Genomic DNA, 72089 nt, shown 5'->3' on the forward strand with positions numbered 1-72089 from the left:
AGACAGACAAAAGTAAAGTGAGGCTAGAAAAGAAACATGGTCAAGGACACCTGTTTCTTAGAGGGAACAGTTTGTGAGCAGCATCTTGAAGGCGTGATGCTGCATCATCAGACACATAACTGCACAGTGCAGTTTCCCTCTTCCATACACAGCAACATTGTACATCACAATGTGGCACAACATGATTATGCACAAATAACTTTTTTTTTTAAAGATTAACCAAAATAGAAAAACTTGTTCTTTTATTAATCAAAGAACTATACAGCGGAGTATTCCCCTAATTAGCCTCCGAGCATCAGCAGAGCATCTGCGATCCTGGTAACAGAAACCACAGAGGAAATGCGTAGAAGGCCTATCTAACTTTAATCCACTCTGCTTTTCTCTTATGCAAAAGAATGCATTGACCCCCGCTGGCTGTTCACTACAGTAATCTGCCAAAACCCCCCTGGTAACTGTGTGCTTTCCTCACGAAGTTGTCATTATGAATTTATCTTACTGTTCCATTATCTCCTTTAGAAAACTAATGTCATCTTAGGGTAAACACCTCCGGTTGTCTTATGCAGGGCTGTGTCTTGTGTTGAAAAACAAAAATCCTGATGAAGAGGACAAGGAGAGGAAAAGTCACTCTGGCCCTGCCTCCCTATTTCTGTCTCTCCGTCAGATGAGGTCATCAAGCACCAACCTGCTTTGTATATTAATGATGCAACAACCCAGGAATTTTGATAATTTACCAAGAGCCTAGACGCTGCCAATTGGCTGGCAGTGGAGAAAGTCTTCATCCCGATTTAAGGGAGAGATAACACCCTTGATAGAACTGTGACAAAGGCTAGATCGGCAGTGTGAGGCACATATAGGCGCCAGCAGAGAGAAGACGGGAGAGGAGCGAGGCACAGGAGGGACTGTGCAACTCACTGTGCCTTTAAAGCGCAAAGCCCCTCCTCCACAGAGCTGAGCAGAGCAGTCGAGTGGTGCTGGCAGGAACCTGAGCCCCACGATAAACTCTGGCATCAGCTTCCCTTCATCCGGCAGTCAGAGAGGACACAGTGAGGGCGCAGGGGCAGAGAGACGGGGACGGAGACAGAGAGTGACAGAAAAAAAAAAAAAAACAGAGCAGATTGACAGAGCAGAAGAGGCTGTCATTGGGAATCACAAAGCTCTTTTTTTTCTTTTCTTTTTTTTTTACAGCAGCAGAACAGTCGCTCTGTTTGCTGCCTCCCAATGCAGGCGAATGCTGGCAGCGATGACGGGTGGCTCGTTTTCCGGCGGCACAGCGATCTGAGTGATGGTACCGGCTGCAGCAGCATCACAATCCAAGGCAGGAGCTCTCCTCACTGCTCTGGCTCTTAGTCATCCTCAGCCTTCCTCTCTCCATTCTCAGAGTGCTATCAGGGCCATTCATTGCTCCCATCTCATGCTGCCTGCCTCCTCATCCTCATCCTCCTCCTCCTCCACAGCCTCGTCCTCAAAAATCTACTCCTCCTCTGATGAGCCACAGCCTCAGAGTGAAATATCCCTGCTAATAGAAGCTTCTCCCTCTGTCAAGACAGTAAGTAGAGTGTGTGTGTTGGTGTGCGTGCATGCGTGTGTGTGTGTGTGTAAGCGAGACAGAGAGACAGAGGAGCTGTTAAAGATTGGGTTGTGTGTGTGTAGCTTCAACGATCCTAGTGCATGGACAGTGAGCTCAGGGCATAGCAACAGCAAAGTGATGCACAGGAAAGAGGGGTGTGTGTGTGTAAGTAGTTCATTCTTGTCCATCTCTGGTTTTCCCTTACTCTTTGCATGCTTCTGTGAAGTAGAGAAACAGGGAGGAATAGAACGGACAGAATAAGTGATTGCTTTTTTTTCCCCCTCCCCATCTGTCCAGGTGCCATGTGTGACTGGCCAAAACACCCTGTGGCAGTGGCATCGCCCTGGATTAGGCAAGTAGCTCTCCCCCCTGCTTGTTCTCTGGGGCTCCTCTGGGAAGCTTTCAGGGGATTTATCTCATCCGACCGGATGGCACAGAAGTCTCTGCCTCTCTGAAAAGAGTCCAGAAGAGAGAGAGAAAAAAACATATACTACATGGATAAGAAATAAAATAATTATCCAATCACAGCACAAGGAGGAAGACTGGGTTCCCTTAGCAACAACTGAAGAAGAAGAAGATAATCCTTTTCTCTTTCTGCTCCCTTGGTTTTTGGGCACACCCCTGTGGACTGCTGGGGGTCAGTGTTTTGTGAGAGGACTTGGAAAGCACTGTTGCTTAAGAAGAAGAGCTGCCACCAAAATTCCAGAAGAAGGTGCTTGTTTTCCCTTGCAGCCCCCCCGCCTTTGTAACTGTGTCTCATCGATAGCATGATCGTTTTTGTTATCCCTCCACAAATTCTCATCACAAGTCACGTTCCGCTGGCTTAGAAATCAATTCATTCCGATCCCACGCCTCCTGGAATAAGCCCTGCTTTTGGGAGATACTGGACGCATCCGTGCAAAAGCCCACACCTACCTTTCTCACTTTCATGGGAGAGAAATAAAGGACTACATGATAAAGTCGTCATTTTCAAAGAGAATGGATGTGAGGCAAAGTTTGTACTAAGAATCCTTTTTTTTTTTTTAAATACATATATATTTTTTCCTGGAGGAGCAAACGTCGCACTGCACAGAGGAATATCCCCTTTTTCTGAAAAGGATCTTTCCTTTTGCTCCATAAAGACAGTGGCCCCTTGCTAAAGGACTATAGTAAGACAGTAAATTGTGTCCCCCCCCCCCCCCCCCCCGAGCCACCGATAATGTAGAACAGGATAATTTTGAATTTGAGCCACTGCTGGGAGTTCTATTTTTCTATCTATGCCATATAGCTCCTTTGTCTGCCATTATGTCGCTGTGTTTCACAAGTAAAAGAGATCACACAGGACACACTGAAGAGGAAAGAAGTCTCTCCTCTGTGTAGACAGGTGTTTTAAATAGCTCCTCCTCGAGAACAATTTCAAACATACACAATGACACATGAGATGAGTTGGCTCAACATGATTATGTAAGAGTTTCATAGCAGCCTGAGCCAGTGCAATTTTTTCCCCCTCTTCCCTTTTTTTTCCATGGATTTACAACATTTAACTTTTCCGATGCTCATTTTCTGTTCATTTTTGGAAGCGTCTAGGCATGAGTGTCGGAGCGTGACCCGGTGCCGAGTGAGTGGGCCAGGCAAGGCGTTTCGGCTGCCCAGGTGCTTTTAAGATGTTGAGGTATCCCTGCGCGTCCGGGGCCCCTGTTCGGATCAGTAGCACTGAGGCTCCTTGTAGCCAAAGACATGGACCCCGACTCGGCTCCCCCACGCCCTCAGCCTGTTGGCCACTGGCCCCACGTCACCCTGTAAAGGATGTCCCTCAGCAGAGCTCCGGCCCGGGACACCTCTGAGACCCCCAGCCCGAGAGAACGCATCCGCAGCCACATGAAGATGGTAATCGACCAACTGGAAGGCATTCTCAAAGAGCTCAAGGATGTGGCCAAGGAACTTCGGGAGGTGAGTTTCAAAATTGTTTTTTTAGTGAGGAGTAGAAGGAGGGAGGGGTAAATTGAGGGAGGGAGAGAACGAGGGCGCCGGGTGGGTGTGCTTCTCAAGTAGGGGGCATTTAACTAGGTGTGAAATTCTTTTCACAGCATGGAGATTTTGATTAAGATTTGAAAGTGATGAGATATCAATTGTCTTTTCTTTTTGTAAACGGAAGGATATTGTTGACTTTATAAAAAAAAAAAATGGCTGATCAGTAATGACAAATGTGTCTTCATGTGTTCAGTGGCTGTCTTGAGGGAGGCACCGTCGATGTGACGAGCAGCTAAAAAGCAGCAGAGCCGGGCTGAAAGGAAACAGGCAGTGCTTAGATAAGATACAAGATTTGAGCGCTGCGGTAGTTATATAACTATTTTGTTAAGGATCGTATGTGTGTTTTTCCGACTGCCATGGTAACACTGAAAAAATGATTGTGTTTGTGCGAGGGTCAGGAAAGACATATTGCATATGTGTGTGCGTTTGCTCCCACTTGCATCTAAAGCTATACGAGACTCGTGGATATTTCGGAGTACTTTTGTTCGTGTCTGCAAGATTACAAAATGGCCATCGTCATTTAAAAAAAAAAAATTATCTTTACAATAGTGAGTTCTTTCGGCAAAGCTTCTCCAAAGAAACAACGAGATGGATGCTGAGCAAACAGGTGTGTGTGTGTAGAACATCACAGGATTAGCTTCCCAACTGTCTCAGATCAGATGCAGAGGAAACATGCACATGTGTGTGCGTCGCCAGAGGTGAAATAGGGGATGTTGTTGTACGTAATGACTTTGGAGGTGATGTGTGTGTGTGTGTGTGTGTGTGGGGGGGAGCCGCCATAACTCACTCCATCACCGGGAACCCCACAAGAACCTTTGCCCTCCCTTCTCTCCCCGCCGAGTCCCAGCTCTGTCCAACTCACCACGCTTTACTTTATGTACTTGCACAGTTGTAGGTGCAAGGCCACAACTAACAGCGCACCTTCTCTCTGGTGAGCAGGAGAAGCCGGGGCCTGTGCATGGGGGTGATTGATGATTATGGGACAACTGCAAGTGGAATAAAGCTGGCTGGAGCTATTTATAAACAAAAACACAGCCTGTGCCTCTGCCAGCTCCAACACATTTTACCATTCTTATCCCAGACCCCATTAGAGGGGGCTCTGCACAGTGGCTCAAATGTCATTTTTCTTACTGGGAGAGCAGAATCCCACACATCGCTAGGGCTAATGCGTCACATTACTTGCAGTGGTGGACACAATATGAGTATCAATAATCCTACAATTAACTGACCGGTGAGTTTGCAGAATGCATCAATGGAAGATGAAGAAACACAATCAGAATAGTGGCATCAGAAGCTTAATGTCCCATTAAATCTTTCATTCTTAGCCACACGAAAGGAACAACGTAATAGATAACAACTGTCACATAAATAAATGATGAATTGCCACATGAATGTGGTGAAATAAATAACCCGGTGGAGGAGCAGTAATGACTGATTATCTCCCACAAGGGCTTTTGGGAAAGTGGAGACACTGCAGTGCTCTAAGGAGTTAAAGCTGACACCACAGAGCACGGAGCTGGCCAGAAATTAAGAAGTCACTGGTGTGTTAGTACTTCACAGCGCTGCTTTCATAGCTCAAGATCACATACCTTACAGTGTCCTTGTTCACTTCACAGTGCACAGAGCCAGTCGAGTCACAAAGTAAACCCAGCAAGAGAATTCAAACCCCACGTTTTGCGAACGTGATCAGTCACAACTGGAAACCGATTTTTGTTTTCTACATCCGATGTTATGAATATCCATCAAATCAAACCTGCACACATTATGTACCGCAGTGCTCATTTTGTCGTAATTCTGCACCTCTGGTTGGTTTCAAGAGGTTTTCGCAGTCAAATCATCGCTGCGTTCTAGTGCAGCAGATCCTTCAAAATCCGCGTTCTGTAGATTTCTTCGGACATTAGAGTGTGAGGAATGCTTTTTACAATTGCTGTTTTGTTTTTGAAGTAAGTTTGCACAGGGTCCAAATTGAATAACTCTCAGCAAGCACCATTAAGCTGATGAAAATGAAATGAATACAGCCAATGCAATAGCACCAACAAAAACAAGACACAGGAACATGTCCTTAGAGAAAGACCTTCAACTCAATTTAAAAGACCTTTAAAGAGAGAGAGAGAAAAGGGTCACCCATGACTCTTACTTTCTTGCCTGCCAGAATCCATCATCCTCATTGGTAAATATCTCTTCCCTGAAGGACCGCCTTAACTCGCATCTTAAATAATGGCGACAATAGGTTCATCATTTTCACCAGAGAGCTTAAATCATTGCAAGCGACACCAAACGCAGTTTAATCTAACCCTGTGGTAATGCTAAACTTTAACCACATAAATAAAAAATGTTTTCCTGAGTGTTAGAAAATCCTAAGCAGTATTTCTATTGACATTTCACTGAATGGTCACAATGCAATTAACTTACTTTAAGGGAACCAGAGAAACGAGCATGAATTGATTTGAATTGTCAGAATTCATACTCATATTTGACGCCTATGTTGCATAATGGTAGTTTTTGTGCATCCGCCACTGATCCCTGATTAAATGTATGTTGGTTCTTACATTTTCAACCTTTTCTTTCCTACTAGGTTGAGAATAAGTCGATAAAAAACAAGTTGCTTTTGTTAACAGCTCAAAAGTGACATGAAATGAGGTCACATACATCCAAGCGGGCAGATAAATAGACCTTAAACGATACGTGCTTAAAAAAAACGAGAGATCGTCAAACAATTACGCCGAGACGGTGAACATGACTCATGATGTTTTCATGTCAGTTTTCAAAGAACAATCCCTTGAAAATTCACTACCCAGATGGCATCATGGTTTGAGTAGTTGTCTCTGCTTACCACTCATGAGGCGAGGTGTAAGGGGAGGTATTCTACAATGGACAAGCGTTCCATCCAGAGGATGATAGTCCATCGCTGCTATGTGCTATGGAGACGAGAGATAAGCACCAGACACAGTCATGCATTCTTCATCAGCCTTCCTTACTGTTGAATCCCATTACAAAATGTATGGCAAGTAAAATATGTGTGATCTAAAAGAAGGACAGTGGGACGTAATATTTTGACAAACTACTCTATTTGTAATAATAATAGTGGCAGCACTGGCAACTCTAGAGGAAGTAATTCATTTAGGTATCATGTTAACCTTGGACTTCGGAAAGTCGGAGGATAAACAAGGGGAAATAAATGACACTGAAGCAAGTTGGAATGCACTAAGACATTTTAGCTGCTAAGTAGTTCCTTCTTTGGGAATTTTATAACACTGCAACAAGGGCAACCCAGGCAACTAAAATGGTGGAGCGCTGTAATGGTGTTCATAAGAGAAACTGCTTGGTAAATTCAAATAATTTAACAAAGTGCTAAAGAAAAATAACATAAAAAAGGGAAGCAGTAAGAACGACTGGTGAGGAGGGTTCGGCTGCGAGTCGCACTGCCTTATGGAACCAAATAATGGGCGATAATAACAATAATCATAATAGACAATGTTGTATGTCTGCACTCATCTCAAGGCAAATGAACACGGAAAGGCAATCAGGACTTGTAGACTTAAAGCTCCAAATGAGAGGAGCGAATATAAGCTGGACAAACAGCAATTAGCAGCAGCAGAGAACAGCATGTTCAGGACATCTGCCTCCGTCAGTGAAGCCTTGGTGTAGTTTTCTGCACATCCTCGTGCTTATGCTGGAGACTGTTTCTTCTCAGTTACCTGCAGCCTCAGGACAAGAGGAGAGAGGCAGCAGGAGAAAAAAAAAAACACTAGTGTCAGGTGAAAAATCCATCCTCCACATGTCAGCATTTTGGGGACCAAGTACTGAGTAATAGCTTTGTTAATGACAATAGCCACCGTGCAGTTACATGTGTTTTTTTTTTTTAAAAGTGTGTCACTTTTGATGGAACAAAAATCACAGTCATCACGTTTTTACCTGTGAGCAAGTGCAGCAGGAATCATCCCTCACTTTCAGATCTTGGCTTGTTTTGGGGAAATAGTCTGGTACATGTGGTAAAATTGGAAGGTTCTACGATTTCGGTTCTATGCATTTACAAATACCAGCCAGCGTGAACCAATTCACCTGAACCAAATGAAGGTGTTTGTGTTAAAATTAGGGCTGTCGATAGATACAAATAAATAAATAAATAAATAACAAATTAATCTCACATTCGTTAATCTAGAGAAATCACTATTAAATGTTTGCTTTTCTTCTAATGACTACATCAGTGAATAATCAGGCAGTGTGCATTTCAGACACCATTGTTTAATTGTAGCTTTTTTTTTTGTAACAGAACGACAAATAGGCCCTGTCCCAATACCTCCCCTAACCCTACATTTTTGCCCTAACCCTACATTTTGCTTGTTCTCGTGTAGGGGGGAGCAAGGGGAAATGCGATTTTCCCCTTATAATCAACCCTCAAGATGTAGTGAGCTCCGATGTGGGCTTAAAAAGAAGTAGAAGATGAAATTACCCATGATGCTTTGCGAATTCAGCGAATTTCAACAAAGATGGCGGCCACATCTGCCGAGGAACATTTTCGTTATAATATATTTTCGCAAATAAGCACGTTACAATGTTGAATTGGTTTGATATACATCCACAGGACCGTTGAGCTTTGAACACTAATGTCAGAAAAGAACTGACAATTTATAAAAGCAGCTAGCTAACTAGCTAGCTAACAGCTATTTGCCGAGTGCTTCGAGAGAGTATGCCCGTCATGCAAATAGCCGCTAGCTTGCTCTGCTACATCTGGGTAGTTTTGTCAGTGTTTTGGATGTGTGTACCGGCATTCACTTGAACACGAATACCCTGGACTTGTCAGATTTCAATCACATTCGTGATATAGTATTTACGAGGACGAAGAAAAACCGGCATTGACGGAGAAAAACAAACACAGCCAACACAATAGGCAACACAACAGCTGGAACCGCCGGCATTGTTCCTTAATGAAATAGAACGCTCCACCGGTAGAATTGTCAACATGTGACGTAGGTTAGCACTTCTGTTACGTTCACTACGTTAATTTGCATGTAGTGGTGTCCCAATACCACTTCCCTCAATGACGGGAATTTACGGTTGAGGGCACTCAAAACCAAGGGGAAATTTTAAAGGGGAAGGCATTGGGACGGAGCCATAGAGCTATGGGATTTCAAAAAGACTCAAGCCTATAAACTCCGAAAGAGAGAGCGAACAAAAGCACAGTCAACAGTCAGCGACGCAGGGTAGGTGTCCGAAAGGAAGTCGCCTGCTGCCGGCATATTATGGGCACTATCGGTGCCTAGAGCGGTTAGTTTGCCATTTACTTTCCACTCCTTGACGATGTCGAGGAATTCATCTGTCTCAGCAATTAGTCACGCATCTGTTGCAAAGGATCGCAACTTCCAGTCATTGTCAATAAAATGTCAATAAATTGTAACACCCAGGTTGTTTTATCGATGGTTCCCTCGCTCAGCTTCTTAAAATGAAACCTTCTGCCCAACAATCCCTCACCTCTCTCCATCTTCAGCTACTATCGCACTCTCTCCTCTCGGACACCGTAAGTAAACAGACTTGTGTTAACTGCGTTAACTTGTTTCATCGCGTTAACCTCAGCTGTATTAATCACAACGAAGGAAGCCTGCCAAAAGAAGAGTTAATAATCTTCAGCAAAGTCAATTCATTTGCTGTTCTTTTATAGTCTGAAGTCTGTCTTTAACGCTGCAGCCAGTTATCCAAAATGATAGTCTGCTCTGGGCCAGTTTGACAACCAGTCAGCAAGCCAGCCAGCAGGGTCCCATGTCCCATGTTACAGCACAAACCGCATCAAGAAAAGAGCCACAGTCTCCTCTCCACTGTGGCTACACAGCTCAGTGCTGAACCAAATCGGTTCCAAACCCAGAGGCCGCACACGGGAGACCAAAAACCAAAAATCAAAAGTCTATTTTCCTTCCACAGGGGCCTTATCCTCTCCTCACACCGCATTTCCCTCTGCTGATGCTGATGCTGCTGTGTGAGTAAACTGCCAAGGAAGCAAATATCAACATTTAACCATGAGAAGGTTGGCGGGAGGACACTTTCATTCAGGACGCAGACATACAGTATATCAGTGACATTGACACAAGCACAAACTCTTTTCATGAGTTCACACTTTAACTATGGACAGATTGGGGCTTCAAAACAATATTAGGACAGCTACTGACTGGTGGGTCACTGCAGAGGCACATAATCTAAATTATGCAGTTGATTTACTCTTCAAACCATTAAAATATTGAAAAAAAACTAAAACAAATATGGGGAAAACTCGATTAAAATGTGTATCTAGTGTGCATGTGCCAGCACGCTAAAGTTATTTTGCCATCAAAACAAGAATTGGTGACTTGACATGGCTCAGTATTATGTATCATTTGGAAGGGGAACGTGACACTTTCAGTTTGACCCAATAAGTGCCCACATTCGGAAATTACAATCAGTCGCAAAGCTGTGTCGCGGTGGATCATTCCCCCACAAAACAACCACTTTGGCTCCCAGTGTTTGGTGTTTACTGCTCAGTTGACCACAGCCCAGTGAGCTCAACTGGAGAATCTGTTTACATCTGATTAAGGCAGGGAATTTGCCCACTTTCTGACCTGTGAACATGCAGACCAGCTGTCCTTGCAGGGCAAAAGCCCTCGGTGGGCAATTCTGAAAGTTTAATCACGCGTAGAAGAAGGTACCCTTCAACCTGGGCCAAAGGGTTTCTTCTCATTAAAAGACATTTGGAAGAAATGACGTCCCCACCTACTATGTCTGTCAATTTGTTCCTCCCTGCCTGACCTCTTTTTGTGTGTGGAAATTAAATTCCTAAATTAAACTTGGTGACGTGCCTGTAGCAGCACTCTCTTTGCGCAGGAAAACAACAAGAACACGGCCCCTCAAGCCTTATCTATTCTTCACTGAATACAAAACTCCCTGCCATCTCCATATACCTGTGTTGCTATCTGAGCTGAGCTCCACGTGAATATGTCTGTTCTTGGAATGAAACAGAGGCTGAATTATTTGATGAAACACTGCTCCAAGCAGAATGTCAGCTTTAAGCTGTTGGGAGAAAATGCTCACGTTATAGCTGCACATAATCTGATACAGATATCACGTAGAACCACTTCATTTGAAAGGATATTAAAAAAGTCTTGGTGATTAAGCTGTTGCTTTTACAAAACCATTGTGGAATTCCAAAGAAAGCAGCGCCGACTGAAAGGAGAGCAGAATCAAAGAAAGGAGAGAAGCGGTACACACAACGGGTTAATACTTTAGTGACGTCTAACCTTGAGAGCTGTTGAGACAATAAAACTGCACCATGCAAAGCATTCCCCTGAGCCTCTTTTACCTAACATGGCTGTGTGGAGCTCCAGCTCCTTTAAGATCCAGCATATTGACTAGCCCATCATAGCTGGACGACCCAGTGGATTAGCTGGACCTTTGAGCCGTGCCTCCCCCCTGTGAACGCTGCACTCAGCATAGACTATAATGAGGGCTTTTGGTCAGACCTCTGCTGAGGTAAACAGTCCAAAAATTGCACTGGTCGTGCTCATTGATTTTTATCAACGTATATACGCCTACTGTGGTTGACCTATACAGCGAAAGCTGTGATTTATATATTTATTCTACACAGTGCACATTTGTACTTTTTTTTTTTTAACCAAGAGCCCTTTCGCATATCCGTCAGCAATGGAAGAGCTGAGGAGGATGAAAAGGGGGTCTTACAGACAATGCAAAGACAGAGAATGTGAATAAGAGACATGGAGAGAGAGAGAGAGAAAGAAAGAACAGGGAGAAGAAAGGCAAATAGAGATAATGGTTTCTTCTGGTGCACAGAATTGCGACAGACTTGCGGTGGAATAGCTCAGATCAATTGTTGCAATTGTGCTGGTTCGTGGGCGTGTTTAGGATTGTTTTGGCCCCGTCGCTGTGCTGTGAATAAAACCAGTAGGATGTAGTTAATGGTGTGAAAAATGGCATCCATCGTAGTGCACAAGCAGCCTCCAAGAATAGCTACATCATCTCATTGTGTCAAAGCATACTGTACGCAGAGGGGCAGCTTGCTCCCTTTTAGACCATCAGACTGTCTCGTCCAGCGTGTGCGGCTACTACGTTTTACTGATGCAAATAAGACGTACAAGAAATACCTATTAATATCGTCTGATTTTGTGGGGTGTGTTATATTTTTGTAGCCTGCTAAAGCTGTCAGAGACGCTCGGGCCAACCCACTCACCAGTGGAGCAGCCCAATCCAGATATGGATTCTTTGGAAATGTGCTATAGTGATGATCATCAGGAGGTTTTTTTTTTGGTTTTTTTGGCTGTTCCTTATTTTTAGCCAGAATGTGTGATGCATCACAAAATAACCTAGTTTTTATTATTGTTCTGTCTTCTCAGCCAGTAAAAATGGCTGAACTGTAATGACACCTAACAATGCATCTGCATCTGCAACTTAGGGTATATATTACAATTAATGCTGGGCACGTTAATGGCGTCCAACGACGTTAATGGCGTCAAAGTTAACGCAAATTAACATGACACGTTTCCATGACAACTGGCCGGAAAAAAAGACGTGCGTGACGTCATGTTTACGTGACTCCTGATTGTTAAAATGAGTCTCTAAAGTAATGCTAAACTTTCAAAACAGAGGCAGGCATATGCAGTACACAGGTACGCTGGTTATTTGTAGCGTGCTAACGGCGCTAAAAGGAGCTAACGCAGCTAACAGAGCTAACTGGTAAAAGGTGCCTGGACTCCGGTGCTGTAGCACGTAAACATGACGTCAAACCCGTCTTTTTCCGGTCAGTTGTCATGGAAATGTGCCATGCGTTAACCTAGTGCTCAACACTAATTACAATAAAAAACAACAAACAGGAAGCACAAAGCATGTCGGTAAAAGGCCATGGAATAAACCACAGCTCAAAGATATACTATAGAATACAAGAGGAATATTATGCTTAAAGGCAGTTTGGCAGCAAAAATGTATTGGTGGTTGTAGTTTGACACATTAAAAGACTACATGGCTCATTAGGAAGCCTCAGTCAAACATTTCCATTTCCTTTATCTGTTTTGGAAAACCTAATGTGAAGAACAATGCCCACTTTTACAAAGTACTTTTGTGTTGAGTTCTTATCAGTTATGATAATTCTATAAGGAAGTTGTTAGAGTTATACGTTAGATTCCTGTCTTTTGTCACTTAGTACATTTTCCCAGTCATTTTTTTGTGTGTAGGAGAAAAACAACACACAGAGACACATGACAAAATAAGGACATGTCACAATGAAGGACTTTTTTTTTGGGTGGGGGGGGTCTATAAAGTTTAGCTACTGACTTCATTAAGACTTGCTTCATGAATCCAGACAGCAAAACTGCAATCTAATGATCTCAGCTGCATGCTTGCAGATTTAGGATAAATGTGTTTTGGCTTTGATTTACTTTCCACGAAGACCAGAACTATGGTGAAGTCAGTCTGTAAAATATTCTGTTAAGATGGTGGATTGGCCGAAAGTAAAATTATTGCCGAGATGTTGCTACCTGGTCGGTCAGGTCATGGATTTTGGGGGGATTTTCTTTTTATATAGATTTATTATTTTCTTTCTCTTAGAGACACCCCATAAGTCAAATATTATGGTTTTTTGGTTTTGGCTTGTAAAATGTATGAGATAGAGATGGCGCATTCCAAATGTGGGTAACATAGCCCAGAAGCTTTGCGTTTATCGCCCCCTTTGGACTTCTACCATTGGCACTGTTATGCTTGCACCTCTCCTCCAACAGCCATGGAAAAAAAATGTCCGTCTATGTTCATTGCAGGAAAGTCTCCACAGACTCAAAAACAAGTGACTGCCATCCTGATCTCATTTGGCAATGTTTGAATGTAGCAGATAATGTGTTGATATTTAAAGGTTACACGCTACAGCTTTAAATGTTTTCCAAATTGGTAAATTGGTCTACATTTTTGTGGCTTAGGCTCAAATTAATTTGAATTATTTTTGTAAAATGCAGAAACATCTGCCAGTTCTACTAAATAATAAAGGGCCTGATGTGATTTTCATTAATTTCTCTGAACATAAGATCACACAATCCCAGAGGGAATAATGGGCTAATACAGAGGTAATTCACCTTGTCATGTAAGCATCGGAACTCTGGAAATGGCAAAACATTAGATTCTCTTTCTGGGATTTGTTTCTAATCCACCTAATTATTGCCAACGAGACAGGGATCCATTTAACATTTAAATGTCATTAATTACTTCACTTTGTGAGGAGCCTGTCTGTCTGAATCTCTGACCCAAGTGTCTGAGCAGTGTCATAACTAATCTGCGCTGTCGACCTGAGCTGGATCTGTCTTCCTGAATTTGTATTCATTATATTTTTATGTTCCTCTTATTTCACACGTGATCATTCGACTTCATATAGAGGCCGAGGCCAAGAGGGATTACAAAAACTCAACTTACCTGATGCAATGTACAGTTTAAGGAACTCAGCTTGTAACACAGCTTCTGATTGCACAGATAAATCACAACATTTTTTTAAATTACATGATACATCAGCAAAATAAAAAAAAAAAGAGCTGCATTACAGCTTGACACCAGTTCACTTGGTGCCTAAACAGAGAATAAGAGACCGTAACCACTGCTCGTAAGTTCCTTTATTCCTTTGTTTATCTTTGCTATAAAATCTGCTTAATATTCATCTCAATTACTTTGGCTGTGTGGATAAGTTCATTCTTGTCAATTTGACTGCTCGTGTTAAATCTCGTTAAGGATCGACATACAAGAAAGAGTTGTATACGCAGCATTGACAAGTTTTGAGCCAGCAAGTGCCAATGAAGCAGGTTTTAAGGCTGCGGGTGAATGAGTTGGATGTGGTAATGAGTTGGATTTCCATTCAATTCATTTTTTTTTTAAATCCTCCTTTCTTCTCAGCTAATAATAAGAGGCCTTTGTTATAATAGATAGATATATTTGTACACCTGTCACCAGTTTCTGCAAACTGCAAAAAATGTCTCAGATGTAAATCAAGCACCTTCAAGGTCCAGTTCAATCAGTTCTAAAATGTATGTTTTATATGAATACATACTAAAAGGGGTCATTTTCCTTCACCATAATGACAGGGACGATATCACACTACAAGCAAAAGTAGGTGGAAAGCCTAATCTCATCACATGCTGGTATGGAAATCTAGGGGATAGAAGCAAAAAGGAAGCTCACAAACATGATCAATATAGTCAGTTAAAATGATATTGGACCCCCAGATGCTGCTGGTGGAACTGTACTAACCCATCGAGGAGAAAAGCTCACCTGCCAGTGCAGCCACAGATACACATATCTATCTATAAAGCAAGTTGTCTGTGTGTCTGTGACGGGCATATCTCACTGACTGTTAGTCAGATCGCCCTAAGACTTTGGATATGGGTTGAGCATGGCCCGATGGTGTGCATCCTTTATTTTCATATTTCTTTTGAGGAATTTTAATTTTCACTGATTTATCACGCTACACCAGGCAGGCAGCGGCTCATCAGCAGCAGCTGCGCTGTCTGGAGGTGAGACATTGCGGCGAACCTGTTTCCAAAGGTAAGCTAGCGAGGCTACAATTAGCATTAGCATAGGGCTAACATAATACAAACACTGTGCGACCTCAAAACTCAAATGTTTTGATTTTCGATTAGCATTTGCGTAGCTAGCTGTTGCGGCTGACAGTCACAAAACAGCTAGCTAAGCTAATGCTAATCACTTTTCGATCAACTGCTCTATAACACAACTCAATTTCCCCTAAACCTAATCTGTTAAACATGTTTTTTTTCCTCCAAATTTTGGTTTGAGGGAGCAAGACACAGTTTCTCCCAAACATTTATCGACCTCATTTCAGAATGGGTATGTGATTATCTATCCAGTCAGATAGCTGGTTGTTGTGAAATCAATACCAGTTTCATGCATTTCATCCAAAATCCATGACAACACAACATTAAAATTCAAGCATTTTCAAGGATTTCAAGCACCCATGTGAACCCTCCCTCCCTCCATCCCTCTCTTTCCATAATCACCTTGCACAGGCAGCTCACACCCTGCCAGTGGCATAGACGGCTGCCACCACTGTCACTGTCAATCGCATGACAACACACCATCTAATGCAGGGCACAACGAGATGAAAGAGGCACAGCAGAGGAAGGGCTAATTATTCACACACACACACACACGCACACACACAGCTAAGAGCAGACGAGGACAGAATATGTCAACAAACTGCGTAGGTGATTAATATTTTTTTTGTCATTGGCTCAGTCACCTGTGCAGTTAAGAAGATGAATACTGAGATTTGGACTTTTATGCAAAGTAGAAGATACAGAAAGTGTAAGCGGGTAAAAAAAAAAAATATAATTAGACGTTTTGCTTTTTCTGTTATTTTCGAGGATATTAACTGGGGATGAGACTGCAGGTTGATGTGGGCTGCAGAAGACCGAATGCCTTAGGTGCTGATGGGAGAGAAAAATCCTAATTATGATTATGCAAAAGGAAGATTGGAAAAAAAAATTATCATTCATCGATGGATTTACTTATGAGCATGTTTTAATAAATTCCCAAGGTTAATAACCTCCTTGTCCTCTGCATCTCCTTACAAACGGTGCATACTACATTTGATATTTTCCGTTTTAATATCCTCTGCCATCATGGGGAGGGAGGGTGTTGTATCTGTTTCATTTCAGTGAATAATATTAGCTCTTTTTCTTGCGGGCTACTATTTGTAATGCAACATGGACAGACTTACTAGCTGTCGTTAACAACATGTTTGCGCACCAGTGAATGCAGATATTAGTGATTACAAGTGAGAGGAACTGTGTCTGCTGGCACATGACTGCATGTCTGAAAATCCTAATTTTGATATTAAGTTTGATAACAAAAGGACATTTACTTATATCTGAATTCAACAGCAAGAGTTTGACTAATTGTGCTGATTTTTACCATTTTCTATCAAATAATTATAATCCATCACTCTGGTCACCTATTATTATTATCGTCTATGTTCCAGTGTTTCTTCCTCAAAACCTTGATAAATGTTGCTGAGTTCACAAAAACTAGATTTGTTCATATTTGACAACATTTCCTTTTTTGATGACCTGTTTAATTTTAGTTTAATATTTGGCATATACATTATTTATATTAAACATTCATAAGTGTACTGCATTGCAGACACAGAGTGCAGACACATCATAAATAAATCACATCGGATGGAAATACTGGCATATCAGTGATCGGAGGGAAAAAATGGTAGAGAGATGGGAGAGCAACTCGTGGCCACCACTTATCGATTTGGGTGCATAAGGGGCGCATGAAACAATAGGTGGTGTTGAAACACATAGGTGGTAACTAACATGCGTATAAGTAGCATACTAGCCATTTATTATTAAATAATAAATGTAGGAAAAATCTTAATTCATGTCATAATAGAATAAGGTTATGTAGAATAAGGTGTTAATATGTGCTCAATAAAGGGCTAGTATGTTACTTATATATGTTAGTAAGCACCTAGTTAATGGTGAATGTGTTCCTTAATATAAAGTCTCAAATATAAAATGTACATTTTGAAGTGTATCCTTGAATTGGTGTCATTTAATGTCAACCAAGGTGTGGAACCCTGCAATGCTTAACTTTAGAAATTCAAGTAGCCAATGGTGATGTACTGTATGATACCATTTTTTTCGGCATTGGATACAGAAAACCCCATACTGGCTGTCGTCCTCTACTAAGAGGTTGTCACTTTCGGGACTAATGTATGATCGTATTGACCAGTGGTGTTTTTTAATTTACTTTTACAAAAAAAAAAAAACATTATCCAAAGACCGTTTGTGCATTACTTTTTTTATTTGTGGGCATCCTAAATAACATGATAACTGTGTACAAGGACGTATGGTTTGTGTTAGCGTTAAAGGGTTATTAAAAGGGCAAGTATTGAACATCAACGGTGAAAACAGTTAAAAGGTCAATTGAATTACCATTTTCATTCATTCAACAGTAAAGACCTATACACAGAATGCTATTTCAGTGACAGATCAGTGATTATAGCGGTAACCTTGACCCTGCTCTTTGAGGCTTTCATTCAGGACCATGCAGTATAATTATTTCTAAATCACTAAATTGAATCAAGTGAACAAAATACATATATAATGTATAATCTTTTTTTTTTTTTTTTAAAGCAAATGCTTCTATAGGTTTAAGTATCAAGTATTTACTGTAACTTACAACTACATTCAAACACTAGGACAACCCTTGCTCTCTTAAAACTGGAGTGAACCTTAATTAATGGCATATTACGGCAGGTTTAATCGAGACCTGCTTGAGCACTACGCACGCATGTCGCACGAGTCAAACCCGCTGACACTTTTGCGAATATACGAGACCGACTTTGAGGCACGTCATTTCATTCAAAATGTCAATGATCACAGAATTTGACAGACATAAAAACAGCAAAGCCAGTGGTGCCCTGAGATTAAGTAAAGCCTCTCCACTGTCCTCAACTCAACTATGACTCACAGTTGTGTGACTCCTCGCGACTGAGCACAGATAATTCCGTTGAAGTGAGATGGATGCCATGATACTAATAGGGATTTTTTTGTGTGTGACAGGATATCTTCATCTTTGCTGACGATCATATATTCTAATCAATTCTTTATTATAATATATTGTAAATACAGTGTAGAAATCGATACAGAAACGCTGTTTAGTGTGAAGAAATCTGTGTGTGCAGCCATTGATAAATTGTGACCGTGTGCTTTGACCCGGACACGCTACATTTTCAGCCACTATCACATAAATCATAGCGCCCAGGTCTGCAGCTTCAGGTTGATTACAAATTCTGTGTGCATCTGTGACTTTGTAAAAGGCAAACCATGTGACTAATTGACCTGATGTTTAGACTCTCTCCTTATTAGGGTTTAAAGTAGACAAAGGAGGCAAAGGGGAGATATGAAGCAGACTGAGGCTGAAATGGGGACCTCTGCATTGCTGGTCAAGGTCATTGAAGGAATTCCAACTCCTAGAATCAGCTGTTTGTGTTGGCAAATAGGGCAGCTTGATGGAGTGTTTTGCCCATGCACAGTCAGGACTTTCAGTCGGGTGAGGGTGAAGACACACGGGTCATCCATTGTTGGTATAGGGAGATTTTTCGTCAGCACAAAAAAAAAGTAGTACAAGGGTATAAGGCACAGGAGTGCATCTGATGACCATGGCAGTGTGCATGTGTATGAGGGGGGATATTTCACAATCAGGGATCAAGAATTGGGTGAGGAAAAGAAAGAGAAGATGGAGGCATGCTGAAAAAGTGGCCGGCAGGCAGTTCTTTTTCAGAGCTGGGGTCCTGTGCCCAGGGCAGGGAGGGGGAGTGTGGTTTCTCTTTGTAGTGCATGAGGCAGAATTGCACATTCAAAACAATAAAAAATGGATCTAGCTATTTAACATCTGTCAGTCCTGCATCTGCACTGAGAGCTGAGAAGGCCAGTTGTCAGCCAAAGCATATTTGTGAGAGCTCACAAAGGAATATGAAAGATTTCCGTGTATCCTTCAGTGAATCCTCCGCATTTATTTTTTGACTGATGCTTGAATTTCACAAGTCCTTTGCTCTTAAGAAACCTCAGATATATCCATCTTGCATCACCTTTGCTCTACAGTTATTTGTAAAAACCAAAAACAACAACTGGTCTGCGTTTAGTAAACGTCATTTGCCATAACACAAATGCAGGAAATTTGCAATGGCTTTGCGAGTAGCTAAACTTGTTGTGGCACACATTCTTTGAAGGAGTTCCAAGTTTTCCGTATAGCTTTAAGTCTAAATTATGAAGAGAGGGAGAAAAACAAACAAGAAAAAAGCAAACATTAAAACATTAAAAAATGCCTTTAAAGCCACAAAACACCATCTGGAGAGCCTCATGCTTCCTTGAGGTAATGTTCTGAGTTTTCACATTATACAGCATATTAATGTGGGACAACATCGCTCAGAAATGTAATGTAATGCAATATCTGTAAGGAATATTTTTTTTTTTAAGTGATAGAGGGCTAAAGGTGCCACACAGTGGAGACAACATTTCCACAACGTACAGGAACAAAATTAGTATTCAAATTGGATTTTGATTTAAAACTACAATAGCATTTTTGAAAGGGCACTTGGGGGAGGGTGGTTGCATACAATCAGTGGAAAAAGCACATAGTTGCTGTCTTTTGATTGTTATTTTGCATATGTATAGCACATTAAAAAAAAAACATGCCTCAACACAAATTTGGACCCATTTTTTTGCTCCAATACTTGCCACAGGATTTAAAAACGGGAGTGAGTCAAACAGTAAACAGCCTGAATCTGAAAAATATAACGGCTCTTTGGGGACAACGAGGTCACAGTATATTGTCAGCTGTATAAACATACATAAACATATATAAACCCAGGTTGGAGGTATTTAAATAAGTGTCAACACATCATTGTTAGTGTGGGGTTATTACCTCACATTGTCCTCATAACTAATGTAAGCCATACACACTTGTAAACAAATAGCAGCTCAACTAGAAAACCTAATCAATAACTATTGGGTCTATCGATTCAAAGGGTTTAGTGTTATCCAAGCAAATCTAAATTGCCCATTTTAAAACTTAACCACTATGTGAGTTTGTAAAACATACAAGTTCTTTTAAAGACAACGTTTCCAAGGCACTATGGATTAAGACTTAGAACCATGACGTCACAGCAGGAACACAGTGTTGGCATTTATCAAAAAGCCATCACAGAAAATAATAATTAAAAAAAAACGAATTTTGCTACTTTGCAAAAGACTACGCTCAGACAAGTGCACCATCTCTTTCTCCTTTTTCCACAATGCATTCTATTCACTGCCATCTGTTGCCATTGTGATGCCCCACTTTGATTCTTCCACAAAAGGCATCTTAACTTCCCCCAATGCTTTATTTCTTTGTTGGTGCTGAACCTGCTGAATATTTTATAATGTCAGGCAAAGTCTTGAATAGGATCTCAGTCAAACCTCTTTTTGACTTTTTGTTCTAGTTTTTGTTGCCATTGAAGACCAGAAAAAACATAGCGATCGCATCAGGGAAGTCACGTGTTTCAAGACGATTTGAATTAAACAGCAAAGAAACAGGCAGAGGGGAAAAAAAAGGTGAAGTCTATCTACTTGATACGAACAGGAGACTGCGTGACCTTTGCACAAAACATGGGGTTTCACAAAGGTGTTCACGTCCACTAAGTGACGCCTACAGCAGAACATTTATTGGCCCTACGACTCTGGCTCAGACCTGTTATTAACATCATTCACAACAGACGCTTTTGATACCTGACAATTTGGAGGTGGTCTCAGACAAATGTGGCCACAGTGTAAACTAGGGATGTACAATTAAATGTTTTCAAATCGATTTTTTGGGTGTTCTATGCCAATTGAGTAAGTCTAATAATATATGATGGATATCATTCATATCTTTAGTAGATAATGTTTTGATGGTGTTAAAATTAAGCACTGTCGCGCTAAATATCAGCACCGCTGCAAACACAGATATTACAATCGTGCTGAGATTCAGTGCAAAAGCATGACATTGAGTATGTTATTGCCTTTATACAACATTTCTACAGAATAAATTTAGAAGCTAGCACAATTTAACGAGTACCTAGCATCACATACAATCAGCATCTCCTGAGCACTTTTGATTCATGTACATTTATTTACATGGTTTCCATTAACTGTGCAACCAGAGAAAAAAGTGTCTGCTGAGAGTTGCTTTAGTGGTTTGTATGAATCCAGCAAGTTTAAAATGTGATTTGACAGCTTAGGGATGTGAATCGGTATCGGCCTGGTCAAAATCAATAGATCCGATATTGGACAGATACAAATGTAAAATACTATGCACAGACTCATTTGGAGAATTATTACTTTGAAGTGACGTGTTGTAAGCAGCTTCATAGTTCATTAACGGTCTAAAATGACTGTGTCGGACTAATATCGGTCTCAGTAGATACTTGAGTTTGTGATATCGGTATAGGACACAAAAAACTAAAAAGTGGTATCGTCCCATTCCTACTGACAGAACGCTGCTCCATCACTTCATGGTGTCCAGCACCTCTGCTTTTGTGTTCATGACGCATTATAAGTCATCATGTTTATATTAAGCATCTCACTGGTGCCCACTCACACCATGATCTCCCTCACTGATGTCACATAAGCACACCGTTTGGTTTGCACAGTAGTATCCTTCTCCATCTTTTGACGGCCATTCAAAATAATATTCAAAATAATTAAAGTGTTATTCCTAAAATAATGTATTTTTGACGTACTTTGTAATTGGGTTGGTTGATAACGCTTGTCTAATCAAATTGCTTGCTGGCAACTGGTCAGAAGTAACTATTGTATGAAAGGAAACATTCCATCTTGTTTTAAAGCGCCCATAGAGTGGTCCTATCACACATATATGAGAGTTATGGAGGTCTACTTACATACATTAACTTGTTTTTATGGTCAAAAACCTCCTAGTTGCTGTCAATGAGCGGATAGAAATCTCTCCTCACTGAAGTTCTCGTCAGTCACGCCGTTTCAGACTGAAATCTCACCCCCAGAAGACAGACTGTCTTGTGATTGGCCAATACCTGGAAGTGACGTAATTAGCACAGCTCCCCCTCTGGAATGGTGGATGCACTGCTACTCATTATCAAAACATTATTTTAACAATGTTTAAAAATAGCTGCGTCACGACTCCCCGCCGCAGTCCCTTTACGCCTTTGACCCGGAGTCAGACCCAGAGTCAGAAGACACTGTCGTTCGTGAAACACCTCCACAACGGACGTTCTTCTTCTTCTGCGGTTCAATGTACACAACTGGATGTGCCCGGACTAGTGCCCGGAGCAGAAGGATCTGCTGTTCAGGAGAAATGCTGTTTACGTAACCAGAACGGGTTTTTTCAGAGATCTTGCTGAGCCCGAGATTACAATAAAACACAGCGTTCTCAGCAGTGGCTGAACTGTTTGTTTCAAACCTTCAGAGCTTCATAAACAAGGTAATGTCGCAGATAAATACCAAAAAACGCATTAATTGGTACTTCCATTCTATGGGAGCTTCAAAACAATAAGGCAGTTAATAGTAAACTGAAATTTTACTTAACCTTGAAGCTTCACGACAAAATGATTTAGCAAATCATATCACAATGTCCATCTTAAAAATTCCAATATAACACCCAAATCATTTGGCCCTGATGGATGAGCCACATTAAAGATCCACCTACTCTAATTTTCAAAGGGAGCTACCATCAACTTGGCAGACCTCTGACCTGCTACAGTGTCATAGTAAACATTTATTCATTGGTGGCTACTGCTAAAATATCAACACTGTCCAACACGGATATCCATCCATCCATTATCCACCACTTTATCCTCCACCAGAGGATCGCGGGGGGTGCTGTGTCTACCTCAGCTGACGTAGGGCTGGGAACACCCTGGATAGTTTGCCAGTCCATCGCAGGGCCACATCCAACACGGATATCTCTCCAACAAATGAAGAAACCACTGATCGAAAGAATGAAGTGACTTACTCAGAGCTGTCCACTTTTGACGACATTGAAGATGTTGATATCAGGTCTGAACTATAGTGCCTCTTCTCTGCTTGGCCAGATGCAGCCCACGTCGATACCTGGAGGAGAGAGACACCATGAGCCCCAGATTACAACAGGCACAACGCAAGGGTCTTTGCAAGTTACAAACAGGCAATTGTCATTTTCCTCCCAACACCCACATTGTTTGACTAAAAAAGACTTGCACCCATGTAATCGCCTATGGGTGTGCTGCACTTAAAACGAGGCGTGGGTTGGCACATTGGTGTCTCGAGGCAGTGAAAAAGCAATTGTGTTTTGACCAACAAAAACCTGGTCTGAAGTCAATGGTGCACGAAGAGCGACTGCCTCCTCTAGGGAAGCATTCTTTCTCAAACCTGGAAAATCTGCCCTTGTAACAGCAATCTACCAAGATGCGAGCACATCTGGCTTTTAAAAGGTAATGAGTGACGGTGCTACATTTGCATGTGTCATCCGGAAAACACTCATGGTTAAACAAGAAACCAAATATTGCGCTGGTGAACCATACATCTGGCACATTTACCGTAAAAATTGATTTGGATGCACCCAAATCACACCGACTCCATGTGCTTTATATTATGTGCTTCAGGCTCTATTACCCTTTACCTCGGTCTAATTGTATGGGTGTAACATTGGCAGATGGGAAACTGTTCTGCAGCCAGATTTTGCAGGAACGGCAGCAAGGGCTTGATACTCTGAGATTAATGATGACGGTCACTGCCTGATTGATAGATTGATAAAGGTTGACTGTGGCCCCCACACACTGCAGGTAGACGAGCCCCGCGAAGGCGAGGCAAACGGCTCCGCGGGGCTCCAGGGAGATTGGCTTTGGGGCTGTAACAGCTCAGGAAACATTTAGTGCTGGATCTGAATCTGGCTATAGCTGTTGGTGGTCAGGCAATTAGATAAACACAGTGCAAAACACAGCCTCATGCTGTTCTCAACCCACTCCTTGCCTGTCTGCCTCAGCACTATACATATGTATGAGCGTAAACTCCAGAAGACGGTAGAAAGCAACAAAAACCACCTATAACTCTTTTTTATTATTTCTGATACAGTTTGTCTTCTTGGATACAGTGTATTGTTTTACCAGTATACCATCATATAATAGGGGTTTTACTTTCTTGAAAACTGAAGCTTCTCTTAACATTTATTTGCACATACAAACGTATACAGTCGCCCAAAAGCAGCTGATCTGCCGTATGGTTTGCTGGCAAGGGTTGCAGTCTATCTTTGTGATAAATGTAAACTCCTTTATGTACCTGAACCACCATAGGCATGCGAGAAAGATCATTAAATACTTCTTTCACTTCTTAACTTTGTTGCAGAGCCAGAGGATACACATCTGATGTGTTTCAAAACCCCCGTTGTACCTACAGCTTTGCACACAAGATCTGATGCAACCAAGCCTTACATCCCAAAACAAACAAACAAACAAAATAATGAAATAATGTTTAAGGCCCGCAATGTCAACAGTTTAGCATTACAATGAGCTGTTCAGAGAAGCATATTATTTTAGATGACTGGATCAAATCCCCTGGATACTAAAACCTCTGCTCCATGAAGATGCGTCAATTGGATTTTATTTTCTACTCATGTACTTCTTTCAAGATTTGTGTCCTTTATCCTGGGTCTACAAATAAGAGAAGAGAAGAGAAGTTCAGCTTGATTTTCTTTTTTAAAAAGGAAAGGATGAGAAAAACAACTGCAGGTCGCCTCTGGTATCATCTCTTTGAGGGGCCTTGAGCCATTAAAGGCAAACAGAGTCTTCAAGGATGGAAGGAAAAAATGTACACTGGCACTGCTAACAACATCGTCACTCAGCCCATCCACCCACTTCTTATCCTCCTCTCACACCACATTGTCAAAATAACTGTAAGAAGTGTTTCATGCCTCTGAACTGCTGCAGAAATTGTTGGACTTTGTGGGTGGTGCTGTGTGTGCTCTAAACATTGAGGACAATAGAGGAAGAAACAATGTGGGATCCAGTAGCAGTTCAATTTAGAAACAGAATTTATTTGATGAAAGGTGCACCACGGCAAGCTCTTAATAGAAAGACTTCAATACAGAGCCACATTTCCTGACATTAAAACCCGCTGTAAACCTTTGTGACAGCCAGTGGCTGTATTCTCACATCCATTGTATACTATACTGCAATTATTACCTGTATTAAGTGTTGGCATTTTCCAAAGACAGAGAAAATAATAGTAATTCACTTCACCCATTCTTTTTTTCCAGTCTTTCCTGCTCTCCGCTAAGATATCCATTTATTGCCACTTTTATTACTTGAAGCAGAACGGTGAGTTTTTGACATCCGTGCGGTGTATCTGGTGGACTACACTGATAGACTGAGTGTCTTTGCTATCAGAGGACACGGCGGTGGCATGTATAGAGAGAGACAACAGAGCAACAAGGAACTAAAGAAACTGCAGCATTCACATGTTACACACCAGTCACATTATTCTCCGTTACTCCATATTTATTCCATCCGAGACACATTCTTGTCTTCATGTTTAGTCATGCCAATGATTAAAGCATCTCCCCCAATGCCTTGCAACTTGAGAGAATAAATATTTCTTGATGTGTCATCTCTGAGGTGGATACTAGCAACACCATGGCAGAGCTGTGCTGGTGTAAGTGTGAGCCTCAAGCACCCTGTCAGCAGCATTGAGGCATGTCATTAGAAGCATCCAATCAAGGCCAGACACCGGAGTGTTGCTTAAGTGCCAGAATTGTGGCCAGAGGCTAAAAACACACACATGCGCAAAACATTGGTCCTCCAGCAGATATCAGAGGAGTCCAGGCTGGTCAGCAACGTCCTGTCCGAGTTGGAAGGGTCCTGGTTTCTTATTTTTTTTTACTGGTTATATTTAGATCACTGTCCTACACTGCAGATAGAATACTAATCAGGCCAGTACGAAAAAGATGGGAGCCAAAGCCAGAGCAGCAAGAGACTCCACTCCTGTATTCCTCCTCTATTTCTACCGCATTAAAGCTTTTGGGCTTCAGGGACACTGGACCACTGAAGTAACCCCAATGATAAGTTAAACTGTAACCCAAAGATATATCGACTTCCTCTTACAAAGTCATGAGTCGCATTTGAAACAGCTAAGGCATTATAGTGACACATTAAAGCCACTTAAAGGGACTATAAAAATAAAGTGTGATCCATTAAATGAATATTTCATATGCATTTTGATGGGATCTGTCAGAGACTTAGCAGCATCTTCTGATTTCCCTCCATTTTGCGTTAAAGGTAGAAATACTTTTGTCATTTGTTTGACTGTATAAATTATTGAGCAGGTACAGTATACATGCACATACATAATTTACGACTTGGACCTGTAGATGGAAAATTAGCATTCCGTGTTTCTCCATCGATCATAGAGCGTCTCGATGTAGGTTATGCAACTAAAGTTGCTGATGAATACTGTTTTATGACATTATAAATCAAACTTGTGGTGTGTGTGTGTGTGTGTGTGTGTGTGTGTGTGTGTGTGTGTGTGTGTGTGTGTGTGTGTGTGTGTGTGTGTGTGTGTGTGTGTGTAGGCCCAACATGAAGTAAGTTGTCAATCAAAATCTTGCTCCAGTCTTTGATTTTTAAAAACATACAGGAACACATCTATAATTCATGCTACCTTAAGTGCTGGCATAGAAGGCTTTCGTGGCTACTTATAAGGCCACATTTCTGCAGAATTCTAGAGTAACATCCATGGCTGCAGACTACCAAGGTGGTGGTGGTGGTGGTAGGTTCTTTTGGAAATTAGAGCACATGCCAAATGAAACCATGAAGCAGAGCAGCACTGAAATAAGAAATGGATGTAACCAGGTCACACTGGTTGAATATTTAGAGCACATGTACATATTTCAGCATGCCATTGCATGTCATTCCTAGTCAAAGCATTTCACATCTGTTGTTTTCAGTGACATTGACGTAAAAGTACAGTATGTTATTTTTCAGCAGTGAGACACAGGGTCCCTGCCAACTCTCTTTCTTCATCTCATTCATTTTGTTCTATCATGCTAGCTACAGTAAGTCCTTGAACTGCCCAGACTCAATGGAGACACTCCACTCTGAAGGGACACAAGTCCGTGGACCAAGGAGACGATACCCACGTGTCAGCCCTATGCTTGCATTGGCCTTGGGAGAGAGAAAAGGGGAGACTGTGAAAGTTAGAATTATGGGAGACGTGGGAGCTAAAGACGGAGAAGGAGGAAGATTCAGGGTGCTTCATCATCTCCAGTGACAACTGCACACAGAGGGAAGCAGAGTACATGTCCACTTACAATCTGCAGCCTTATTCAGCGGGCTGCCAGCTTGCGGTCACCTCGCAGACATCTGGCCAAGCCCATCTATTAACCCAGAACAACTGGCCACTTCCCAGCCTGAACAACTGCGCTTTTAATTGCGTTGTGAAGAAGGTGGACGGGCTCCTACGAGTGCATTTCACATTTCAATCTTTTCCAAAGAAGGCCAGAGTGACAACAGCCACCTTAAGACAGAAAAAAAATCAGCACCCATATATAATTTTCTTTAGGGAAATAATGGCGTGTTTATGAAAACAAATATAAAGGGTAAATAAACTTGCAGCTTTTTTCAGTTTTCATAACCTTGACCAAAACTCACATACACACAGCTCAACCGCTGAATCCTGTCGATGCTGCAGAATGCACCAGCATCTACATAATAATACAAACAAAACTAATTTACCTGTCTCCTACTGGACTTGAGTCATGAAGATTTTCATTGCTGTTGTTCTGAACACAGCACAATCATCTAGGATTTATGCTTCTAGTCAGTGCGAAATTAATCGTGCACGGAGTGAGAAGGGTCAAGAGAATATCTCAGAGAATTGGATTTCACATGTCATCACATAATTGCATGATCCAAAATTACATCTTGTTTCCTTCTCTTTCATCCCAGCAAACACCACAGCATAGTGCCGTCTCCACTATGCAGTGGAGAGATATAGTGTGGCATCGTGTAGTTAATTTCCGAGCTCGTCAGCGTGGTGTGCAGAGGGATGTAAATGCATGGCACTTCCATTGAAATGGCAATGCGACCCAACATGTGATGAGACTACAGCCTGAGGATTATCTCAGAGCTTTGAAGTTTTCTCTTACTGTGGCGGTTACTTGCGAATAAATAGTGAAAAGTAATTACTTCACAGGCTCGCGAATAGGATCATGGTTTAAGCTTGAGGAAATTTGGACATGATATTTGCGATGCTGCTCATATTGTTTCACAGTACATGTGAAGCTGGTGCAGTATTCAACATGCAGCTCCGGTGCTGGTCATTTGAGCTAAACCTTTCAAACAGTTGCTGCCATCATTGGATATTATAATCACCTTATTTTGACAAATTACCCAGTTCTTTCAGTTCGATTCATATACTTCCACACAATTAGAGGCTCATGTCTTGAATTATAGGTGTGATGAAGCCAACGGTAATTTGGTACATCACTGGAGCACAATTACAGCACAAAAGCTGACAATTATCGTATATGTCATAACACAGCTCAAAAGGTATATAACGTATTGCTTTGGCAGGTTGTGAAGTGTGCATGGTAGTCCACATTATAGCTGCTCTTTGCATTATTAGTGAAGTGTAGTTTCCATTGTGAGTGGTTGAGCTACATTTGTGAAGCTGCAGGTCTGCAGGTAAACAACAGGAAAGTGGTATTAATGGAATGGAACGGTGCGGTACGGTACGGCATGTCATTTTTGCGTTTCCATTACAATTAGCACCCAAATAACTGGCCCCCATTCCATGGTACACTACGGGTGGAGGTAGACCCACCACTCCCTTGCGAATGGTGTTTCTTCAACGCCTCCGCAGCCTATTATCGTACAAATCTTGTTGAAAAAGCCACAGACCAGGCAGAAGAGAACGAGCTGCTGGAATTCCTCCTTTGTTGTCTGCTGTGCCGTGTTCCATGCCTTTATTCATAGTCATTGCTACCAAGTAAAGTTACTGTTCTAAGTCGAAACGCACCAAACGCACCATACTGTACCAAATCGAACTGTACCATGATGGAAACGCAGCTTAGGCACTGGGTCAAACTTACCACCTTCCATCAGAGAGTAGCAAAGAAGATTGCTGCGGGTCCATTCATACTAAAAATGAGGGTCTGCGTCAACATAGTGTTCCAGGTATGCATACTTGATCCCACAATTCATTCTAGTAGCAGCAGACTCTCAAAAGGAGCTCCCCCCTGTTTGTATGTCGATATTCATTGATCAGTGGGTTGTACATGTGTGGGTACTGACCTCCTAACATTAATTCAAGCAAGCATCCACGGTTACAGCCAGAATATCTTTTTAGACCAAAACAAGAGATCAGTCAGTGTTGACTAGCAGCAGAAAGCATCATCCATGTCAACTGACCAAATAAATCTGTTTGCTCAAGGGCTTTGTCACATGGACACAAACATTTCATGTCAATATGAAGCACTTACTGAACTGTATTTTCAGACACAGCAGTCTTATAATATACTGCGATATGATCTCCATCTTACTAATGGACATACTGGAAAGGCAGGGAGAGTTAAAGTTTCAAATCACACAGATGCGATGTCCTTCTTTGAAATGGCTGCGAACGCCTCATAAACTTGCATTATACAGGATTAGAGTGAGACTGTACTATGGTACAGAGGTTAAGACGACGTATATTTCGACATCACGTGTCAAAGTCATTCATTGCGAAAGTTAAGCTTGTGCCACAACAGCAGGCGCCTATTATGAGAGGAGGGGTCAAGTTATCATGAAGGGCTGAAGCGTGTGGAAATAAAACAGTGGAAATGAAAGTTGTGGCACATTCATAAGGCCAGAAAAAAGGGAGGGATTGACAGTAAACCCTGTAAATCCATTTGGTTCTTCAGACATAGAAGGAGAACGGAACTGACAATAGCTTGAGGGGCCAGTGCTCCATGGAGTGAATACTAGAGCGGAGGAGAGAGAAAAAAAATAAATAATGTGTCACCTAGAGGGAGGAGGCACTGTGGCAGGATCTGTCAGAACTCTGCTGCTGTCTGCAGATTAGATCTGGGGCTATTTAAAGAGGGAGAGCCCGTCAAAAACCCCCCCAGCACCAGTGTCCACACTACACCCGCAAACCATCACCTTGTGAAAAAAAAAATAAGCGTTCTTTGATGGCATTATTTTTTAACGCACAAAGGGGTTTTGGTTTGGGGGGGGGGGGGGGTGTGTGCGTTTTTTTTTTTTTTTTTTACCGCCGTGACTAACTCAATCATGTTGCACGTTCTCTGCATCCGTGCAGATTTCGCATATTAAAGCCAAGGTCACACAGAAAGGAAATCGTGTGATGATGTCAGGGATGCAGTCAGAGCTGCGGTACACATTTTCAGGCGTACACATTGTTGGCCTATAAATATAAGTCTGCCAGCTGCCATCAGAATAATCACTGTTTTCTATCAGAACTAAAGTAGCGTGAGCAGTCAGACTGATTGGGTGTGTGCTGTATTATGTATGTGCATAAGAGCATGTTTTTATTTGAAAAGGGGGGGACAGTATTTGATACATGCGTTTGTATGTGGGTGCGTGAGTATCTGCCACAATGTATTAGACTCAGTGTGTTTACAAGATTGTGTGTGCACGCGCATGGTAATGCCAGTTGTAATGTTTCCGCATAAGTGTATGTTTGTTTGGGCAACTTTTCTGTCCTCCCACAGTAGACTGATTAGATGGAGTGCTGTTGGCAAAGCCCCCACTGTGTGTTTGGTCACATCATTCTGACTGTCAGCTATGCTTCTCTTCACAAATAAAGTAAAACAGTGCCGTCATTTGCCTCACAAACATGTGGGTAGGATGATAAATACATGTGCACGACCAAACTGCTCAGCCTCATTTACCCATTGATATCTTCTGCCTTCCCCCACGTCACCTCTTGCACTACTGTCTCGCTGTCTTCCTCCAGCCTGCAGCAGACCGACTCTCTGCTCAAGACTGAGTCATTCTCAACTGGTCAGTTATCTCTCCATCCAGCCTTTAGATTTCACCACTCCTATTGGTGTCATCAATCAAAGCTTGACTGCCAGAAAGAGAGAGGTAGAAAACCTGGAAGTTGTGAAAACAGGGACCAACTAAGGACTTGCCCTTGTAGGCAGGCGTTGCATTTACGCATCGATGCAGAAGCCATGGATTATTAATGCAGCCCTTTTTCAAAATGTTTTCCAGGAATCTTGTAGAATAGTGTGTGTGTGAAATAGAGGGAGCTTGCGTCAGACAGTGACTTGGTGAACGCTGGTTATTGCATCATGTTGACTTGCACTATAGCAGGTTTGTAGGAGGCGATTCGCTGGCAGGCTACAAATAGAGAGGCGAGGGTCACTGAGCAATGCAGGTGAAGACAGAGAAGCGAGGGAAGACCAGTAGCAGAGATTCTCACAAATGTTCCACACAGATGGCTCGACGAAGCATCCGTACTATACCACAGTACCTGCTAATTACATGCTACGCTTGACTTCACACTCTCCCTTTCCTTCCAATGCCAACTTTGTTGAGAAGATGAATATGCCTTACGTGGAACAATACATCTCCATTCTTCACACCTTCCAATTTGTGTCAACAGCACAGTGCAATGGCCCTACTATTTATGGACTGGCAATATAAAGCATGAAAGCAAAAGATGAACTGAGAAGAGAAAAGGATAGAAAATTGCTTCTGCTGTCCTTCACCTTCACTGTACGTTGCTTATTTGTCTGTGGTAATTGGCCCATTTAATATTCCTTGAGAATGCGGATAGAGACTTTCCAATGTGTTATGTGTTTTTTCACACAAGATAGCAGAGCAGAATTTGGCAGCTAGGAGGAACACTGATGGATGGATGATGCATATTACAATGGACCGTATTCCTACTTGGCCACCGTCTCATTTACATTAACTATACAGTATGTGATCTTTATAATACACATTGTTCCTTTCTGAAGTTTGGTTTATTTTCCGTTTGTCACCGGGCAAACATTTGAAAAAGGAGTCCACAATATAGCAGGAACATATTAATAATCCAATTAAGTACTGCTCCAGCAGGAACACAATTTTTCCCCTTACATTGGTAAGATTCATTTAATGGCTTTCCTCTTGCCAGAAGGGCTTGTGACAGCAAGGTAGAGCATCTCCACATACCATCATGCTTCCCTGCCAATTTCCCAACCTATAATTATCAACACACACACACACACACACTCACTTACACACAAACACATTAAAAGACAAATCAGGAGAATTGTTTTGGGGGAAAGGAAATAAGCTGTGGAATTGTTCGGAGGGTTATATACTGTATATATGTATTCTCTGCTTATTTCAGGCAAATAATCAATGTGTTTTTGAGTTTATGGTAATGTGTAATTAGCACACTCATTTACTGATCTGGCACAATGAGAGGCTGATAATAATATTGTGTATGCATATATATATATATATATATATATATATATATATATATGCATATGTGTGTATGTATGTATATGCACATGTATGTATGTATATGCACATGTATGTATGTATATGCATATATATGTATGTAATATATGTATATATGTATGTGTATATATGTATGTATGTATATATATATATATATATATACATACGTATACAAACATATATACATATATTACATACATATATATGCATATACATACATACATACATATATATACACACATACACACATATATATACACACACACATACACATATATACACATACATATATCTGTATATACACACATACATACATATAGATACACACACATACATACATATATACTGTATACATACACATACATACATATATATACACACACACAAACAAACACATATATATACACACACACACACACACACACATATATATACACACACACATAATATATATACACACACACACACACATATACATATATATACACACACACACATACATATATATATATACATATATACATATATGTATATATATTCATATATACAATATATACAGTAAATATTCATATAGCAAGGGATGTTAAAGCCTTGAAAATATTGTCACAACAGGCTTTATCCAAAGGTAGAAACATGTTTGATGAGCATGCCTGTGCACATCTGCGTGCTGTGTTAGTCCTCTCAATATCCTTCTTCTCCCACTAGGGAATGCTTGTTCAATAACATAATACCCGTGATGAGAAATCAGCCTCCTCCCCTCAGATATGAAACACTAATTGCCTTATTGATAACTCTAATAGTGCAGTTGGTGGTTGACAGCCGGCGTATCACATCATCACAAATCTAGTACTATTCAACCTGGAATACATGGAGATTAGATCACACCCTGCTCTCACTATCTGGCCTCAGCAGACACTGCAGTAAGTTTTCTCACACTCACACGCACCTCTCTATTTCGTAGCTCATCTCACTGCCTTAACACTGCGACGCTAAAAATAGGAGAAGAGTTTAGATAATGACAAAGAAGGTCATTGTCGGCCTCGCTATCTCCATAAGGTCTGGCAAGGAGCCGAGTGATTGTTCATTTCTATTGTGAGCAACAAGAGACTGTTAGGAAGATGTTATCCTCAGATTACAACGAGATGTGGTGACATATCTGTCACTCTGATGATCGATTGCCTGCAGGAGATTCTTCAGTTTGTTAGATTATGGTTGTTTTTTTTTTTGTTTGTTTTTTTTTTTTTTACAAGATGCAATGTGCAAGTGGGTGGACAGGAGAACGTCTATAAATAGAAAAACTGGTGATAGAGGCAGGTATGTGTGGCAGCCAGATGGTGCCTTGTGGGAAATGTCTCCCAGTGATTTTGTTTGCAAATAGGTCTCTGTAAAGTCACCATCTCCTCTCCTCCAATTCGCCTGCTGTTGCAGAGCTTTAGGAACTGCCATATCTGATAAAGGTGCTGCAGACTCAAAGATGTCCTGCCGCTTGCCAGAGAGAGAGTGAAAGTGACGCACTGTGACAGGTTTTTGTCACTCTCTGAGGTGACCGCCCTACAGATTGTCACAGATAGAAATGGCAGAACCCTGGCAGCGATGACAAATTGTTTTGAGAGAAAGAAGTAGGAGAGCTAGTCATGCCAATATCTGTGACCTACTTCAGCACGGTACTGGGGGGGGAAAGAGGGGAGCAAGCCATCACTCAAGATCTCTGTTTTCACTTCCCATCAATGTAAGTGTATAGGTGTCACGACCCTCTCCAAATGGGGTTCTCGGTGGAGAAAGAAATGACTGAAGACTTGTAAGATGTTTGTGAAAAAGAAAAAAAAGGGGGAGGTTTTAACACGCTGCATAATTTGATATTCAAACAATTTGTATAAATAAATAAAAAAACATAGTACAGTATGTGCACATGGAGAATTCCATTATTAAAAGTCCTGACTCTTGTTATATCTTTAAGGGAACAATCCTTGATGTGCTCCACTGAGCGAGCGCAAAAAAACGACACTGCGAACGCAGTAACAGAAGCCAGGGTGATTTCACGGAGATATGGGCACATTTTCTGGTTCGTAACTGCTAGCACCGCACCAAATAAAGCTCATTTGGGTGTAGAAGCTCAAACAAACATTTTACGAGTACACAAATTCAATCTCCAATTATCTTTTAATACAACAGCTAAAGGTCTTTATCTCCTGAAGTCTTTACTACGATTGTAGGAATCACCACAGTGCAATGATAAAATATACTGTGTTTCAGTTGATAAAATAATGATTAATTGATATTCTTATCTACTTAATAACTAAAAGGTCTTCATGACGCGGGCGTTGAATTTATTTAAAGTTGGGCACAACTTGAAAAGTAAATACACCCTGGTCATTGTAAATGAAGCCCTATTATGGTGTATCCATTTCAACATCAAGGGAAAATAGAGTACTCATTTCAAACAGCACACTCCTCTCGATATCGAGTCACACACAGTCACAGGCCTGAGGGTGAAAACGTTTTGTAAAAGAGAGGTCAGAGGAAACCTGTTCACGCTGACAGAGCGGCCACAATAAGAGCTTACTGCAACAGCATAGTGAAAAAAAATTAAATAAAAGGCATCCAAGAATAGATACATCATTGAGACGGTCATGACTGTGGTAAATCACGCCAAGTTCAATTCATGCAAGTGAAGTGTTTGATTGGGCCTCTCCAGGCTCATGATCGCCAATTTATGATACAGAGGAACCACAAAAATCTCAGGGCTTGTTGTAAACACAGAGATTGAAGGTCATCGTCACTGTCAGTAAAAGGAGGGAGGCATTTTTTTCTTGGTACATTCTGTATTCACTACTTTATTAGCAAAGCATTTTTTACACCACAATGCAGTATAAAATTCAATTTCAATTTATTGCAGTTGCTATTTCAGTTTCCAGAGTATCTCTGCCCTCACATGTTATTTTCTGCCCGTATATCAAGTTCTTGATTCACAGTGAATCATCCTGTGCTCATGAGAAACAATGCTGCTTGGCTCACTGGTCGTCACCACAGAGAACCGACAATAGGGATGGAGCAAAAAATACAAAAAAAAATATCTCCAAATCAATCCATGAGGTTTAACCGCAGAAAGAAAGTTACGACAACCAAAAAAGGAAAAGGTTGCGTGAATGTTTTTATAGTATGGATCCAGCTATATTTGGTTGAAAATGATATATGGGTTCACACAGTAAAAGAAAATGGGAGCACACTCCCATTAAGATAAGCACTGCAGGCCAAGGAAACCTAGAAATGCCAGTGGTATATTGATTGCATGCCCTGTATTAATAGTAGGGTTAGCTTCTGCTTTCTCAGCCTGGACGTTTCATCCAAATCCGTGGCCCGAGAACAATGAGCAATGAGCACCAATGAATGCTAACCCCCACGTTTAAGTCAAATGAAAAACGGTGCGACTGCTGTGAAGCTGAAAGGACAGTTGTGGTGCACTGAAATGTACAGCATCGCAAAGTCAATCGTTTTATGATGTGTTTTAGCTCAATGTGTGTTCCACCAAAAGTGTATGTTAAATTCCTTGTAGCCACAGATATATAAAAAGATTATTGTTTACACTGAAAAGACTCTTCTTGGGAATATTGTGCAGTATTTTAAACCCAATAAGTGACCCAATAAACTCAATAATTGATGACCGATCAATGGTAAATGATATCATTATTACATACATTAAAATACATAGAGTATTCAGATTAGCTGATTAAATTTTCTCCCACATGTGAAACCAAACCTTCTTTTTCCCACCATACAAAGACAATTCACTTAGATTTTACTGCAGGATTTATTGGTTTCGTTGTTGGCAAGTGGTTAAAACTGTACGTCTTACTGCATCAGGGAACGTGACTTATGCGAGTGTGACTACAAACGCTGCATAGCAAACTAGTGCTGTTGCAAAAATACTCACATTACTCATTATACTCGTGATGTGTTATGCACTACGGCATATGGAGCAGAGCTGCAGTTGCTATTTGAATGATAAATAAGTGTGGTGAAATATGGCATGCAAATAGCCATGTCAGTGCATTTATACTGAATGAATATTTATTATTTCAAATATTTTTTGGGAAAATGTCAAAGTACTTTTTTTTTTTTTTCAGAAACTGAAACTCTTCATTGTTTTTCCTGACATGTGACCTTTTTAAATTGTGCAGTAGCAAAGGTAACAGTCATGTGAACTCATGTGAACAAGCTCAAAGAAAGATGTTTGGGGATGACACTTGACCGCGACTATTTGACTATGACACTATGATTGTGAGATACGCAGCTCTGTTCCATACGTCCCGATGTCCCGACATAAGAATGATGTGACTATGCCCTCCTCGCCTCATGTTACATGTTACTAATCCACACTATCTGCTACTATACCCCCATTTGGAAAGCCAACCGGCTCCATTTTAGTGCATCAGTACTATGTTTTAGACTGGGCAGACAAAAACATGTCTTTTTAAATGATGAAGAGGAAAAGCGCTGTTGACGCTTTCCAATGAAGCTTATTATTGGGGTCATAACTTTTCTGAAAGTAAGCAAACAATTGCAGCGGCGACAATCTGCTACCGGGTGTACATTGGCATGCTCATGCCCAGTGTACGTGAACGACGTGATTTCAAAGTACCTTAGTATGGATGCATTTTACTCCCGATACAGATCGTTTCATTATAGCGTAGAAATATAGATGTAGCCTAATTTTACAAAGGTTTGTTTCCTTGGGGGCCTTTGAAGCAAAGACTTACTGCTTATCTATTTGCAGGTCGGGCCAGTAGATAAAGTGGCAGTGTGAATGTGTCAAGCTGAAGGATTTACTGCTCGACTGGGCTAGTTGTGTTCTCCCTTGTGAGAAATTAAGAAAGGGAAAGATTAAATCTCCCTTATTTGAGGGTTTCCATCATCTTAAGAACAGTCACTTATTTCTTGCAGTTATCAAATAATTATGGCTTAACGCACTTTTCGTACAACATAGCATTTGTTGTTTGGGAAAATTAACCCTTCCGTCAGCGTCCTGTCGTCGCCGACAGGATCTGCCATGCGTACCTATCATTACCATAACTCCTACACTTATAAATAAGGGTTCCAAAAGGGTCCTCCTACAAGGGCTGAGGTTCTACCTGGAAACATTATGCTTCTGGAAAAACCCTTTCCCCAAGACAGGGTTATTCAAGGGTTCTTGGTAACACTAATGGTTCCAGTAAGAACCATTTTGATCCAGAGAACCCTTTAAACCCCTTTAAATCTTGGTGGAACCTTTATAAAAAGGTTCTACCTGGAGCCAAAAAGGGTTCTCTTTTGAGGACAAGCCTAGAACTTATGGTTCTACAAAGCACTTTTAATTCTTAGAGTTTAGATTCATGAAAATGCAAAAACTACAGAGGAATAGAGCTTAGCAGCCAAATACTGTTATTACTGTAGCCCTCAGGACTTCCATGGAACGTCCGTCCAATCACAGACAAGATTCAAATCACGTTTGTGATGTCAGCTTCTCAGTCCCGTAATTCCTCCAAATTATCTTGGAAAAAGAGGCAGAGGCGCTCACTTGACAATTCTACAGCCATAAAATCTAAATAAATTCAGATGGCCTGAATATCATGATGGTCATAAGAAGGTTAATTACAATCATGCAGTAGTACAAGTAATAACAACTGACTGACTTCTGAAGAAACACTGTCAAAAGAGAAACCATCACAAACTACCATAATACTGTGAATGCCGACAGCGCCATAAACGTGCTCTACACTAACTTACTTGGAACTAGTCTGTTGAAGTATTAACATGTAGTGGTACTTGTTGACGTGAGTGCAGAATTAGAGATCAACAACTGAAGACAGAAAGGTGTCATGTATTATACAAAAGTCAAAACGTTAGACTCAGTTTTCACTTAGATCCTCGGCTGTTTTCCCTTCCCTACCAACAGCTGATAGATCTGCCAGGAAAACAGTAAAAAATATGTTCGCCTGTGATAAAAAAAAAAAAAAAAAAAAGGGTTTGCCCTTGGGGTAGTTTTTGGCAGCTTGGCATGTTATTCAAGATGTTTGGGGGTGTGGAAATCCATTTACACCCCCAAAATTGTGAAATAACATCCAGTGCTGCTGCATGAAAACTGTCATTAGCCAATATCTTCTATCCCCAGCCCAGGAAGACATAACGTGATAGGAGCCATAACACAAATCCAAAAAGAAGGATTTTTAATTAGAAACAGAGAGCAGGTGGTAGCATCTGCATGGTAATTAGACATGGATCTTTCTCCACACAACCATAAAAACGACTTGTTGGCTGAAGGGAATGGCTAATATTTGTAGTTTCATTCTTAATTATGATTAAGCTATTGGTGGCTTTGCGTCACCACATATTACGTAGGACAATGGGATATTATCCTGGTCCTTAGGCGATCTGATCAAACGTGGGAAGCTGCATCAAGCTAAATTGCAGGTAGAGCTGCAACTAATTGATCATTCTTGTAATCGATTAATCTGTCGGTTATATGTTCTCGATTAATCGTTTGGTCCGTAAAATGTCAGAAAAAGTTTTAATAAAAAAAAAACGTTGATCAGGGTTTGTCAAACCTGGAAATTCTGATGTTCTCAAATGTCTCGTTTTGTCCGCAAAAACCAAAATGATTCAGTTTGAATGATTTCTTTGTTATGTGGAGCAAAGAAACAAAGAACATACACATTTAAGACGCTAAAACAATAAGAAATCTGGTTTTAATAATGAAAAAAAGCTTCTAATCCATAATCGACTAATTCAGTAATTGATTAATAATCGATTAATTGTTTCAGCTCAGTGTGTTCTCCCATTATACGAAGGATATCAGCTGAGTACTTATGGAACACATTTCTTCCACTTCTTCCAGTACATCGAGTACATTTGACTTTTTGAGTTATTTGTTCATAAACAGCCCGCGTGAGCCTGTAATTAGACCAATGCACTGCATTACATCACATTTTAATGCCAAGTTTGTCTTTTTATTTTTGATATTTTTGACTACAAATAGCTGCAGACGCCTCAGAATTTAAATTGTTAACATATTAGATTTTGCATGTTTAATTATGTGAGTAAACAAATCAGCTTCAACTGTAACAAAATACTTCTTAACCCTTATTAATGCAGTGTGCTTATCTATTTGTTGGTCTAGATACACAGGCAGTGTGAATGTGAAGTGTCTGGGTGAGGGATTTACTGCTGGATGGTCTGACCTGGCTTCGGTAGTCGTGTTCTCCCTGCCACAGTGATTCTCCTGTACAGGTCGCACACGTCTGCTCCGCTCTGAAAATCTACAACCATTATACACCTTCACTGGCCTTTCTACACCAAAACATGTTGTTAATGAAGACTAAGAGTCAAAACTACCGAGTCATTAAAACTGGTCAGTGGGGTCTGGCTGCGCTCACAAGCACACCCTTTTTTTTTTTTTTTTTCAAAAAATTTGAACAGCGTGACCTGAGAGTACTCAGGCCTAATCCCAGTGCTATCTCGGGGAAGCAGACAGACTGAGGAGCCCTGTAGCGTGGCACTACTATCTTTTTCTGCTCATTACCGGCCCTAGGCTTCTCAACACAGATAGAAGCAATGAACTAGAACCTCAATAAATGATCAGTGTGCTCTGCCAGAACCAGCGCATGCAGCATCTGCTGAGCTGTTGCTGTTCCCATCTTCCGCCCTCAACGACTACGCAACCTCGCAGATTTTCCCATACATTAGGAGGTCTAGTCTGCCCAGTCTAATGACTTAAATTTGGCTAAGGAAGTGGTTGTTTTGCCATGCCTCAAGGACTCCCACCTCTCCCAGGGATAAACAAAGCCCATTATGTGGTTAAGTTTGAAATGATGCCTCTGATTAGTGAGTTGTCAGGATGTATTGTACCTACGTTCATCACAAGGCTTTTAAGCACTTATATATATAAAAATGAGTTGTTGGGGGTTTTTTTGGGGGGAGGAAAGATGAAAAAGCAGGAGGCATGTGCCTAATGAAGTCTCGGGCTTATAGCCCCTCTCATGACAGGATAATTACACAAAATGCTTCCAACGAACACTTCAAAGGACACTTCATCTCTGTGCCAGCACCATGCAACACATCTCACCAATCAAGATGGCCTGACCTAAATCCAGTCCTCCTGGCTTGTCTGCACAGCTGCCCGCCTCCAGGCTCACTGAAGCTGAAGTCATGAAGTCAATTGCATTAGAATACACTCAATATACCCATGCGATAAATATACAGGAATTTCTCTTGCCGACTTTGCCGCAGAAACATATTGACAGGTCAGTCCCACACTACAGTATGTAGCAGGATGTTGCATGCAGTGTTAATGAAGAGAGCAAAATATACAGTGGCAGAGTGCACTCTATGGAAACATGCACGCAAACACATGAATACTTAATCCACCTTATTCAGGCAATGAATCATTTGTGCACAGCAAAGTAGTCAAATGTGATGATCAAGCATAAACAGTAGTGTATTGGTTGAATGATGTAAGAATCACACCTGGAACACCGTAAAGTGATCAACGTCGGTTACGGAGAGCCTCTCCGTCGTCTCCGACGGCACGAAACATAAGTGTCCGTCACTCCGTCAAGGGACAACGGAGACGGCAAGGGCTGCGATTGGTCCTCAGGACAGGCCGAGATAACGCTGCTCTGTGCCGGCTACTGTGCGCACCGAGGGTCCACAGAAGCGGAGCTGATCACCGCCAACTTTGTCGCTGCCAAACTATAAATACGTCATATCTTAATACACAAACCTCATGTTTAGACTTTAAATGGCTAATTTCTCGCCTCAAATGATCTTAAAACTGCGTTCCGGGACTCAGAAAAATATTTATTTCATGTGAGAAACGGCCACTGTTTCAACGTTATTCAGCTGCAACAACAACGACAACAACAACAGTCTTCCTCTCTCGGACGCCATTACTCACTGTAGCCAGAAGCACAACAACCTTGCGTAGCGACCCCTACTGATCGGGCGGGAAATTGCAGCGTATCTGGCGCTACGACAGAGAACTATGAAGGCTCGAGGGGTCTCAGTAGTTACACAGTTGAATAACGCATTGCGCAGTCGGAGAAGTATAATGTGGCCTTAATAGTCCGCTAGATTCGGAGTCTGCTTTCTCGATGCACTTTAGTGAAACGAACCGAACCTATCCAATAACATAAATAATATTAACCCTCCTCGCCTGCATCAAGAATTACAGAAGAAGACAAACAATTAACAAGACAACTCGTCCATTTGTTATTGGTAAATGCAGGGCAACTTCTGTTTCTGCCACATAAGCGCAAAACATGGAGCTGCATTAAATCCTATCTGTCTTGGTTTTTTTTATTTTGTTTTATACAACATTATGCTGCAACAATGGACTCAGCCATTTCTCCCGGCTATCGTTCTACACGCATGTATCTTTTGGTTGCGTTTTCACACAATGACCTGCGTTGTACATCACGATGCCGTGTGCGTTGTTGTCTGCTTCCTGCATTCACTTGAAAGCAAACCCGGGACCTCCGTTATTGGCGGACCAGTGGTTGCTTCTATCAGAGTTTGGTTCCATAATTTCATACAGCACTTATTAAGCCACATTTTCTTGTACTTTGAGAGCCTGGAGGGTTTCAGAGGTCATTGATCAAAGAGGCAACCCAGTCAATAAAGGGTTTCAACTGTCATTTGATTCAAAACAAAACACTCTCTGGTCAAGTTGGAAAAAATGATATTAAAGGTCCCACATTATACCCTATTTCTTTAAGTTATAGTAAAAAAAAGAAAATGAAACTTAAGGGACAGGAAATGACATCAGCCACAGAGGCTACTGGGAGCTAACAGCAGTTAGCATTTGGAAAAGTGTTCATTTGCAGGCTCTAGCAGGCACATTACCGTCATAGATAACATGTATCCACTGGACAGATAAATCCTCTGAGGCTGGAAGTTTGTGTAGAACTCTGTGCTGCACTGTGGAGCCAAGAATAGAACTTATCATAGACTTGCAGTTTTCGAATACTGTTGCCCTCGTCAGCACTCTTGCATGTTTTACGGACAAAACGGCACTCAACGAGACAACAATTCCAGGAATTTAGCGCATTGTGACGTCCCAGTGAGAGCAGTAGACAAGAACGCGCGTTTGATCTCCTGTACTTGGACTGAGGAGGACCACAAAAACATGAGAGAAGATATCAAAATGTCAAAGGAAAAGATGTCCACAACACATTACATCTCTTTGCTGTCTGTCCATGTGTTCAGTGCACTGTAAAAACTCAAATTTAACAAAACATTCTTCTTCCGTCCAAATTTTCACACACAACCCTGTCAAGATTGCAGACAAGCGTGTGCGTTATTTTGTGCGTTTCACTCGGGGCCATCCTCCTTCTCTTCCGCAAATCTGCCCCCGAGCTTTCACATCACAAAGCCCAAGCTTTTAAATCAACACTGCTGGGCCGATACGGACCATTGTGCATGATGAACATACAGTACATTCAGCTGGGTAATATTACATACAGAGCCACAAACACAAAGTGTTCCCAGAATGCTGTTTCATCCAATTGTAAACAAGCTGCTCGGAAAAAAAAGAGTGCACAGTGGACATTTTCTTCTGGTGAATCCCGTAATTATGTTCTTCCAGAGTACGTCAGGGATGATAAATTAGCTTCTGGGGAATGAGATGAACCATATCCCCGCAATGTGAGTGGCTTGGATGCTCCCCTTTTAACATCTAGAGACAAATTAAACAGGGGAAATAAGCGTGTAAGGTGGAACTGCAAAATCTGCAGGAGCTACCGGCATTAAAAAATATCTGTGTGTTTTTACAAAGCCAGCATGCAAGGCCATTTTGATAATTGCTGAGACTTTTTAACTGGCACACCGTGGCTTGCAGTGCTCAAAGTGCTGTGCAGGGGCAGGCTGGAAATCTATTGTGACACGTTGAGAAAGAAATAACACTTAGATGTGTTCGAACAGCTCCACTGAACATGTTTCAGATTTTTCCCATGAAGAAAATGCAAAGCCACGCGAGCTGCTGGATGCTGCATAATTAACAAACGCGCACAGCAAACACCTCTCCGTCTACTCTGAAAATGACTCCTGGTAGAGCGGGTGGCACAGGAACAGATGGAGAGAGGCCACTTGAACACAGCATAATGAGGCAATCCACGGAAAATTCACTCGTACAGTGTGTATTTCAAATGAAGTGAGTGAAGTGAGGATGTATTTTATTTTGTGTTTTGTTTCACTCACCTGACCAAAATGGAATTCTGCAGATGCCGTGTCCTACAGCAGTTTTTCTCTGCGGATAAATTATAGAATAAGTAATGCAGCTGAACGTAGACTGACAAAGAAGACCGTTTCGTTTAGGATCATTAGGAACAGATTTAAGACGTCACTTCACATAAGTAACATATATAAGACTTGTAAAGGAAGGCACTTCCATCTGTTTGCTCGACAGTTCCTCTTTTCATATTAAAAGCAACAAATGCACATCAAAAACCAGCTCTTCCCACTGAGCATCTGTTTAAAGAGCAACAGAGTGATTAGACCATGTGGTAAATACACCCATCCTCACCAGATGCAATTTTCAGTTTCATGTTTGGCGATTTTGACCACAATCTGCCTTTTCCGACACGCCGTTAAACATCCACAGAGCAATAACTTATTCCTCAACTAATGTACCAGTACATTTTCAATTAGCATTAACAGAGGACAGGCAGTCACTTTGGGAGAAACCGGTACCGTACCCACTCACACTAAATAAATCATGATACCAGGTGGAGCTGAATATTCGCGAGAAGGACTCTTGTAATGATAGTGGACAGTATACTGAATCTGTTTCCCACTATTTCCCTCATTTGCCACTCCACCTGAGAAGAGGCTCCTCGGAGAGTTTTTACATTACTGACCATCACTCTGTTCTTGATTATCCTTGCCTGTCTTTTCCATCACTGTACCCTTCTGTCACAGACAAGACTCCAAGTGCCCATCTTTCACTCTGACCCTCAATTACACAGCCCAATCATTTCAGACAGGTGTTGAGGTAAGTAATAAACTCTCGCCTGATGCTGCCAAGGCAGCCTGTCTGTTAAAGCAACTACAAGAACTCTGAAATGACTGAACCTGGGGTTGATCAGATGCTGTGACCAACGCTTGACATTTGGCTGGCAGCTGATAGTGTGTAGTGAAAAAAATAAAAATAAAAAAAGTAAATATATATATAGTTTGTGGTTTGTATGGATGTGTAGAAAATGTAAACTAAATCAGGTGCATCTACAGTACAAAGGAGAGACTACAGTATATTGCCACTGCCAAGAGACACACAGATAGACAAAAAGGGGTAAAAGCACTGATCAATGGGGAAAAAAGTAAAAGATTGGATAGATAAGAGTTGCAAGATTTCCCCAAATTGTCAAGACTGAAAAATCTTCCATTTGTGTGCTAATCACTGATGATTGCTGCAGCCATCGGGAGTTTTAGTAGCTTCCATTTACAGTTCAGAATGCAGTCCACGTTGTCAGAACAGGCATTGAGATATAAATAAAAGACTTAACTTAAACTCAAATCCCCTGCACTTATATGGACACATACATTACAGCTTAACTGTGTTGCAAATGGAGTCTTCTCAGTCACAAGGATGTGCCATCACTGCATCATAAACTTTGCAGATTGATAGCACCATAAAGTCTATGGGGGATACAAAGTCTGACTTTAGAGGTTTATCACAGCTTCAAGCTGCATATCCACCATTCAACATTTTTAAAGAAACAAAACAAAGAGGGCCACGTCAGACATACGGACTATATAGAATGCTAATACTAGAATTTAATCTTCAACCGTAACTTCATCCGCTCACACAAGCATTTTCAATTACTCTGGCTGATGAGACTCGTGTGAACAGGATTAATCGTTGGCATTGTAAACACAGGCTGTTTATTTCATAAGGAAAGAGCATTGGAATAATTATGTTTACCGTCGGGATGTTTGTTCACGTTACCTAATTGTGCATGTTACTACACAGTAACACCTACTACAGATGTGTTTCCTTCACGAACGCAAACATGACGTTAATATAGATTGTTATAACGTGGTTTCAGTTTATAAAACACACATGGCTCATGACTGCTTCCCAATGTGTTCATTCATCTTTTGTGCTAGAGCAATCTGCTCCTGCGGTTCACTCCTCAGCTCCTTCATCGCACATTCTCGGACAGAAGGAGAAAAAAAGGCGTTGAGCTTGTGCTGCATTGTGACCTAGAAAGATCCAGCAGACCCTTACAGTAGAGCTGAGACGGTTATCAAGTGAGATTAGCTCACATACTGCAAGCAGGGGTCAGACTACCCAGTAGTGGCAGTTTGTGCAGCTTAGTGAGTGCACTAAGAATATACCCGAAAATGGAAAAAATAAGCAGACATGAAAAAAGGCATCAAATTGGGTCATAATAGGAAACAATTTTTTGCTATTTCGTTCACCCTTCTTTCTACAGTACATATATAGGCCCCGTCCCAATAACTCCCCTAACCCTACATTTTTGCCCTAACCCTAAATTTTGCGTGTTCTTGTGTAGGGGGGAGCAAGGGGGAGGGCGATTTTGCCCCATATAATCAACCCTCAAAATGTAGTGAGCTCTGATGTGGGCTTAAAACAAAGTGGAAGATGAAATTACCCCTGCTGCTTTACAAAGATTGCGGCCACAACTGCAGAGGAACAATTTTGTTTCATATTTACGCAAATAGGCATGTTACAATGTCGAAATGTGTTGGAATATGTTGGTGTTATATACATATATATTATATACATCCAAAGGACCTTTGAGCTTTGAACACTAATGTCAGAAAATAACTCACGATTTATGAAAACAGCTAGCTAATTAGCTAGCTAGCGGCCATTTTCCGAGTGCTTTCGAGAGAGTATGCCCATCATGTAGAGCAGCATGACGGGCAAACTCTCTCGAAGCACTCGGCAAATAGATGCTAGCTAGCTAGCTAGCTCTGATACATTTGGCTAGTTTTGTCAGTTTTTTGGATGTGTGCACCGGCATTCACTTGAACACGAATACCCTGGACTTGTCAAATTTCAATCACATTTGTGATGTAGTGTTTACAATGATGGAGAAAAAACGGGGTACAACAGGAAATATATTTTTTCGCAAATAAGCATGTTACACTGTTGAAATGTGTTGGAATATGTTGGTTTGATATACATCCAAAGGAACATTGAGCTTTGCACACCAATGTCAGATAATAACTGACGATTTATGACAGCAGCTAGCTAACTAGCTAACTAGCTTGCTAGCAGCTATTTGCTGAGTGCTTCGAGAGCGTATGCCCATCATGTAGAGCTACATGACGGGCAAACACTCTCAAAGCACTCGGCAAATAGCCGCTAGCTAGCTCGCTCTGCTACATCTGGGGTAGTTTTGTCAGTGTTTTGGATGTGTGTACGGGCGTTCACTTGAACACGAATACCCTGGACTTGTCAGATTTCAATCACATTTGTGATATAGAGTTTACGAGGACAGAAAAAAACAAACAACCCACGCAACAGGCAACACAACAGGCAACAGAGTTGTCAACATGTGAGTTAGGTTAGCACGTTCGTTATGTTCGCTACGCTAATTTGCATATAGTGGTGTCTCAATCCATAGGGAAGCCACTTCCCTCAATGGGGGAATATACTGTTGAGGGCACTCCCAACCAAGTTGAAATTTTAAGGGTGAGAAATGTGACGGGGCCTTGGTGTCTGTTTTTATCTGCCCTTGTAACGTGGCTGGCTTCTTTTTTTTTTGTTTTACCCTGATTGATTAAATCAAGTCCAACGTTCACGTTACGTAATCAAGCAAACAAAGCTGTTCTGGCTCCTGTGGGTCTGAGTAACGCTGCACATTAACAAGTCAGTGAGTCAAAAACCTGCAAATCATAATGCAAACAGGTTAAGTAATCCCAGTATTAGGGGACTCATACAGAGCCATTCTCTCTGGGAAGTCTGCCAACGTGCTGACGAGACGTACGACGCCGCGGCCAAAAAGATTTACCAAGGAGCTCACAGACGGATGAGGGAATGCCGTGAACGTAGACGTACATATTCAGATATCGAGTAAATGCAGGTGGTTTGACTTCACAGCACAAAATAGCACTTCCATGAGTAGAGGAGCTACAAACAAATATGCAGCATCTAATCATCCTTTACACTCTTTTTAAAGATTTATTCTTACATAAATTTGTTGCTGCTAATATAAGTCAGTGTTCTCATGTTTAATTCAAGGATTTATTGAGTAAATTTATGTTAGATTTAGAACATCATCTTGATATATTTGCATAAGATCATTGGGCTCAACAATGTCAGCTGCCTCATTTGCCTTGACGATCAACCGGCTTTTAGCGAGCAGAGCGGCACTCCTCCTGTTTGCATTTTTCATTTTCTTCACACTCATAACTTTGCTTTTTAAAGTTGGGCAGGAAAAAAATGGAAAAAGGATTTTTACCCCACATGCACTGATAAGACTTTTTGTGCTGCTGATACAACCATTCTCATTTGTAGTCATAAGAGGCTGAAGGAAGCAAGCACTGCATATAATTATGGAGACAAAAAAGGGATCATGTTCCACAAATCTCAGGGTAAAACCACACGCTCTCTGCTACTCAGCAGCAATTATGTTGCAAGCCCATATATTCATGTTCTAAAAAACAATTTAAAAGTTTTTGGAGTTCAACCCACGAGGCTTAATTGCTGAATGGTTTGAGGAAATGTATAATTTACAAGCTTCAGTACATGCATGCTGAGTGTTTCCATTTTACAATAGGTTGTTATTGAGAGCAGAACATGCTGATTGAAGATGCAAAAATGTCGAGTACAGAGGGCATGGGTTTTGAGTGTTGTCTGCAAAACAGTGCAATTCCAGCTGGAGTGCTTTCTGTTCATCTGACACTCAACACTGTGGCTAGTGGAGTGAAATTGTAAGCAGCAATAAATAAAATGCTTTATAAGTGATGCATTTACATGAAGCGAGAGAACATTTGATTTCATATTGTTTGCAGATATAGCAATAGTAATGGAATTCAAATATTGTATATAGACACACGTTTTAATCATAGTGCTGGATGTGTGCGTGGGTTCATCTCATTCACTCACGGTAACTATATAGAGTGTAATATGAAGACAAAATTAATCAACCACTGGACTGAGTATTCGCAGCTTTCACCACTCATCCAAGAGACTCCCCTTCAGTTCATCTCCTTCACTCACAGAGCTGAAGATGCCTCTTTGATGAGCCATGACACATCCACATCCAGGTGGCCTTGGCAGAAGTAAAAAAAAAATAAATAAATAAAGCATGTAAAATAAGATTTATAGATGAAATGTAGTGTAATGGGAAGCTGTAAATGCAAATAGCAGCTGTGAATAAATATCAGCTTTGGTTCAACCTGCCTTTGGGAGTAAAATCAATGAATTGTAAACATCTAAAAGTTTCCTGGAATGGAGTTGTGTGTATTGTCACAATTAATACTTCTGGTTAAGTTTCTTTCATACTTTGGTCAACTTTTGTCATTAGAGTGAGTGTATTCATGTGTGCACAGACAAATATCCGTTTTTGCGTTTGTATGCAATAATGAACCCCCTGTGTACATTAAGTAATGCAACTGTGGTGCAAAAAGCCATTTGTTTTGCTGTGCCACTAATGATGTTATCAAGAAAGAAAAGTGGGTGCATACTGTATGTGAAAATCCAGCTGGAACTAGAGGGGATGGGATCACATGAGCTGTGACACCTGCTACATGTTGGTGTTCATTACTAAATACGAATGGTCATGCCACCACTCCCCTAATACATTACAGTTTTCATTACTTTACTAAATATTTTAATAATTGTTTATCTTTATTAACAGTGCTGCTGGCTTTAGATTTTTCATCACACAAGTAGAGTTGGCTGGAATTAACACTCCCTGAACAGGAAATCATTGACAACAGGAGGAAGCTCTAAAAGCTTTTAAACAAAAATATAGTTAAAACATTGAACTGATAGTCGCTTAATATCTAATATTATTTGTCAGAAATTTGTGCTTTGATCTGATCGGGATGAAGAGCAACTCTCTTTTTATGGTCGATATTAACCATTGATGGGAACATGCTTTGAGAGTGCACAGATGTCCCTGGCACACAGCTATTTATGAGTCAGCTTTGAGATTTGCGGGTATACACCAAAGCAGTGGGATGTTACCTGTAAAGCGAGGAGTCTCCCTCATGTAAGCATCCTGCTTTTGCTGCTGCCTTTTCCAAATTCACAAGAAATATGCAAGTCTCCAAACAGGATCTCTATGGTATGAAACCTTAAGAGCGCCCTCTGCTAGATCCAAATGGGTATTACTTCAAATGGTCTATGAGACTGCAGCATGCATGCATTTCAAGCAGGACCATATCGAAATATGGAATTTTGAATAAAATATCTCATCAGTTTTTCTTACTCATGCTCTCCCTCTTTCTATTGCAGGTGGTGGGTCAGATCGATAAACTAACGTCCGACTTTGACTTTGACCTGGATCAAGATGACTGGACGGTGGCCACAGCCAGCAGCACATCCAGCAGCGAGCGAGGTTTGGGAGAGGCCTTCAGGCTGGACTTCCTCAATGCAGATGTGCTTTCCGATAGCTGGGAATTTTGCAGCTACCTTGAGGCTGCTGGGGCCACCTCCCGCAGACCCGGTGAGCAATTGGGGGATCTTCGACCGGAGAGTGGTCGTGGGACCATCCCGACCCAGACACAGACCCCGACCCCTCCCCCTTCCACTGCCTCCGTCTACTCCCAGATGAATGGCGGGCTGCCCATTCCTAACGGGCCCCGCATTATCACTCCAGATTCCTCCAGCGAGGAGGCAAGCAGCTCCACACACAGCCACAAGACTTCCCGTACCTCTGGCACAAGAGAAAGAGTGCGATTCAGTGACAAAATTCTGTACCACGCGTTGTGCTGCGATGACGATGAAGAGGAGGAGCAAGATGAATTGCAGGACAAGAGTGGCTGTGCTACACCAGACAGTGATACTGAGTGCAATCTCCTGGCCAGCTCAGTCACACCCAAACGTTCTTCCTCTGAGCACTCACTTCTCCATAACTGTCTGGACCCTTCCTACATCTCCTCACCAATGAAGGGGACAACAGGAGCTCACACACTACCCAGGAAAGGTCTCTTGAACCCCGGCTGCCGCAAAAAACTTTTACGAAACAGCAGCACACAAACTGTCTCTGACAAGAGCACCCAAACTGTACTGCCCTATGTTCCAACCAAACAGAAAACAAAGGACCACTGAAAAAGCCCTACGTTTATCATAAATCTCAAGAGGAGGACTGTGGATTATTTAATATTAAATACATAGCTCATAGATTATTACACAAATAATTAATTACTAAATAAATAAATGATATATGGGAAAACACTCGACTACCTAAAGTCATTCTGAGGCTCAGGGAAAACACAATGAAATGAAGTAGTGAAGTGATTAAAGTTGAGATCATTATGATGAAAGTTACTGATGGACCAAAAGGTTAGTGCCTGCTCAAATGTTTAAAGATAGACTGAATGAATTCCCTATGTGTAATAATCTGAAACCATGATGGAGATTACAAAGCAATCATTTTTAATAGATCACTTTGGTGCGGAAATCCGGAGGTGACGTATGATTTATGCGTGTAAGAGTACGAGGAGTGTGAAGAGGTCCCTTCATCGACTCATACAATAGCATAAATCACACAAAAAAGAGAAATAATGCTTGTTCCTATAATGTGGATACAAAAACGCTGCACATTCTGTATTCTGAATATGTAAAGGCATCTTTTTTCATGTTCAAGTTTTTTCTCAAATGTCAAGGGGATTATTGTTTTCAGCAGGGAATTGTATCTAGATGCACATAATTATGTCAACCCTCTTTTTGATGTCAACAAACACTTTTACGTGGAGAGCCAGAAAAAAAATATTTACCTGCCCTTGATTTCATAAATCATCTGAATGTGATCTTTTCTTGGTCTGCTGCAAAGGTCAAAACATATGAACATATGTGTGGTAGGGGCAGGGGGTGGGGAACAGAAATATAAAGTAATTTGAAGATTTGCGGTCCACAAAAGCGACATTTGCTATTTTCTTCCTTTTCCTCTATGCATGCTGGTGATGCTATTAGGCTTCAGATCTCTGCTTAATGGCAGTCGACAAAAAAAAAAGTTGTTAAAGGTTTTGTCTCTCAATGCAATCACTCAGCGGGAAAGTGAACTCTGTAGAGCAGCATTTTATTCACAGGACTAACACCAATAGCCATTCCTGATCAATATGTTAGAGGGAGGCTGCAGTAAGAGGGCTTGCTGCTGAGCATGCAGGCCTCTCCCCTGGGATCTGTGAACAAAAACTCACAGTCAGACCTATTTACCGACACTGAGTGGAACAAAAATTAGAACGGGGCCATAAAGAACTGACATTTAAAAAAAGGTGTCCAAGAGTGAGAGCTGACGTTTCGGTTTAAAGATTTTTTTTTTTTCTAACCAAGCAATAATCTATCCTGGGGGACAGCTTTGTGAGTCTCCCACCTTGATGCACTTAAACTTCCCCAATGTTGTGTTTCCAGTTTGAAAAGTAAAATGCCATAGCCTCAAAGAGGAAAGTCCTCGCTTTCTCCCGTGAAGCTGACCTTTGTGCCTCTGATCACCGAATGTGGACCTTCTGCAGAGGAGAGAAAAGGTCAAAGCTTTTGCAATTATCACCCCAGACAAAAAAACACCAATCCCTACTCTACTAACATGTTTAATGCATCCTTTCTTCAGAAAGGACTTTGGTGAATTAGATTTCACACCAAAACGCCACATGGTGTGACTATTCTCATCACTATGCAGCCAATGCGAGAGTGCCATGTTATTTTGACATCAAAATCACAAGCTTATGTGAGACTTTCCAAAACTGTTATCGATTTGAATTCATACAGATAGTGGAAAAATGATCTCACATTTGGTCATAGCAATATGTTTTATATCCATCAGGCATAAGGAATGGGAATGATTTGAGTAAATATCATCTTATATGACTATCATCTATATACAGAGCACATAAAAAAATGTTCTTTCATCACAGAACAACAAAGGAGCACATAAATAATGGTAAAAGAGAGGTAAAGTTATACGCTATGAGAAACACTGATTTTGGTGAAAGTGATTTTAGACTTCACCGTTTGTCTGATGAGGCTTACATTGTCCCCAATCTTCTCCTGCTGACCGCTGCAGCTTTACAGTTTATTAGATCTGAGAAAAACACATCTATAATAGCGTTTGTTCATGTACAACAGTTGCTTAGCATACTTCTCAAGGGAATTTCAGGTTTTTTTTGCAACATCAAGCCCTGAGAGCAAGATATAAGAGAAGCAGAGTGCGCATCTCTTTCCCCTGACAGCTTAGTAAAAGCTGCATAAGCACCAGTAAAAATGTTGTACAATACATGTATATTGCAGGAATATATAGTCATTTAGATTTTTTTTTTTCCTCCCCTTCATTTATTGACATTTTCTTTGTCATGCTGTGGCTCAGTTGATGCAAAGTACCTGTGAAGAATGAGGCGGTGAAGAGAGAGATCAATGGCTCACTCCCCAAAGCATTGGCTGCCATTTTCCTTGCTAGATTGGGGACCAACAGGTCATCACATCCATTAACATAAACAAACAAAGCTATGTCACCACACAGGCACAGCCATCAACTGTAGAAAAACAAACTCAGCTTTAAGGGTGATGGTAATACACGTGCGAGATATGTCAAAATGTGAGATGGTTTTTTTCCCTCGTCTTTCTACAACGACATCACATCTACGTATAAGGAGCTGTTTGGCACCAATGCAGAATGCATTCTCATCAGGAACAGATTTGAGACATATGGACAAAACATTAGTGACGTCTCTTTAGGCATCCAGAGCTTACAGTACACTGATGGCAAAATGTCTGCCTCCAGAGACGATCTTATAATGACGCCACTGCATTATCAGATATCTGTTTATGTGAGCGAAAACGTGCGTCTCTTTTGTCCGTTTGTCCACAGCCACAGTGTGTAAAGAGACGAGCACTATTTTTCAGACCAACGCCATCGCCTTGAGTTGAATTTCATATTTCACTGTCAAAGCAATTAATGATGATCAATAACCAAGTAGAGATTTGTCCAGCCTTGTCCATAAGACAAGATTAAACAAAAATCTCTCTGCGAAGGCCGCAAACTGAGTCATGCCATCTGTATTTTGACATGAGCAGTGGGTGTGCATTAGTTCATATCGCTGATCAATCCTCTAATCACAGCCAGCGGGACACTCTGTTGAATGACTGACAAGAAACTGTGGAGCAAAACCGCAATTTAAATATGCGCCGCTCAGCCCAGTCCTTAACTATGCTTAGATTTAATTACCACACCTCACTCACCGCCTTTCACCTCCATCACTGAACAGAGGAAAAGAGATGACAGCCCTGTGTTTTCTCTGCTGAATGTAAGGGTCCATGAAGCAGATATCTCAATGCAGTCTCACTGATTACTATGGATTGGCCAAAGGCTGTGGCTACCTAAGGTTTGTTTGCTTCATCATTGTGCCATTTATACCGTGCAGCTACAAGAACGATATTTACTTTCCACCTCCCTCCTCTATTTTCAAACCCAAAGCTCTTTTCACATTCGTTGTTCCATTCATGATATTGCTTGCACATCTACTGCACATCATCAACTGAGCTCACCAAGAGATGGGACAATTGTTTCGGTGTCTGATCAAACGTGGAACGTTTAGAGTCATCCAGCGGAAATATCACGGATTTCACATTTTACCAAATCAAAGGTGAGCTCAAATCTGCGAATGAGACGACCAAGATGTTGTCAAACTATATGTTGACCTTCAGGTACTTGATGGCACATACTCAGAGGTGGAAAAAGTACTAAAATATTGTACTCAAGTAAAAGTACCAATACTTTGATGAAATATTATTCAAGTAGAAGTAAAAGTCGTCATCTGAAAATGTACTTCAAGTAAAATTTACTTAGTTACTTTGCGTGGGGTGTGAGGTAGAGGGTAACTATTTTGAAGCTCACGCGCCCGGTGAGACAGGATATTACGTCACTTTTGGTGCACACCCTCTATGTTCACGCGCCACTGCTGGTGCTAATCACATCCTCATTTGTCTGGTTCTGGTGTATATTTTCCCCCTGTAGTTCTTCATTGTGCTGAATTTTTATTTTTACTCAGTAACGGATAGGATTTATAAAGAAACTAAGTAAAATACTTGAGTCAATACGTAATCAAGTAAAATACAAAATCCTGATTTTAAATTGTACTTTAAAAAATATAACAAAATACACAAAAAAAGTATTCAATACAGTAACTTGAGTAAATGTATTTGGTTATTTTCCACCAGGTTACGATTGTCTCATGCAGAAAATATCATCATGTTTACACACACAGAGAGACACCAGTTATCACAGGATCTATACCACAATGTGGTAAAGACAGCACCCAGAACCCAGCACCTGTGGTATGGACAGACAAGGCCACGACAACCATCAGTCACCATTTGATTGGGCCGGGGGAATGATTAATGAAGAGCCATGCAACAGCCACAGATAAGATTAGACCTTCACAGGTGATGAAGGACAGGGCCTGTGGGTGTAAGTGGGGGGGCTGGGCGGTCCCCGAGACAAAACACTGCCTTCAGATGACTTGGCACACAGTAATTAAAGTTAATGGGAATCCTGCCACTTTCACTTACACTGTGGCATTGTGATTGAACAGTATGTCGAGCAAAACAAAGAAAGGTAATGGGAGGCGATAATTATTCTATGATAGGTCAAAGAGAAGGCAACCAAAAGACCTTGATCAAATGAAGCGACCCAATCATTTTTCATGTTTGTGCTGGACACTGGTTAAGGAAACGGTTATCAGTGCAGGTCAGGTAATGGACATAAACAGTACTCATATTTCCTACCCAGAACAGCTCAAATGAATTGTACAAATGTGATGGTTACTGCTGGAGGTGCACATATACAGTGTAGTCAATTTCATAAAGATGTCACAAAGTGAAAAGTGAAGGTCAGACAATAGGTCTTCAAAAACTGTGCAGAAAATGCCGTGGAGCAAAATAGAGGGAAGTGAGAACTACAGAGACCATTGTTCCCTCCTCGCCCATCATCCTGTCCAGTGTTTGTAGTGATGGAAACCATAGCAAGGATGTCAAGGAGAGAGAGAAAGAAAGAGAGATTTTGAAATAGTGGATGCTCCAGCAGCTTTCCACTCTGACATTTGGAAGCATTTCGGATTCACATTGTCGAGAAATGAGAAAGGAGAGAAGGCGATGGGCAATCGAAATAACAATATGCAGACACTGCACGACTGCAGTGGCCGACACATAGGGGAATATGAGTAAATTGAGGGGGCCTCTTGGTGAATGATGACTGCAAAATGATTTGAAAGATTGCAGAGGAAAAAAAATATATATTCACCCAGCCAAAAGACTGTAAAGGAAGCATTTATAATCCCACTTCCCTTTAAAAGTGCGAGAGTGTAAGAGATGACAAGATGTATCGGTTAATACCCAAAGACCTACGTTTATTTTCTGTAGTGGAAAACAGAGGAGTCAGAAAGTTAGTGAACACACTGAAGCCAAGGTACAAAATCCCTTCACGGACACACTTTAGTTTATCACTATTACCAGCTCTCTACAAAAATACAAAAGCTAAAATTACACAGAACCTCAAGCAAACATAAGACATCCCACTCTCCACGGATGAGCTATTATTGCAATTTCAATATTAGAAAAAAATATTTTACCATGGATACTATCAAAATATTGTGAAAAATTCGCTGGATTGATTGTAAGATTTTAATGTCATTACATCCCAGGTTATTACCATTTGTTAGCACAGCACAACATAAGCTGTCCTGAGACCACAAACCCAGCAATCATCTTCCAAGATGACATTAGGAACAACAATGAAACTGCTACATCCAATGAAAAAGACATAAAGCTACCGATGGATATCATTTCATGATGCAGTGCACTTGGAGAGAACTGATCAGCACAGCCCGGGCTAAATTTACCATATTCACATTGCCTGACTGATAATTGGAATATCAATGTGAACTCAAAATGTGGCATGACCGAGCAGGTGCAGAATCATCTCCAAGGCAATTTCTGAGTGCAAGTGAAAAAGAGAAACAGAGACAGAAATGATTGTGTCTGAAATGCTTCCAGTCCTCAAATTGAACTACCACAGAAATATAACCTTGTTGCATACCGCATTAAATTGCACACAAACGACGTGTGTAATGACATGCTCAGCTGAGCGAGGAATACATCAAGAGACAATTGAATCGATCCAGAAAAATAGACAATTACAGCAGAGCTCACTGGCACAGAGACTACAGGAATGGGTGAAACACGTTTTTGGAGAAGAGGATGATTGGGAAATATGCATGTTGCTAAGTCACCAGTGGATTGTGGAAGGAAAGAGTAAATTATTAAATTTGTATTACAATTTGTATTAGAAGACTGGGTAGAATATGGGATATGAATGCACGTGAGTGGAGCCCAATGTGTGTGTGTATGCGTCTACTTTTGACAGTACATGCTGGTTGTCAGAGAAAAGGCGGCTGCAGTCGTTTCCAGACAGCTCGAGTTTGGCAGCCTGTCAGCATTTCCATGGCATTTTACAGGTAAAGGCCAAGAAGGCAGGGAATTGCTGACAGTTTAGTAAGACCAACAAATAAGAGTTAAATGGTGATAAGACAGGTGCAATGTACAAAGCCAGTCCCCAAGTGCCCCTTATTTCACCTAACTAGGGGCTTTTCCTATTGCTCATATTTACTACGTTCTCTGTACTCACTCACTCCCTCACTCTCTGTCCATGTGTCCTTCTCACTCATTCACACTCTCCTCTTTCCGTTTTTTTTTTTTTTCCAATGTACCCTTCTCCTCTGGCTGTAATGAGCTCTCCACTCCAGCCTGGGAGGCTGTGACTGAGGTCTCCATCAAACACACAGCAATCCACAAAGTGCCAAGGACAGGTAAGAGTCATTCTTATGAGGCTGCACCTCGAAACAGAAGGGAGGGACTATAATTGGAGTTTGGTAATGCCATGGAGCAGGAAGATTGATTGTGCCATGTATTGGTTCCTTCCCTTCGCCACTTCTCTGCCAAGACCTTGGAAACACAGCAAGGCTCTCGTTTCAGTAATTAATGTAATACGTAGCTCACTCCAATTAGTAAACTTTTTTTAATGGCTGAGCAGCTTCCTCTTTACCCTGAATATAAAGTGGGTCACAAGAAGGAGAGGGGGGGGGTACGCGAATGTTGTGTTACACTGCTGTACATTTCCCATAAATTATGGCAGTGATCATTCTCAAATGACTGCAATTAGTCAAATGTCAGGCTTGGTTTATACTCTCACTGTGGCTTGCTGACCAAGTAGCTTAAAGGTATGTCAAAAGATTAATAGCTGTGGGATTTCATTAAGTCAGGTGCTTGAAAGGCAGGAGGAATAAACACAAATTAATTAAAACTTTACTGCTTTCCCTTAAGTTCAGCTCGCAATTAGGCACCAAGTGTGTACATCATGATTAAACAGTATCAGACATTGATCTGGGCAAGTTACACATTACAGCCATTGCTGAAAAAGGTTTTAATACTCTTATCACGTCAATGCCAAAACTACTGCTTTGGCCTATTTAATGCTTCTTTGTCAGCAAACTGCTTAAAAATTTCTACTTCAATCAGCGAGTCAGGACTGTGGATAGATAGGAGTGAAATATGTAGTATGATCAGATCATGATAATTTGTGCTAGTGTCTCTGTGGGTCCTGGAGGTCATCAAATGTATATTTTGGAGAAGCAGGAGACCTCAAATTAATTATTTAAAAAAACTGAGCAGACTCCGGTTGAATGAACAAGAGGATAATTGGATACAATCCAAAATGCAATTGACACGAAAAAGATCCCAATAAACATCCAGCAGACACTCAGACAGCAGTACAGTATGGGTCAGTTACAAATAAGAAGCATGATACTGTTCTGAAAACGAAATGTTCGCTTGTGCTGAATTAAACACCGTAAGCAATAGAAGTTTAATTGCATAAAGAATTTTACGTGGGCCACTGATTAAGACTTTCTGTTGCTGCGATTGCAATGTTCTAAAGATACAGAGTACCCAGACATCTACCTTAATAATGTTATGAGATCCTCACCAAATTTGGTTAAGTATCAAATGGACCAGTAAATATCTCTGTGTAGAAACAGTTGTAACACATTCTCAAAAGGAGTCTGTTTATTCTTTTAACAGAGGTATTAAGTAAAGGTTAGTATGGGATATATGCTTGGTGGGATGCCAGGTTGCATTACAAATAAACATCACTGCTTTTCGATTAAAATTGATCCAAAGGCAGCAAAAGGCCTGTAATGTAGCTTGGATAAAAGCAATCAGGCAGCACTTTTAAGTTATGGCATCTTGGCCTTGTCCAAGTGGTCAATAAAAGCCCTCTTTTGCTTGTGTCCTCAGTGCATCAGCGTGGACTATAAAGCCTGGAAAGCACAGCTGTTAAATTGCTGTGTGGGCCTTTTGCTGGCCTAGTGTCTGGCAATCTGGCAGAGGTTTCTGGCACCTGTGGTGTCAGAGCCGGACTTTAAGAGCATGTAAAGTGTAAATCTCCCTTGCTGACAGACCGTTCTCTGTGGTCTTCAAAATGGATTTACTACTTTACTGCACAGAGAAATAAGAATTGAGCTGCAGGGACATGCAATTATCGGGAAGAGCAGTGACAACTTACAATCTTCATACAATGAATATATAATGAAGAAAATATTCAATTACGGTAAAACGTGAATAGTTTGAATTTGAATGTGAAAATTACATTATGAAAATGACTAATAATAACCCTCCAGCATTGAGGGTTGGGTTTTACCCAGTTGAGTGAAGAGATGTATAAGGGATAAAGCCATTTGAATCTCCATCTGGCAAAAAAAAAAAAAGGAATACATCATCCATTTTTACACATAAGACTTATTCTCTTGGCTACTGGTACAGGGTTATATTGGTGAATGGATGATTGATTTAAAATGCTATGGAAATACGATAGAACATAATCCAAACAAAATCCAAGTACCTATGACTTTACGGACATCTTGATACAGTCATCTTATTAATCATCCTGAGAAACATCATTTTAAACCTTTTGCATTCTTAACAAACCATGGTGAATTAAAAAACATCTCACGTGACACCAAATAGTCTCCTCACACCTGTTCACCATCATCAGTCAAGGACACCTGGACGTCTGCCAGTTGACTCAGCTTAAGAAGCCTGTTCATGCTGCCAGTCTCCGCCAGATTATTTGCACCACACATGGTAGTCTATGTACAGCTCCTGCTATTGTGTTTTTTAGTATTATTTGCAGTATATTTATGCCTGAAGAAACACATTCTGAGTCAATCTTCTACTTCCAGAATCCACCTGCCTCACCTGTGAGTCTGTCTGTCCAGCATAAGGCCGTGAAGTCAACCGCTGGCTGCATTAAAGTGACAGAGTATCATTAAAGAAATATGATATCACTTTATCTGTGACTGCTTTTGGGTTTTGACTCAATCATGACAGGTCCTCACCAAAAGCAGCCCAAGAAACAGTCAAAATGCTCTCTAGAAAAGTGCAGTGTGTTTACAGAGTAGTTATTAGTTCACACTTAGCAGCATTTCATGAATAACTAAGGCACATGGGACATGCATTAGCAGTATGGATCATAACAGTAAGAAATGGGTACACATACATGGTGAATGGGTGTGTTTGAGGCTGGCATACAGCTTCTGTTTCCTCTAAAAGCTGTAAGCAACATGGCACATTGTAAGGAGCTGAAAGTAAAAGCTAATTTCTATGTTCTCATCTTATGCTGCAAGGTGCCTAAGGAACTTTTTCACGTGTCAAATTCAGGTGTAACACCGAGGAAGTCTGCATTCTCTTTATGTGTACCAGTAGCTAGAGTCCTACTCGACTATGATGGCCTTCTGGCATGACTCTCAAGACATGGACAAAAAGGCCCACGAGTAACATAATATCTACGTCAGTATAAAGAACAGGTAAACCTATAGGTAAATCAGTGGTGTGAAACCCTGACCGTGATCAAGCGCCTGTGATCAACTGTACATCAACATTGAGGGGAGTGCATCTCGTCCGTCATACAAACGACATTAAGAATGTAGACTTTTCTAAAACGAGGGGCTGAATTTATTGCATGGTTTTGAAAAACAAAAAAATAAGACATTTATAATGACTGAGTTGGTGGTATTCATAGTCCAACACATCATGCCACAGTGATGGGCTGCAATTAAAAATAAAATGCTGGAAAAACCACTGAGAAAACTGTCAAATTAGGACAGTTGTTTCGCCGCTTAGGTGTTACTCAATTTTAATGAGGGGCAGACAAATTACTCACAGCATGATACATGAATAACAGCCTTTGTTTTGATCACACACACCGGACTGACATGCAATACTTCAGTGTTGCTATGGTTGCCCAATGCCACATCCTAAGTTGGTATGCTTTGTGTCAACCTCTTAAGCAGAAATGATTTGGGGGGAAACTGAGGCAAAACATGCATGTGTTCAGATTACAATGGGACATTATGGGGAGAAAGCCATCATATGATGCATCATACATTTACTTATATTATATAGTGTGTACATTGTATGCATACATACAAGAGAATGCTTTGAGACAATGTAGGACAAGCTATGGGTGACAGCTGGCTGACAGTCTACTATAATTTAAAATGGTAATTTAAAATGGCCGTACATGAAAAACTTGAGGATATATAAATGTCAATAAAATATGAGTATGCATCAACATGAATACCATGTCACAATTCCAATGTCACAGATATAGTGCATACACATGCCGTACACAGTCTCCCAGATAGCCTGGGTACATGGCTCCACTGGCTACAGTCGGCAGTAATGAGCGTCTGTGGAAATCTCGATGAAATGGCTCTGACAATATAAATATCTTCATCTTTCGGCTTCTCCCTTTAGCAGTCACCACGGCGATCATCTGCCTCCATCTTGCCATATCCCTTCTGTCCCATTCTGTTACACCAACTGTCCTCATGTCCTCCTTCACAACATCCACTAAAACTCTTCTCCGAGGTCTGATTCTTTTCTTCCAGCCGGCTTCATCTTCAACATCCTTTGTCCAATGTGACCAAATCAACTCAAACTTGCCTCGCTCACTTTATTTCCGAACTGTTGAATATGAGCTGTCCCTTAAATATGCATATTTCTAATCCTGTCCATCCTAGTCACTCCAGACAGAAATCTCAGCATCTTCTGTCACCTCCAGCTCTGCCTCCTGTCTTTTAGACATCACCACTGTCTCTAAACCAAACATAATAGCAGGTCACCAGCTTGTAGACCTTCCCTTTAACCTTTGCTGCTATCTTTCTGACACTCATCTCCACCAACTCCTCCCTGCCTGCACTCTGTCCTTCACCTCTCTTGTGCAGTGTCCATTGCTTGGATGGTTGACCCCAGGTATCGATTTAATAACTATGACGTGTGCTGCTGCCTTTCTTGGCCAGGTCACCCTTGTGAAAGAGGTCTTGATCTCAATGGGTCTTAAATCTGGACAAATAAAAAGACAAATTTTAACTCATCCACTCTACTCCTTACATCTTCACTGTACCATCTGTCTCGCTGCCCATACTAACCTTCATTCCACTTCTCTAAAGTGCATAGCTCCACTTCTCCAGGCTCTCTTCCACTTGCCCCTACTCTCACTACATATCACAATATCATCTGCGAAAAAACATACTCCACAGAGACTCCAGTCTGACAATATCTATTTCCATTAATAAATAATGATTAAAGCTAGAGATGTGGGATATAACACAGTGTCTGTGAGCTTGTTTTTGCCTGTCCGCTGTTGTGCAGTATAAATGTCACTGGCTGATGGAAGTGGTTACTGAAGTGATGAAATTAGACAGCTCTGGTTTTGTCAACCAGAGGGTCAAATAAAACAAAACAAAAATCCTGCTATATTTAGTGGCTCACCAGTATTTCACGATATGTTTACTGAAAAAACCTTATGCATTTCACCTTTCAATTTCTGAATGGCCATTTGTGTATTCATGAATCCTTTGTCTTTCGAATGCAATTTTCTGTGCCGTCCATTTTACCCAGGCAACTGCTCACGTATTTATACATATATTTATTCAACCAAAAAGAAATATCAGGTTGAGGAAAAGGAGATCCCTTTCTGAGGCCATTACAAACTTTTTCCCTGAGGTGAGAACCCCATCACAGTGTTTTTTTAGAGACTGTGAGAAAGAGACTTGGCATAGAAGAAGAATACATTTCTGCTTAATTAATCCCATTCCTTACTTTGGGTATTAAAAGGCAATGGTCTGTTTAACAACTTTCGGGGACACTAAACGGGTAATTAGTCACAGCCTAATCATTTTTCATACATTTTATGGGTATGTCCAGGGTCAGGTATGATCCTCAGGGAGTCATCCCAACTAGCTACCTCACTTATTCCACACCCATTTCACAGCTTCAGACGTACACAATAAATGTAGTCATTTCTCTTCTTCCCAGTCAGTTTGTCTTTGAATATGACATGGACAGTTATCAAATACTAACACCTCAGTACATCCAGGTCCAAACATCTGCTCCTGATAGAACCAAAGTACCTAAATGAGATTTTAATAATGCTTTCTATTAAATGAATAAGCCCACCACCAGGATTCTGCATCCAAAACAAGGTAATAGGTCATTATATTTGCTGACAAAACTAAGAAAGCTAAATACACTAATGAGTTTTAATCTTGCTAATAAGCTCTGCCCACAGAAGCAAAATTCTAAATTAAAGAAACACAAGTGCACATCTTTATTCTCAACTCCAACATTAGAATTCAATTCAGCTAAGTTGCCATTCAGAGGATTCTGTGTCACACAGTTTAATAGGTTTGCAGGATCTATCCACACAAGACTGTTGTCATCATCTACAGGTCATAATATAGCCTTCACTGGTCAGCCCAGATGCTCCACCTTTGGCTTCCATGAGGTTAGCAAACATTGCTACCTTTGTTAAATATTCATTAGCTTTTTTACGGTCAGTAACCAAACCACCAAAAACCATTTCCACAGGGCTATTTCATTATGCAAACTAATGTAAAAAAAAATCAATTTTACATATCAATCTCTCTGAGCAAGCCAAAGCTTTAAGCTAGATCTGGATGGGGCTATTAACCCCTCAAACGCTGAGGTCATCTCTAAACCGCTCATACAACGTAGCCACATGCATCAAGCTGGCTAAACAACACTAAGCACTTGTCACCAGTTGCTGTCACATAGCTATGTGCCATCTGGAGGGACTGCTGCCATTAGACGAACATAATTTCATTGCTCACAGCTCTGTCCATTTCACACAATCTGTATTGTTCCAGAAGCTAGCATTTAAAAACTGTCTGACATTTGTGTACAAATCAATGGCCATGACTGGCAGTGTGTAGCAATAAAAGCCACAGGTGCTGTGACTACAGTCATTGTTAACCTTTCAAACACCCAAAGACCTTTTCCCATGAAAACATGTTGACCTGCAGGAAAGGCATAGGTGTAACTAATAATATTAATGCCGGCTCCAGTACATTAGGGCTTTTATTGAGTGAGCCATGCCACCAAGCCAGTATTTAGAATGCCAGCTGCAAATGTTACCATTTTACCAACTGTCAAAACTGACTGTAATTGACAGCTCAGTTGACAACCCAGGTGTCACAGTAAACAAGGCTTGTTTAGTTGGATGCCATGACATTGAGAGTGGCAAATCTTTGTCTTGCTACCACCTTTTTGTGAAACTGTCCTTTACTGTCAGGTTCAACATAAGAGCAAAGACTCTATTTGTGCCAGGTGTCGAGAATTGGATGTTTCAAATGACAGCCCACGAAGGTTTGTCAAGGTGAGCTGGACCTGTACCGTCTAGCTTTAGATGGATTTAGAACTAGTGATGCATTTCAGCTCAACTCAAATTGACGTCAAAAGTAACCAATCATCTCCAGAAGGCTGCTAAAATAAGGGTAAATATCAGAGAAACAGTCGCACAAATGGGCTGCATGAGTAATTACGAGCATCAAAATGCCAAATTGTGGTAAAAAAAAAAAAAAATATCAACAACATCCGGCTAGCAGAGTTCAAGCTACTACTAAGAACACACTGTGAAAAATGTATGTGCATCTGAACACAGCTTGATTGGTGAAGAGAAATACAAATTACAAATTCCAGTGCATAGCAAAAAGCAGCCTTATTTATGTACTGTAATTATTTTCTTGCAGTGAATGTGGCCAGAGTAGATTAGTCTGCACAGGTGGAATCGGACCAAAATCACAGCAACGCCTTGCCCTACAAGACGCCAGCTCGACCAACTGAACAACCCAGCGCAGTGTTTTTTATTTTCTGCTCATTCTATATGATTTGTCGGACGATTTTAATGGTTTTGGTCAAATATAAGAGCGCCTGTCTGTTTATTTCTTCACAAGGCTTATGTGCTGTTGTTAATCCTCTTGCCTTTAATTAACAGAACAAAATTATTAATGTCTCCTTTTATCTTCATTATCCTGTCTTAAATCGCTTTAGCAGCCGAGATGCATGTCTAATCGCTAGGAAATGGGCTGTGATATGTGTTATTACTGCACATTTTCTGACTTGCTGCTACAGTTGTATCAACTAAATTGGGGCACATTTTCATCCAGTAACTGAGAGTAGAAAATTAATCCTAACCGGGCCAAAATACTCACAGTGAGACATTTTGTTCTCACTTTCAGACATAAATGAAATAATTCGACAAACTTTTTTTCTTTTAAATGAGTCATCTTCCACCATATTTATGGTGGAACTATTATGATATTTAAAGTGAGCACAATAAAATTGCTCTCACCAACATGTTTTCACATTTGTGTTATTAGATAGATAACATTTATTTAGCAGAGATAGGGATAGGAAAACCAGAAAATCCCTTGCACCCCGATTTGTATGTATGTATACATACATATATACACATACATACATATATACATACATGTATATATACATACATACATACATATATATACACACATATATATATATACACATACATTACTACATACTAACTGCTATACATGCAAACTATATATATCAAATGATAATATACTAAAGCTGAAAGTAGTGAGGTTGTGGCTTACAACAAAAACCTGTTAACCGAAAGTGGAAATGATGCTATACAGTCTTTTAGCTTGGATGCATAATTTATTAGTACGAAACCATTGTCACTGTGGAGCTAAATAAGTGTGTATGGCTATGTCTCCTGTTTATTCTGTAACAGGCTTCATGCACAACTGTAATTAAATTCAGGGGGCACTTATTAACTTGCACAATGGAATGTATGCATTGTGTGCTACAGTATTCAAATGATAAATAGTCAAACACAGAATGATTGCCTGATAATCAATGCCATCAATACTAGTTTTAACTTCACTGCCCTTTCAATTCACAAAAATTACAGTTTTCTCACCGTTTACCTTATCAGAATCAAGGCATACAGTAGTTCTGCCTTGAATGTTGGACTGATGGCAGTTTATACAAAATATACAGCTACTACTGTACGTGAATAACTTACCGATTCCCACCTCCTGAACTATATCAACACAAAAGTGCAGCCACCCAGATAATTGCACACCTGTACAAGAATCTGGATTTCACCGAGCAGGCTGTAGCAGACCTGCAATTAGAGATCAAATAAGGGGGACAAGGAAAGGATGTTAGAAATGGAAACAAGTCTGGTGTCACCATCGGGCTTGAGGGATTCTGTGTATAGAGGGAAACTGTAATAGGAATGTGATCAAAATTAATTTATATAGCTTTAATACGTCTGCAGTGTACAGACAAAGACAAGATTTGGATATGTGTACAATCTTGTAGTTTGAGAACATGTATTATCCAACAATAACTATACAGTGGAAACTACTAACTATATATATACATATATATCTATATATATACATATATATCTATATATATAGATATATATATACATACATATCTATATATATACATACATATATACATATATATATATACATATACACATACATACATATATATACATATACACATACATACATATATATACATATACACATACATACATACATATATATACATATACACATATATACACACGCACATATACATATACACATATATACACATACAAACACATATCTATATATATTACATACTTGGAACTAAATATAGCAAAACTGATTGAAAATGTGCATTTCCCCTTAGGAACTTAATTATTGAATGTCAAAAGTTACAAGCAAAATCTTTGAATAGAACAGCTGAAAGGAGGAAGTAATTTTTATCTTATGTTGAGCTATGACAGATGTCTGTTTGTTAATACACTACAGTAAACAAGACATCTGGAAAGTTGAGTTTTATCAGTGCCGCAGAAATATTATGTGTATGCAGTCCTCGTCTACGGCTTTGAAACCTGAATATATCACGGCCTGACTGTAACCTCACACTGGGTCTATTCATCAGGTGCTGTGATGCAAAGTGTGATTTCCAGTGTCAGCACAATGTGTACAAAATTGTAAATCATATCAGCATTGTGTGTGTGAGAGTGTGAGAGAGAACACGAGCGTGTTTCGTTCATAGACTACATTGGAATACAAATTTCATTGTTTCACCAAAGTAAAGTCAGTAGGGGACAAAAGCTGATTTTTAGGTCAGTGGTTAAGGTTAGGTTAAGGGTTAGAGTTAGGGCTCCAGACTAACGTTTAGATGCACCCACATTTTTTTCAACATGCCACCTTTATTCCCACAATTATAAGGGTTGGCTTTTTGTCATTTCCAAAATACATTCATGCATATGCAAATGATTGCAAACAAGATTAAGATGTAGGTAAATGTTTGTCTTCATTTGAAGCACAAACACACACACATTAAACGCTGAGATTACTTCTCTGGTTAGATCAACAGGGAAAATCATGACTGGTGAATATAGGGCGGCATGCAAACACAAAATTAACGGCAAGGCAGACGTTATTAAAGTATTACTAACTAATTATACTGAAAACATAATTGCCTGGTAATATTGTGAGGTGACTGCATATAGCCCCGCCCCCACCGGGGCAAACCCCTATGAAACATCAAAGTGAGGAAGATCTATAAAGAACTCTATAAAGAACTCTAGAAATTACATACTGTGCATTTAAATGATCCAATATCAAAAACACTACATGCCCACAGCTAACCATACAGAGTCACTGGAAATCAGGGATTAAAACTAACTTTTTCACCACCACAGATTTGCATGAGGCTGTTTAGGGCTGTCAAAATTACTCAAAAATGATGTTTGAAAAAACGTAAATATTCAAATATCTGTATTTGCGCATGATATCAATGATGCGCGCATCTGAGGTGCGCTGCATCCGCTGCATCTGGGGTCTGTCAATCAGCCAGACTGTCAGGTGATGACAGCATGACGTCAATAACAGGACGAACTAATACAACCAGACAAAACTACTTGTATGGGTAGTTTATTTAAGTTTAAACATATTTCACAACATATTACCTACACAAAAATAAGTAAATGAACTAATGACCAAGAGCGCAGATCTCTCTCGCTCGCTCACTCTCTCTCTCTCTCTCTGCGCATACTGGTTTACAGGGTTTCCCCCAGAAAACCTGCTAAGCCCGGTGGTACCTCTCGGGTCCACCAGCGGCCCACGGCGTTTTTGTAAAAAAAAGAAATTAAACTCAGCCAAGTTTCGCTTTTGCGCAGAGACTTTCCAGCGTTTAACAGGTGATGTTCCACAGTGTACTTGCTCTGTTTCGACCGCCGAATTATCGGTGTATCCCTAAATATAACATCTTTATTGACAAGAACGATGTAACCGTAATAATGACGCACTTGATAGTGTGACTTGGGTTTCAATCGGTACCTGGACATGCGTGCGCTGCGCTGATTACATAGGGGCGCATGCGCTCTTGTTCCCCGGTATAGAAAAAGCCGAGGTGTATAAAAAATATATTTTAAATAAATAAACAAGCAACGCTAAGCCTGGAGGGGCTTCATTCAGTGATTGAAACAAACATGTCAACATTAATGGAATGTTTACATGCAGTGCGGGCGCACAAAGCAGACAGCCGCGCCTCGGCTCGAGCGGCGCAGAGCAGCAGTCTCTGCCTCTCACTGAACAACACAAACATGAGCGCGCAGACATTTACCTTTTCACATAAGTATTTCCCACCAACCGCGAACCCGTTCTGGTTCACAGAAAGTGTTGAAAACAGAAAAATTTAGTCAGTCAAAATTCTCTTTCGTCCCGTGGTCGTTCCGAGAGAGAATATTGATCGTCCCGATGACAATTAATTACGTCCCCGGGACGACGAGACGGTGTTAATTTTAATCCCTGCTGGAAATACTTGCAAAACGCTTTTGATTAACTTGTCGAGAGATTAGTAACCAACAGAGATTGTCATGTGGCCACTGGCTAGTAGTGGCCAGCACTGTTGCCTCACGGCATGAAGGTCAACGGTTCAAATCCCAGTTCGACCGAGGGCCTTTCCGAGTTTGCATAATCTGGCAAAAGCAGTAGTAGATAACTAGAGACTGCCCTGATATAGATAAAGAGCCATATTAAGAATTATACAGATCCTGCAATTCAATTATATAATCCTTTCAACACTAGCTTTAAATGATATACTTCTCACATAATGCTATCCTGGTCCACTCCCTGGTAACATCCCGCCTGGACTATTGTAACTCCCTTCTTATTGGTCTTCCCCACAAGTCCATTTATAAACTCCAATTGGCTCAGAACTCTGCTGCCCGGATCATCACCAGGATCCCTTCTATCAATCACATCACTCCTGTTCTGCAACAGCTTCACTGGCTTCCAGTTAAATTCCGCATCGATTTCAAAATTCTGCTTCTCACCTTCAAGGCCATCCACAACCTCTCTCCCCCATACCTCTCTGACCTCCTTCAGACCAACACCCCTTCTCGGTCACTAAGATCTGGCTCATCTATCAGCCTCATTGTGCCTCCTGCCCGTCTGACCACCATGGGGGCCAGAGCGTTCAGCCGATCTGCCCCCCGCCTCTGGAACTCCCTCCCCCCCGGCATCAGGAACATTGTTTCATTTGCCATCTTCAAATCCCACCTGAAAACCCACCTTTTTAAACAGGCCTACTCCGTCTGACTCTTTAACCCTCTACCCGTTGCTATTACCTTGTTTTTTTTTTGTTTTGTTTTTGTTTTGTTTTTGTACGGCGACCTTGAGTGTCTTGAAAGGCGCCTTAAATATAATGCATTATTATTATTATTCATTATAATTTAGTTTGGACCTTAAGTATATTGCCTATTTTTTCCCCCCAAGTAATTGCATTACTTTACTGAATTCACAGGCTGTTTAATAGTAAAACCTTTTTTAAGTCCCTGTACAGAACAACTTCATAAACCTGAAATTATTGAACCGAAAGAAGCAGCATTGATTTTTGTAAACACATGGTCATTAAACCATTTGTTTGTTGTTGAAATGTGCTGGGACACTCACTGTATTAGTACAGCAAATCAAAAAATATGTTCAGGATCCCAAAAGGCTCCCCACCAAAAAAAAGTCTGCTGTGCACACACAATGTCATACAATGTCAACAGTAACATATGGAGACACGTGGTCAAGTCAACAGTGTTCTCATATTGCAGAGTGGACCAGCTTCATTTACGATTTACTCATGCATCATTGAGTGAAATTGGCCTACTATAGACCATAGCAACATTGTCGATTCACTTTGAGAGCTGCTTCCCAAGAATCAATACAATGTATTATATACTGGTAATGATGAGGGGAGCGGTCCAAAGATATACAGAGTGAAATGCTGCATACCTTGGAGGGTTGCACTGGAATCTGCAGTATAATATACAGAAGAAAATAACACCCTCACTCTATAGGGAGAGATCAGAGATCACACACATAAGCTACTTCAGTCATTCATTCAGAATTACAGCAGATGATGGAGCTCACATCTGTAAAAAATTTCTTGGCATCCCTTTTCGTATTTGATTGCTGCTGATGATGCTTAGAGTAAAAATCTCAACTCTGGTGGAAAACTGTAAACCAAACTGGAGCTTAATTATGCTTGATTATTCAATTGACCCACAACCTGGTGATCAGAGGATATGAGGCTTGACGATTCCTTTATTAAGACTCATAATCTTAAATTATATATGCACGGTTACCTCAAATGAACATCAGTGATGTTCTGCATGATGTTTTTAAGAAGAGGAACCAAGCACACCATCCAAGTAAAAAGGAGTGCCAACATCTCATGCTTCCACAGTGAGGAAACCCCAGCATTGGGTCACTAAACAAATAGCTGTTGTGAAGGTTGGTAATGTAATTTCAGATGGGACCATTTGTGGCCGAGATCCAGGATAAACTGCGAAAAATGAATCCAACAGCCATAGATGAAGGTTCTCCCACACGCTTCATCCTTTGTTCAGGGCATTACTAACTGCTCATGGCACTTGAGCTACAGCACCACTTACGTAGATATTTGCTTCTCTTTAAGGTCTTCACTACACATCAAGCTTCCTCCCTATGTCCCAGTGTAGAGGCAATGCGTGCGCTTGTCAACACTTATTTTTGCAGCAGACTGGAATCCAGAGCGAGGAGGGGGGGCCTAATTACATACCCAAGCAGTATGTTTACTGTAGACATCATTTTGATTTCACCATCACATTTCATAGCAAAGCTCACACGCAAAACAGCTTTAGAGTATAGTAGCATTCTTCTACTGTCAAATGAAAACTTCTATCTCTCATTTCTTCCCAGACTTAAACCCTCAGATTGTTAAGGCAGTAGTGGCAGCAATCCTATTCTCAGCTGAGTTTATTTTATGGTTTCCTCTTAGTTCAGTGGATTTACAATACATCCTACTTTTGTATTGAGCTTTTGAGGGCTTTTGATGCGAGAGTCATCCACCTACTCACTTTTGTAAACTAAGTTGAACCATTACTCTTCTAGTTTTTTCTTGATACATGTTTAAAAGCATAAAATCAATTCAGAGAGGATTATAATTCCAGCATGCGGTAATATTACTTCTGCTTAGTGACAAAGGGGTTTGGGGAGTGAGTTTCACAGTGGTCTGAGTGTTGATGGAGACCAGATGTTGCTTTCCAGCGCATATCAGCACAGTACAGGGACAATTCCCATGGTATTGTGCTGCACATTATCCTGCTTGATTGGACACTACTCTGACACAAAAGTGCAATAAGTGGCACATTTAACATGCATTTCCAATCATGTTACATTCCCCATGACCTGGTTAGAGGAAACAGACAGATGGCACCCATAAGTTTACAAAGCAAACCTATATTTTCTTGGCATTCTGAACTCTAGCTCAATCTCATCGATGGATTGCAACCTGAAGCATCACAGGTTTAA

The 72089-nt window shown here is 40.9% G+C and overlaps 1 protein-coding gene across 1 annotated transcript; it reads left to right on the plus strand.

Moving 5' to 3' along the window:
• Positions 1 to 3409: 3409 nt before the first annotated feature.
• On the plus strand, positions 3410 to 50880 carry insyn1 (inhibitory synaptic factor 1; the record flags this gene model as incomplete). Its single annotated transcript, XM_083901073.1, has 2 exons — positions 3410 to 3496; positions 50065 to 50880. Exons 1-2 carry the CDS (start codon positions 3425 to 3427, stop codon positions 50878 to 50880), a joined length of 888 nt encoding a protein of 295 aa, XP_083757199.1. The 5' UTR covers positions 3410 to 3424.
• Positions 50881 to 72089: the final 21209 nt, after the last annotated feature.

Source organism: Microchirus variegatus (assembly GCF_963457635.1).
Source record: "Microchirus variegatus genome assembly, chromosome: 14".
In the NCBI taxonomy this organism is placed as follows: Eukaryota; Metazoa; Chordata; class Actinopteri; order Pleuronectiformes; family Soleidae; genus Microchirus; species Microchirus variegatus.